The sequence below is a fragment of the Cetorhinus maximus genome, chromosome 3, assembly GCF_964194155.1.
Source record: "Cetorhinus maximus chromosome 3, sCetMax3.hap1.1, whole genome shotgun sequence".
Lineage (NCBI taxonomy): Eukaryota > Metazoa > Chordata > Chondrichthyes > Lamniformes > Cetorhinidae > Cetorhinus > Cetorhinus maximus.
This window is the reverse complement of record NC_135881.1, coordinates 123,325,675-123,392,838: the sequence shown is the minus strand read 5'-3', so window position 1 is coordinate 123,392,838 and position 67,164 is coordinate 123,325,675. Positions and strand designations below refer to the sequence as shown.

At 42.5% G+C, this 67,164-nt stretch overlaps 1 protein-coding gene across 3 annotated transcripts; it reads right to left on the bottom strand.

The window, feature by feature from the left end:
* Positions 1 to 17,480: 17,480 nt before the first annotated feature.
* klhl7 (kelch-like family member 7) lies at positions 17,481 to 49,184 on the bottom strand. Of its 3 annotated transcripts, none has more exons than XR_013576201.1 (12): positions 48,620 to 49,118; positions 40,149 to 40,251; positions 39,945 to 40,038; positions 39,644 to 39,768; positions 36,078 to 36,253; positions 35,517 to 35,691; positions 34,258 to 34,400; positions 33,220 to 33,460; positions 31,527 to 31,728; positions 26,157 to 26,254; positions 18,114 to 18,406; positions 17,481 to 17,929 (listed from the first exon to the last, which is right to left on the bottom strand). XR_013576201.1 is itself a non-coding variant. In XM_078538877.1 (12 exons), the coding sequence occupies exons 2-12, from the start codon at positions 45,411 to 45,413 to the stop codon at positions 17,646 to 17,648; spliced, it is 1,680 nt and encodes a 559-aa protein (XP_078395003.1). In that variant the 5' UTR covers positions 45,414 to 45,525; positions 48,620 to 48,759; the 3' UTR covers positions 17,481 to 17,645. The 3 variants fall into 3 exon arrangements, 2 of the variants coding, with proteins under 2 accessions (XP_078395003.1, XP_078395002.1); XM_078538877.1 differs by lacking the exon at positions 18,114 to 18,406 and adding an exon at positions 45,375 to 45,525 and having other exon boundaries at positions 48,620 to 48,759; XM_078538876.1 differs by lacking the exon at positions 18,114 to 18,406 and having other exon boundaries at positions 48,620 to 49,184.
* Positions 49,185 to 67,164: the final 17,980 nt, after the last annotated feature.

Sequence of the window (67,164 nt, the reverse complement as noted above, 5' to 3'; positions counted from 1 at the left end):
ATGTTTCAATCAAGTCGCCTCTTACTGTTCTCAACTCCAGCGGATACAAGCCTCGCTTGTCCAATCTTTCCTCATAAGACAACCCTTCCATTCCAGCTATTAGTCCAGGAAACCTTATTTGAACTGCTTCCAATGTATTTACATCCTTTTTTAAATAAAGAGGCTAATACAGTGCACAGTACTCCAAATGTGTTCTCACCATTGCCGTGTATAACTGAAGCATAACCTTCCTACTTTTATGTTAATTTCCCACACAATAAATGATAGCATTCGATGAGCTTTCCTAATTACTTGCTGCACCTGCACACTGTTTGTGATTCATGCAAATAGTACACCCAGATTGCTCTGTATCTCAGAGCTCTGCAATCTCTCACCATTTAGATAATATACTTCCTTTTTATTCTTCCTGCCAAAATGGACAATTTCACATTTTCCAACATTATACTCCATTTTCCAGATCTTTGCCCACTCGCTTAACCTATCTATATCCCTATGTAGCTTCCCTCATGTCCTCTTCAGAACTTACTTTCCGATGTATTTTGTGCCACCAGCAAATTTAGCAACCATACCCTTAGTCCCTTCATCCAAGTCATTTGTATAAATTGTAAAAACTCGAGGCTCCTGCATTGATCCCTGTGGCACACCAGTCGTTACATCTCGTCTTGCCAACCCGAAAATGACCCACTTATGCCTGTTTCCTGTTAGCTAGCCAATCTTCTATCCATACCAATATGTTGCCCCCTACACCATGAGCTTTTATTTTCTGCAATAACCTTTGATGTGACACCTTATCAAATGCCTTCTGGAAATCTAAGTACAGAACATCCACCGGTTCCCCTTTATCCACAGCATGTTACTTCTTCAATGAACTCCAATAAGTTGCTAAACATGATTTCCCACCCATAAAACCATGTTGACTCTGCCTGGTTACCTTGGTTTTTTCTAAGTACCGTGCTATAATGTTTTTAACAATAGCCTCTAACATTTTCCCTATGACAAATGTTAAGCTAACTGGCCTGTTATTTACTGCTTTCTGTCTCCCTCCCTTTTTGAATGAAGGAGTTACACTTGCTATTTCCAATCTAACGAAACCTTCCCCAAATCTAGGAAATTTTGGAAAATTAAAACTAATGCATCAACTATCTCACTAGCCACTTCTTTTAAGACCCTAAGGTGAAGTCCATCAAGATCCGGGGACTTGTCAGTCCACAATTACAACAATTTGCTCAGTACCACTTCCCTGGTGATTGTAATTTTCTTGAGTTCCTCTCCCTCCCTTCCATTTCTTAATTTACAACTGTTTCAGGGATGTCACTTGTATACTCTATAGTAAAGACCGATGCAAAATACCTTTTCAATTCATCTGCCACCTCCTTATTTTCCCATTATTAATTTCCCACGCTTACTTTCTATCGGACCAATGCTCACTTGTTAACTCCTTATTAAATAGCTATAGAAACTCTTACTATCTGCCTTTATATTTCTAGCTAGCTTTCTCTATTACTCTGGTTTTTCCCTCCTCATCAATCTTTTGGTCATTCTTTGCTATTTTTTATATTCTGTCTCATCTTCTGTCCTGTCGCCAACCTCTGCACAATTATACGCTTTTTCTTTAAGTTTGATACCATCACTAACTTTTTTAGTTGGCCATGGATAATGGGTCATCCCCTTGAAATTTTTCTCTCTCTTTGGAATGCATCTATTGTATATTCTGAAATATCCCTTTAAATGCCTGCCACTTCATCTCTATTGACCCATCCCTTAACCTCAGTTGCCAATTCACTTTAGCTAGCTCGGCTTTCATGCCCTCTTGATTGCCTTTATTTACGTTTAAAATGCTAGTCTTTCACCCACTCTTCTCTCCCTCAAACTGAATGTAAAATTCAATCATGTTATGATTACTACTACCCAGGGCTGCCTTCACTACGAGGTCATCAGTTAATCCTATCTCATTGCACAATACCTAGTATAGCCTGCAATGTGGTTGGGCTCAAGAATATAATGTTCTAAGGAATTATCCTGAAATCAGTCCAGGAACTCCTCATCTGGGCTTCCTTTGCCCATCTAATTTTTCCAGTCTATATGTAGATTAAAATCCCTCATTGATAATCCTCGTACTTTTCTGACAAGCTCCTAATATTTCTTCCTTTATACGCTGTCTACCGTGTGTGGTTACTGTTAGGGGGCCTGTACACCACTCCCACAAGTGACTTTTTGCCTTCATCATTTCTCATCTCTACCCAAACTGCTTCTACATCCTGGTCTCCTGAACTTAGATCATCCCTCTCTAAGGTGCTAATATCATCATTAATTAACAGAGCTACCCCCTCCACCTTTTCCTAGCTTCCTGTCCTTCCTACATGTCATGTGCCCTTCAATATTCAGTTTCCACTCTATGTCATCCTGCAGCCATGCCTCTGTAATGGCTACCAGGTTGTACTTATTTCTATTTGCGCTATCGGTTCATTTGTTTTGTTTCGAATGCTACGTGCATTCAGATACAGAGCCTTTAGTTTAGTCTTTTTATTATTTTTGTAACATCTAGCCTTGACTGCTGATTTATTCTTAGGTTTGTACTCTCCAACGCTTCCTGTCACATACTGTTTATCTTTCCCATGTTAATACCTTTCTCCCTTGCCTTGTTTCTGCTCCTTGATCTATCGCATCTTCCCAAATTTGATCCCTTGCCCTCACTATTTAGTTTAAAACACTCCCTATTTGCCTAGTTATGCAGCTTGCTAGAACACCAGCCCCAGCACGGTTCAGGTGAAGACAGTCCCAATGGTACAGCTCCCACTTTCCCCAGTACTGGTGCCAGTGCCCCACAAACTGGAACACACTTTTCCCACACCAGTCTTTGAGCCGTGCATTCATTTCCCTAATCTTATTTGCCCTATGCTAATTTGCACTGGGCTCAGGTAATAAACCAGAGATTACCACCTTTGAGGTTCTGCTTCTTAATTTGGTGCCTAGTTCCTCATACTGACTATGCAGAACCTCCTTCCTTGTCCTGCCTATGTTGTTGGTACCTACATGGACCACAACGACTAGATCGTCCGCCTCCCACTGCAAGTTCCTCTCCAGCCCTGAGTGGATATCCCAAACCCTGGCACTGGGCAGACAACACAGCTGTCTGGACTCTCTCTCTCGGCTACAAAGAACAGTGTCATTTCCCTCACTATACTGTCCCCTACTACCACTACATTCCATTTTGCTCCCACTTAAATGGTTTCCGATGCCATGGTTATTTAGCTCATCCACCCTGCAAGTCCTCACTCTCATCCAAACAGCTGAAAGAACCTCAAACCTGTTAGACAATTGCAGAGACTGAGGCTCCTGCACTCCAGGTCCCCTTACCTGCCTCACTCACAGTCACACCCTCCTGTCCCTGACCATTGACCAAATCAGAAGGCCTTATCCTAAGGGGTGTGATGACCTCTTGGTACAAAGTGTCCAGGTAACTTTCCCCCTCCCCGATGTGTCGCAGGGTCTGCAGCTTGGCCTCCAGCTCAATGACTCTGAGCTGAAGCTCCTCGAGCTGCAAACACTTACTGCAGACATGTTTGCCCTGGATCACAGTGGAATCCAGGAGCTCACACATGCAGCAGCCTTGACACATCACCTGTCCTGCCTTCCTTAATGCATTTCAATTATCTACTTAATTATTTTCTTCAATTATTTATTTTCATAAGAAATAAGAACTGGAGTAGACCATTCGGCTCCTAGAGACTGCTCCACCATTCAATAAGATCATGGCTGATCTTGTGTTTTGATTTCCACATTCCCATCTAACCCCGATAACCTTTGATTCCCTTGCCTAACAAGAATCTATCTACCTCTGCCTTCAAAATATTCAATGACCCCACCTCCACCTCCTTCTCAGGCAGAGAATTCCAAAGTCGCACAACCCTCAGAAAAAAAAATTCTCCTCATCTCTGTCCTAAAAGGGCGACCCCTAATTGTATAACAGTGGGCCCTAGTTCTGGACTCACCCACATTAGGAAACATCCTTTCAACCTTGTCAAGGCCGTTCAGGATCTTGTATACTTCAATCAAATCACCCCTCACTCTTCTAAACTCCAGTGGAAACAAGCCCAATCTGTCCCACCTTTCTTCATAAGACAAGCCACTCATTCCAGGTATCAATCTAATAAACCTCTTCTGAATTGCTGCCAATGCATTTACATCCTTCCTTAAATAAGGAGATCAAAACTGCACACAGTATTCGAGGTACGGTCTCACAAATGCCCTGTATAACTGAAGTACATCCTTACTTTTATGTTCAATCCCTCGTAATAAAAGGATAGCATTCCATTAGCCTTCTTAATTACTTGCTGTACCTGCATACTAACTTTTTGTGACTCATGTACTAGAACACCTGATCCTCTGCACCTCAAAATTATGCAGCCGTTCTCCATTTAAGTAATACCGTTTTTTTGATCTTCCTGCCAAAGTGAACAACCTCACATTGTCCCACATTATATTCCATCTGCCAGATCTTTGCCCACTCACTCAACCTATATCCATCTGCAAACCTCATGTCCTATTCACAACATACTTTCCTACCTATCTTTGTGTCATCTGCAAATTTAGCTACCATGCCATGCTCCCCTCATCTAAGTCATTCATGTAAATCGTAAAAAGTTGAGGCCCCAGCACAGGCCCCGGTGGGACTCCACTCATCACATCCTGCCAATCCGAAAAAGACCCATTTCTGCCAGCCAGCCAGCCAATCTTCTATCCATACTAATATGTTACCCCCTACACATTGTGCTTTTATTTTCCATAATAAGCTTCTTGAATAGAGGGGTTATATTTGCTACTTTCCAGTCTGATGGAATCTTTCCAGAATCTAGCGAATTTTGGAAAATTAACACCAGCGCATCGACTACCTCATTAGCCACCTCTTTTAAAACCCGAGGATGTAGTCCATCGAGACCCAGAACCTTGCCATTTTGCAGCTCCATCAATTTGCTCATTAAAGTTTCCCTAGAGATTTCAATTTCACCAAGTTCCTCTCTCCTTTTCACCACCCGATTTGCAGCTTTTCTTTTTTAATGTATTTTATTAACTTTACCACCAGTTCCTATGCTATTTTAAACCTCAGGAATAGAATAGATCTTAACTACTTACCAGATACTCACCAAACAGCTAGCCTCTTCCCCAAGCAATCAAATTACTTCTTTGCTGTATATTGCTGTTTTCTTTCACTTTTCTTTCAAACACAGTGCGGGCCGGTTCAGAGCAGTTGACTGGTGTGCCCCTCTGACTCCCAGGTATGGGATTTACATCCTTTCTGTAATAGGTGACCATGAGAACTGCACACAGTACTCAAGTTGTGGCCTAACTAATGATTTATACAGTTCTAGCATAAGCTCCCTGCTCTCATATTCGAGACTTGGGCGAAAAAAGGGAAGGGTTCCGTATGCCTTCTTCACCAATTTATCCACCTGTCCTGCTGCCTTCAGGGATCTGTGGACATTCACTCCAAGGTTCCTAATTTCCTCTACACCTCTCAGTATTCCCCCATTTATTGTGTATTCCATTGCCTTGTTTGCCAAATGCATCACATCACACTTCTCCGGGTTGAATTCCATTCATCACTTTTCTGCCCACCTGACCCAGTCCATTGATATCTTACTGCAGTCTACAGCAATCCTCCTCACTATCAACCACGTAGCCAATTTTGTGCCGTCTGCAGACTTCTTGATTATGCCCCCTACATTTACGTCCAAATCATTAAATATGCCAGAAAGACAAGGGGGTCTAATACTGAGCCCTGCGGAAACCCACTGGAAGCAGTCTTCCAGTTGCAAAAACACCAGTCAACAACTACCCTTTGTTTCCTGCCACTGAGGCATTGAGTTGTGGACCCCCACTTCTACTGCAATAAAAACAGAAAGGGCTGGAAAAATTCAGCAGGTCTGGCAGCATCTGAAGAAAGAGAAACAGTGTTAATGTTTCGAGTCAAAATTGACTCTACTTCAGAACCCTCTTCTACTGCTCCAGATTCCATTGTTCTAAGCCGACATTGGGCAGAATTTTCTGTGCCCGCTGGCGTTAGGCGCGTTTGGGAGCGTGAGCAGACAATATGGCGAGGTGGTCAAAAATTGGTTTCACGACTTCGTGAAACCAGTTGGCGATCATCCGCTCAGTCGTCGATGGCGGGTTGTGTTTCCTGCCATTGGATGTCGGGAACCTCATTGTAATACATCTGCATATCATTATAAGGCCAGCTTGCTGGAATCATTCCATTCTCCCCCAACCCCCCACTGGATCGTCAACTGCAATTGCATGCCAATGTGTTTCACAACAGCACATATAAGGTATGCACTTGGCAGGCTGCACTTTGAGGGGAACTGGGAGGCGAGTGCACAGTAACGTTGTGCAGCACTCGCCCGGATCATCTGCTGGACTTCAAGGTTGAGGCGCGTTGGCGGGTGGGGATGGGTCGGCAAAGGCTGCCCTGCACTTGAGGCGAGTTGGGGGTGGAGAAAGGGCTGCCCTATGGTTGAGGCGACTTGGGGGTGGGGGCAAGGATTGCCCTGCGGTTGAAGGTAGTGCACAAGCACGGCGCGGGGGGGGGAGGGGGGGGGGTTGGTGCAGGGCAGGGCAGGGCAGGGAAGGGAGGGCGAAGAGGCCACACATTCAGAAAACCTTGTATAAAGTGACCATTCCTCTGCAGCTGAGACAGTTCAGATGCAGCCACAATGACGTGCTTGGAGTCGGGTCACTAACTTATCTGCCCACTCAAACAATGCAGAGGCATGGAAGTGCCACAGCATGCAGTCCAATGGGCAAGACTGCCGTCATTCAGTCAGGTCAAGTGGGGTGGAGGGTGGGCCTTTGGGCAGCCATGGAGCGCACTAAACTCTGGCCATCCACGTGGTGGCCTGCACTCTCCGGGATGCCTTAAGGGGCCTTCAGACTTAACCAAGAGAGGTTTTTTAGTATACCCAAGCTAACCCATGTATCTCTCTCTTTCATCCTGCGGGAGTACAACATCAGGAGCACAACATCAGGAGCATGGAGCTTGGTGAACTAGCTGTATGCCTTGTGGTGTACAGACAGCGGAGACGATGAAGAAGAATGTGACGGAGGTGCCTGACTGTGCAGAGGGAGGAGCAGAACCCTCAGGAAGAAGGGACAGCTAAGGCTCCCACACATGCCACTGAAGAACCACAGTTTGGTCGTTGGTCGGCACCTAGCTAGACCCAGGGTCTACAGATGCCGCCTTTCATTCCTGTAGATGACCGACAACCAGTGTCACCGAAGGCTGCGTATATCTAGGAAACTGGTCGGTCACATCTGCCAGCTATTGCAGGATTTAGCACCACGGAGACAAGGAGGGCATCCATTGCCAGTGGCCGTGAAAGTGACCGCGGCGCTCAATTTTAACACCAGTAACTCCTTTCAAAGCTCCACAGGTGACCACTGTGGGATATCAGAAGCCTCCATCCACAAATGTATCCATGAGGTTACGGATGCCACTTCATGAAGGCACAAAATTTTTTATATTCCACCTGGGACCAAGGGAGCCAGGAGACAAGAGAGATTGAATTTGCCCAGATCACGGGTTTCCCACAATTTCAGGGTGTGATCGACTGCACTCAAGTGGTGCTCAGATCTCCGTCGCAACAAGGGATCAACTAGATCAACTGCAAGGGCTTCTATTCGCTGAATGTGCAGTTGGTAAGTGACCAACACAAGTGCATCTTGCAACTTGCGCACGGTTTCCAGGGATTGTCCACGACTCCTACATTCTCAGTCGGTCACAGGTCCCTGATGTTTTCCAGGGCCCACAGAGGCTGCAGGGTTGGCTCCTTTATCACAAGCACACATTATTTCCTCTCGAATACTTTGTCCTACACTGTGGCTACTGTTAGGGAGCCTGTAGACCACTCCCACTAGTGACGTTTTTCCCCCTATTCCTCATCTCCACCCAAACCGATTCTACATCCTGATCTCCTGAACCAAGGTCATCTCTAACTATTGCACCAATGCCCTCTTTGATAAACAGTGCTATCCTTCCACCTTTACTTAGCTTCCTATTCTTCTTGAATGTCATGTACCCCTCAATATTCAGGATCCAATCCTTGTTGTCCTGCAGCCACGACTCCATAATTACTATCAGATCATATTTATTTACTTCAATGTGGGCCATGATTTATTTACTTTGTTATGCATGCTACACGCATTCAGATACAGAGCCTTCAGTTTTGTCTTTTTGTTACCATTGTAATATCTAGTCTTGACTAATGTATTCTTAGGTTTTTTTCTCTCTGTCCCTTCCTGCCATTCTCTGACCTTCATTTCTCATATTACTAATTTGCTCTCTTGTCTTGACTCTACCCCTTGAATTGCTACCTCTACCCAAGCTTGATCCCTTACCCCTCGTTTAATTTAAAGTCCTTTTTACTTCCCTAGTTATGTGATTTGCGAGAACACTCAACTCAGCATGGTTCAGGTGTAAACTGTCCAAACAGTACAGCCAATTTCCCCAGTACTGATGCCAGTGCCCCACAACCAGAACCCACTTCTCCCACACCAGTCTTTGAGCCACAAATTTGTCTCTCTTATCTTATTTGTCCTATGCCAATTTGCACGTGGCTCAGATAATAATTTATAGATTATTACCTTTGAGGTTCTGCTTCCTAATTTGGTACCTAGCTCCTTCCTTGTCCTGACCATGTCGTTGGTACCTTCATCGACACTGAATAATCCCCCATAATCCCCCTTCCACTGCAAGTTCCTCTCCAGACCTAAGCAGATTTCCCCAACCCTGGCACTGGGCAGGCAACATAGCCATCTGGACTCTCGCTCTTCGCTGCAGAGAACAGCGGTGAGAAGGTCCTCGAAGACGACGATGATGCCTTCGCACTGGCCAGATGAGGTAGGTGCGCTTGGGAGTCCCTCATAGCTCCTAGATTTATGGCGGATGATGACAACGTGCAGTGAGGAGCCACTATGGATCCTCACATTGCATCTATGAACGTTTGACTCCAGTCTGGCTCATGGCAGCGCACATACCCTCTGTGATAATACTTCTGTCATTTGAGGCGTAGTGGAGGCCCTAATAGTCGCTTGATTGCAGGAGGATAATGACAACATGCAGCGAGGACACTCCATAGATCTTCACATAGCCTCTATGCCTGACTCCTGTCTGGCTGAGGGCAGCTCGCTTGCGCTCTATGATCAGGGACATATCATAAAGCTGCAGCCATGAAACTTTAAAAGCACCTGGCCCTTCGTCTGCCTTCAGCACTTGAGCCCTTCAGGAGCAAAGCGTCACTGGTCACAGATGCTGAAGAGATGGGGGCCAGCCCCACCTTCAAGGTGCTGAGAGCACACAGAAAGAATAATGGAACTCGGTGACGCCTGCCCATGATATTTTGGCAGCAATGACAAGCACAATCGAGCTGTAGGCATCACTAATGTGTCCAGGCAGGGAGTGTGAGGCCAGATCGTCACTTTGGTCTGAAGGCTGCACAAAGCACAAGGAATAAGCCCTGAATTGAGACAGCTGCCTTTATCTTGTGCAGAATGGTTTCACATCTCAGTAACACAAACACTGCTCATCAGGACAAGAAGCCATAGGTAGGAAGACATTCTTGGGAGTTTATTTACAATAGTGAACATTATGTACAAGTGATTAACACCCGTGCCCAGGCTGTGCAACTACATCTTAACTTTCCTCACCCTGCTGCTAAGTCTTGGTGCTTCCTGGGCATCCACAGCAGAGATAGAGGCAGCTTGCTGACTGCCACACCCTGTCTGCGATGACCTTGATGGGCGTCCTCTGGAGGACCGAGACTTGGGAGGGTCACAGCCTGCTTTCGGGTTCCTGTGTGGTACTGGCACCCTCGGCCTGTGGAGCTGGAGCTGCCGAGGTCACAGGAAGTGGGGATTCAGATGGGCGGGACACTCCCGGAGTCACCTGGATGGATAGCCCTGGGGGAGGTGGTACGCCTGCTGATTCTCCTCCCTACAGGTGTCCGACGGCCCCTGGTTAACTACTTGAGGAGAAGGGGTAACTGGAGTGAGATCGGGCTGCCTTGCACCCCTCTCGCGTACACACTGTTGGAGGCCAACTACGGGCTCAGCGATGGAGTTCAGCCCGCGCAGCAGTTTAGGAGTGACGTCCTGGACCAAGGCCTTCATGGCGGCTGCCATCCTACCAGTGCTGATCTCGTGAGGACCTTGATTTCAGGCATTCCTCCACCAGTCTGCGAATTCTCCCTCTTGTTGTGTGCCAGCTTGTCCTGCATGAATAGAGATGGAGAGTGTAAGCAGGACACCTGCCAGGCCAAATAAGTATGCCTGGCATGTGTGGGTGGTGTGTGGTCCCATGGATGGGGTGAGGACAATGATGATGTGTGTGAGAGAGTGAATGATGATTTTACTTGAACCGGTGAGTGAGGGCCCTGTGGATGTGTGATGGGTTTGAGATTGAGAGAGTTGAGAGTGATAAGAAGGGTGATTTACCCTGCCGGAATGGAGATCATTCATCCTCTTGCAACACTGGGTGGCTGTCCTCTTTTGCAGGGCGTTGGCGCTGACCACCACTGCCTCTGCCTCCCAAGCCAGGTTAGTGATGTTGCTGCCCATCTTGCGGCCAGAGTAGGGGTTGAGGACGTCACGGCGGGCCTCCATGGCGTCCAAAAGGCACTTGCAGGACACATCATTGAACCTGGGGGCTGCAGTCATTTTGCCTTTTGGGGCCCATGTCTTCCATGCAGCAGTCCTGGGCTGGAAGCACAGAGGTGTGTGCGCTGCTGTACTTTAAATGTGATGCCCGGCGTGATAATGCAGAGAGGCGTGGCAGGTAAATGAAAGCCCGCCCATCAAAAAAGCATGCTTCCTTGGAGTGCATAATTAACGCAGCGGGATTGGGATGATATGGTGTGAGAAGCTGCCCTTGCGGCCAACGGGTAAAACATAGTTTTTCCTGTACGCTACCGAACTTAGTGCAAATTTGGGTCGATTTCACCCATTAACACAGGCTTAAATGTCTAAACATGATGAGGGTTGACTTGTTACCAAACTCTATTGCTATGTGTCTCTTAAATTCAACTTCACCCTCAAGAGTCGTCATTGGACAACTGTGATGCATGGCTTTAATCCCTTTCAACCAATTTAATTTATAGTTATTGCCTTTAATTGAAAAATGTCACAAGCACTTTGAAGAGAGGTAAAAGGACAGAGTGAGGGATTACCAACAGCTTTGCCAAAGAGGAAGATTTTAAGGAGGAGTCAAGATAGAGAGGCAAAGGGATTTATTGAGGGAATTCTAGAGTGTGCACATTTGCGGGGTGAAGGGAGTGAAAGGAATGAAGAGAGCAGTGGTGGGAGTAGCGCAGGGGTTTGTGGCTGGAGGAGATTAGAGGGGCAAGGCACGACGACCAGGAATAAAACCAAAGAGCTGGAAAAACTCGGTCTCGCAGCGTCTGTGGAGAGAGAGAGTTAACATTTCGAGTTCAATATGACTCTTCTTCAGAATCCATCAGCTCTCCATATTCCCTGGTGACAGAAGACTCAGTGAAGCCCCTCTCACCTCCCCCCGACCCCTCTCCACACACACAGTGCAATCAGCACTTCAGCCCGATCACACAGTGCAATCAGCACCTCAGCCCCATCACAGTGCAATCAGCACCTCAGCCCCATCACAGTGCAATCAGCACCTCAGCCCCATCACAGTGCAATCAGCACCTCAGCCCCATCACAGTGCAATCAGCACCTCAGCCCCATCACAGTGCAATCAGCACCTCAGCCCCATCACAGTGCAATCAGCACCTCAGCCCCATCACAGTGCAATCAGCACCTCAGCCCCATCACAGTGCAATCAGCACCTCAGCCCCATCACAGTGCAATCAGCACCTCAGCCCCATCACAGTGCAATCAGCACCTCAGCCCCATCACAGTGCAATCAGCACCTCAGCCCCATCACAGTGCAATCAGCACCTCAGCCCCATCACAGTGCAATCAGCACCTCAGCCCCATCACAGTGCAATCAGCACCTCAGCCCCATCACAGTGCAATCAGCACCTCAGCCCCATCACAGTGCAATCAGCACCTCAGCCCCATCACAGTGCAATCAGCACCTCAGCCCCATCACAGTGCAATCAGCACCTCAGCCCCATCACAGTGCAATCAGCACCTCAGCCCCATCACAGTGCAATCAGCACCTCAGCCCCATCACAGTGCAATCAGCACCTCAGCCCCATCACAGTGCAATCAGCACCTCAGCCCAACCCCCCCACACACTCCCTATACACACATACTGTAATCTGCCCCGGTCCCCCACTTTTGGTCTGGTGCCCATGCTTGCCAGTGCTGGAAATGTAATATCTCAACCATTGCTAATGTTAATTCAATTAGACAGGTGAGTAAAATGTACACAATAATTTGTTTTCAACAAAACTAACCTGTAAAGCAGATTGTAATTTAAAAATAAGAGCAGGGTTTATTAAAACAACTGAATTACATATAACAAAACAATTTAATTTTAGATCATTTAAGGTGCACTTTACCAATAGAACATTTTAATATTAGAAACTGCTTACTTACAAGAGTAATTTATCAACCTCGAAGTGATTGGGAACAAACTAATTTACTTCAAAGGAAATTTAATCAAATTAATCCGAAAGTTCCAATAATGGGAATTGATACGCAAATGACCTTAACAGAGTTTCTTAACATTAGCTTAATGTACCGTAGATCATAGAGTATAAGTCAACCTAGCATATTAGACGACCCCATGTGTCATGTTTAGGCCTATATTTGATCTCTAAGTCAACCCCCATTTTCTGCTAAGAAATGCTATACTCGCATTAGGAGTTGGCCTCAATTTTTCTCCTCAGAAATGCATACTCACCTTATAAGTCAGTGCATGGGATCAAGTAGGTAATACAGGCCATGTTGCCAAGAGTTTTGTGGGAGTTTAAGTGTAACATATTATCATTGGTAGAGGATTGGTTCGTTAACAAGAAACAGAGTGGGCATAAATGGGTAATTTTCAGGCTGTAAAGATCTGACAAGTGGAGTGCCACAGGGATCAGTGCTGGGGCCTCAACTATTTCCAATCTATATCAATGACTTAGATGACAGGACCGAACATACGGTTGATAAATTTGCTGATGAGACAGAGATAGGTAGGAAAGTAAGTTGTGAAGAGGATATAAGGAGTCTGCAACAAGATATCGATATATTGAGTGAGTGGGCAAAAATTTGGCAGATGGAGTATAATGTGGGAAAATGTGAACTTGTCCACTTTGGCAGAAAGAATGAAAAAGCAGCATATTATTTAAATGGGGAGGGACTACAGAACTCTGAGGTAGAGAGAGATCTGGGTGTACTGGTACATGAATCACAAAACGTTAATATGCAGGTACAGAAAGTGATTAGGAAGGCAAAGGAATGTTGTTTATTGCAAGGGAATGGAATATAAAAGTAAGGATATTTTGCCACAGTTGTATAGGGTATTGGGAGACATCTGGAGTAGTGTACACAGTTTTGGTCTCCCAATTTAAGAAAGGCCATAATTGCATTAGCAGTTCAGAGAAGGTTCACTTGACTGATTCCTGGAATTAGGGAGTTGTCCTATGAGGAAAGGTTAGACAGGTTTGTAAGACACACCCACAAAGTTCAGACTATACCATGACAAACGACAAACATAAATGGGTTCTGTAAAAACAAACTGTGAAGCTGGTTTCCAGCTAAAAGTCATAACATTTTATACGCAGCGTATAAGTCGACCCCCATTTTTGGAAGGATTTTGCAGCTTCAAAGGTTGACTTATATGCTGCAATCTACAATATTTTAATTCATATTAATATCTACACACAGTGCTAATACTGTGATTATAACAAAAACCTTATCCATTTCCTCAAAAGGGATGTCTGAATTTTTGGAACAGAAAGTCCTGATTTTATGAAATGAAACTACATTGTCTAGGGGCAAAACCTTTCTTGCAATACATTTCATCAGCTTTTAAAAAAAACTTAAGTGTAAGGTACATATTTTGATCATCTGCAGGGCATGTGCCCAGTCTTAGCCATGCATCTTGGTGAGGCCAAGGAATAGGCTAAATCAACAATCATACGGAGTTACCCAAAGCCAACTCCAAAACTTCTAGTGACCTGATCTAAAGCAACAAAGGCAAAGGACTGAAAGCTGTCCTGCTAACTATCTGAAAAAATAGTGCAGGCCAAAGTGAATGACTGAAAATGCACTGGAAAAAAGTTAATCAAGCTACAAGATAAAAACTCAATTGAACTGAAACAATAGGCTAAAAAATAAACATTTTATGGTTGGTTCTAAGCTTTCTTTCATTGAGGTATAACATTTAACACTTTGGAAGACACACTCTTCAAGCTCCAGAGGCACATTTGAATAATTATTCTTTAACATGTAGTAACTACTTGGATACACTCTAACGCAATTATTTTAGAGGACACAGAAAGTTTCCATTGGATATATGTTCAAGTTAGGTGACTATCGGATTCAAGTCTTCAATATAAAGCCTAGTCATCAGGAACTCACCTGATTTCTTCCATAAGCAGTTTAAATAAGTCAAATATAATTTTTGTTTTCATGTTAAAAAGGGAAAAAAAAACCTGTTAGGCAATGGCTAATCTGCTGAACACAAAAGTCATGTGGTCTTAGATACCAGGAAAATAATAATTGCAAATTTAACAGAAAATATTGGCCTGAAGATCTGATGAAAAGTCATCAACCTGAAATGTTAATCCTGTTTCTCTCTCCACAGATGCGGTTAGGCCTGCTGAGTTTTTCTAGTATTTTGTTTTTATTACATTTTTCCAGCAGTATTTTGCTTTTGTATAAACATAAACTTCCTATGTTCACATGTTGAATATCTTGAAACTACTTAAATTACTGTTGTCCTGTGTTGGTATTTAACGCTTCAAAGAGTGGTATACGCTACAAAAGACTTGGAAAGGGAGGAGGGAAGCAGAAAGAGAAAGGGAATTACCAATTTGGTTGAGTTTGTTATAATGAGGCTCAACTACACTTTTATAATTCCTAACCAGGTCGGTTAGAAGGAGCTGGCTTGATTTCCCAGCCTTGCTCCCCAAGTGCTGAAGCTGCAATTTAATTTAGGATGGCACTACTTGTGGTGCATATAGGTAAGAGATGCCTGACAGTGAAATACAAAATGTTAACTCAAGTAGTTCTGATGTGCCAATAAATTGAAGCAGTTTACCAATACCAAGAGAAATCAGAGAGCATTTCTGTTTAAAAAAAAATTCTCATTCAGCATAAGGGTATTTCATTTATGCCATTCAGCTGCTCGAGCTTGTTCCACCATTTGATTAGATCATGCCTAATCTGTACCTCAACTCCATTTACTTGCCTTTGTTCCATATTCCTTAAACATCTACATGGTCAAAATTAATCGACCTCAGTCTTGAAAATTTTGATTGATCCAGAATCCACAATCTTTTGATTCTAAATTTCAACTACTTTGGTGGAAAAAATGCTTCCTGATTATATCTCTTAGGTAGCCTAGCTCTAATTTTAAGATTATGCCACTTTGTTCTGCATCCTCCCATCTGAGGAAACAGATTCTCTGCCTCTACCCTATCAATTCTCTATCATTTTAAACAACTCATTTAGATCAGAAACCTGTCTTAATAATTTAGCTTTCAACTCTGGTATCATTCTGGTGAATCTGTGCTGTGTACCCACTCCAAGGCCAATTTACATTTCCTGAAGTTTTGTGCGCAAAACTGAATGTTGTACTTCAGATGGGGTCTGAGTCCGGGAAACATGGAAAGGTCAAATGAAAAGTCCACTTGCTACTTGGGAAGTGGGATTAGATTATTGGGATAGTCATACACTGCCATGATGGGACAGCACCGCTTTGTTTTAAAAGTTATAAAAACAGTATTCAGCAAATTATTGACGGCAGAATGTCAGTATTAATCAATGAGCCAATCTTTCATAATTTTTTTGTATTCGTTCATGGGATGCCAGGCCAACATTTATTGCCCATCCCTAATGCCCCTTGCTCAGAGGGCATTTAAGAGTCAAGCACTTTGCTGTGGGTCTGGGGTCACATGTAGGCCAGACCAGGTAAGGACAGCAGGTTTCCTTCCCTAAAGGACATTAGTGGTTTTTGCAACAATCGGCAATGGTTTCCTGGTCCAGGTTTTTATTGAGCCCATCTGCCATAGTGGGATTTGAACCCAGGTCCCCAGAGCATTACACTGGGTCTCTGGAATACTTGTCCAGTGAAAATACCACAATGCCAACGCCTCCCCTGACAACTCCCTCACACTCACTTGACAGACTTTCTAGTAATGTTTGGTAAAAATGTGTTGCCATTAAGATTGAACAAAGTCAATGCCAGGGAAATGGAACATATCACTACAGCATCAATCAAATGAGCATTTTAGGTTAGATATATCACAGGTTAAATGCCTTAAATACGTCTTAAAACTGTGAGTGAGATTGAAAAACTAAATGTGATTAAATCATGGGTAAATTTATACCATTGATTCACACGCATCAAGAACGGGGTTCTGAAATTGCCCAAACCCATTTCAGTTAGGTTCTTTATGGCAGATCTTCTTATCGTGTCCACGGACAGTCTATACATGGTCCAGCCAGAACTGGACACATTTTTGTGCCTTGTTGTTGAATTTGGCAAGACCTGCAACAGTGCAGGGTTCCTCTAGCGATAGGCATTGCAGGAGATGTTGCATAGTCTGTGGCTCAGTTCCACATTCACAAGTTGTCGGTCGGGTTTATGACAGATAAAGAGGTGACTTTCACACCGATTTCTTTGAATTTGAATCCAAGCCCCATGAAATGGGCAATGAAATGCTACTACTTCTTTTGGGTTAAACTTTAAATAAAAAAGTAAACAATGCAAAATAACCCACAATGCAGTACTCTGCACTGTGCACTGAATGATACAATGGTAGTAATGACAGTACTGCAAAAGGCAATGGAATACATCACAGGGCTGTGAGATAGTCTTTCTAGCAGGATATAGGAAAACTAATACAGGTTGCCTAAATAGATTACATAAAGATCATAGATTATGAAAAACATTCAACTCAAAACCCAGTCTTTTGTACTTACTTGCAATTTTGCCAATTGTGGGATGTGTGGCCCAGGTATCTTCGATACTTTTCATATGCAGATTTGATAACAAGTTCTCTATTTACTTTTTCATTAGGGTATATATGGAGGGCCAGAGATTAGCTTAAAGGCTTGTGTGGAGAAGATTACTGTTGCAGACTTGATGAGCTGAAAGGTCTGTTCCTGTGCTGTAATGCTCTATGATTCCATGTCAAAAAAAACCTATTTCTTTACTAATACTGCCAACAGTAATTTCTAGACTTCTATGTTTAAATTAAAATCAAAGCCATACAAAATACCTTATTTTCTATGGCAATTCCCAGAAATATTCAAATACCAGAACACTTTTTATAAAGCAATTAGAACAAAAATTCTGCAACGTTAGGCAAACAGCCTTTTTTTTAATAACTCAAGAAATAATCCTGAATACCAACATCACTTTAAAACATCTCAAAAGACTTCCGGAGTTAGAAATATCTTCAAATACCAGTTTAAGCCAGCACAAACATCATCCTTGTAGCTCCAAGGATGTTTTTTCAAGTTTCAACCTTTTCTTCATTTGCACCACATGTGTCCACAACACATATAAGACAACTGGTTACAGGGAAAGCGCGGACCTTAGAATTGGTTGTCCACTTGTCGGTCTCAGTGTTGTACTCCAAAATGTGACCTAATCGGCCTACACCTTGGAAACCAGCCAAGACGTAGATTATGGGACCTACTGCTGCACATTTAACTGTTACCCCTTTCCAGGGCATTGTTGACACCATTTTCCAATCATTCATTTTAATATCATAATATTCTATGGAATCCAGACCACCTGCAGGGACAAAAAAAAGATTAAATTTTCTTCCTCAGTGCTAAACTAACACTACATAACAATAACAATTTTCTTCACTTTATGGCACCATTACCACAGAAAATATTTCAATAACTTTGACACATTTTTAACAATTTAATTTGGACCAAAGTTTTATGTACACTTTTATGATACAATTACTCACCTCAAATAATACTAAATGATGGTTCTGTACCAGAATGCAACATGAGAAAAAACTGTTTGAAAAATATCACTTATCCCGAAGATGAAACAGAAGTTTTATACTTCATTATATGTCTGGAACTTGGTTTCTTACAGTTTCAGTACGACTGATTTTTTTTTGGTATAGTTTGTATTCTCCTTTTCCTTTCATGCCACAGAAACGTCTGAGAGGTTTGGCTGTGTGTCATTTTATTGCATTTGCACAAGGCAGATGGGACTCTGGATCTAACTTGGAAGGCTGCAGGATTCCGGAGCCTAGGATTAAGACAGTAAGGGAATGGGGGTGAGCAGGACGGAGCCTTCAGCCATCTTTCCCACAACTATGGAACTTTCTGCCCAACATCATACTTCCTTCATCTTACAACCTACTTCTTCAACTATGTCTTCAGTCACCTCCCTTAATTTCCCTCCTATTTCTACATGGGTCTGACTCCAAACTGTGATGTATATGGGGATATTTTTCTGTACCATTATATCACATACACACACAATATTTGATTGTCCTGCTAAAGTTTGGTACAAGACAAAATGGTGATAATGTATTAATGAGCTGTCATCCTATTAACACTGCTGTAAAATACAAAACTGGACACTGATTAATGCAAGCTATCAGGTGAGAGGATAAAGTGGCAGTCACTTTCCTGCGTTTATGTTTTTTTCATGAAAAGGTGTTGGATATGAGTAATATTCAGGTGTTCATTTCAAATTTAAGGCATTTGTCTAGGTTAGAAATTCTCCTCACAGTCAAATGCTGGAGCTGCTGGGAAACAGAGATATGCTCATAGACCAGGCATTAAAACAATGATTGAGGGGATTAGTTACCTCATCTCAAATATTTACACCATAGAGGGTTATAATTTTTTTTTCTGCTGAACTTTGCATGAAACTAGTTTCAAAAGTGCAGGTGGGGAGAGTGGGAAGGGATCTGATCGTCAGCTCCACTGGCCAACCCCCAGATAGGAATAGGATCAGGGATCAATCATCAAGCCCAAACTTCCTGGGTCACAGAAGGGTGGAGAACAAAGACCCACATATTGCAAGCCAGGTTAAGTCTGCAAAGAAATAAATAAGTGAGGCCAAGCAGTTTACATTCAAAAGAGCCAGACAGGCACAGCATATGCCTTAGTCAGATATAATGTCAGGACATCATCTCATGAAAATGTTAATATGTCAACTTATTAAAAGATTGGAGAAATGCACACGAGGACATGCAAGAAAAACATATTATCCACTTCAGATTAAAAGAGGATCCCCTATTGTAACACTCCAGGTTATGCTATCATATAATTAGATACTACACAGTAGAGGCAAACTGCTGAACATGAGATGTAGGTTCTACTTACAAAAGTGAGCAGAGGCACAGAACCCGAGAGAATATCTGAGCAAGACCTGAAATTTGTAACAGTGACCAAGATCTAAACGAGAAGGACACCCTAGCGTGTATTATAAATATAAATTACAATGAGCAGAGCTCATTGGCTGATGTTCAGGGCTTAGAAAGTGATGCAATGGATTCCAGCTGGGAAACACCACGTGGACGATCAAAGCTAACAATGTAAACTGTGTCGTGAAAGACCAGCAACAGGTTTAGCAACTGGCAGAAGGAGGAATATGACAATGATTACTGGAAATTATTGCTTCCAAATTGATGACTGACTGAATATCACTTTTCTTTTTTTTTCTACCAGTTCTCATTCACCCTCCCTCCTCATCTATCCTCTTATCCCCTTAGCCAAAAAGTTATTATTTACACGTGAGCCTTGGCAGCAATTGTAAACCAAAGAAAGACATGCATTTATGTAGTGCTTTTCCATGACCACCAGATGTCTCAAAGTGCTTTACAGCCAATGAGGTACTTTTGAAATTACTGTTGTAATGTGTCAGCCAGTTTGCACAGAACAAAGTCCCACAAACAGCAATGTGATAATGACCATAAAATCTGAGTTTTCTTCTAACAAGTCACATTACAAAGAAATCATCACCCAATCCTGAACCAATGTTCACCAACACACTTCTAGAGTGGTTGGCGCGGAGTGAACTCAGGTCAGAATGCATGACAAGTAGAGTGCAAAGAGTTATGAAATTGATGCAAGTGGGAATTGGGTGCAGTGGTGAAAGGAAGTACTGCTTTTTGCTTCCAATACTTGTGGTGCTTTGATATACAGGTAAGCATTTAATTTAATGTAGCATAGCTTAAACTAGATCAAGTAGTTCGTTAAAAGACTAAAACTATAAGTTAAGTATGAAGAGCGAGGGAAAAGACCCAGGACAGAGCAAGGATCTGAGCAGAAACAGCAAAATAGGCAAATCCAAAAAAAAACAAGTCAAACAGTCAAATGTGACTGACAGCAGGTGGTGGGTTGGTTGGTGAGTATTTTTGTTGCCTTTTTGTTCTTTCTCTTAGTTAAGACAGCGGATTAAAATAAAAAAATAGCAGTCTAACAAATAGTGACAGGACACCTCAGTGCAGTCGAATGCACATCCTGCACCATGTGGGAACACCAGGATGCTTCTCCTGTCATGGACAACCATATGTGCAGGAAATGCTAACTGGAGGACCTCAAGCTTGGGTTATAAAACTTGAGCAGCAGCTGGAGTCACTGCAGTACATCCATGAGGCTGAGCCACATGGATAGCATGTTCTAAAAGGTAGTCACCCCAATTTTATTGATGTGCAGGCAGAGAGAGAGAACGGGTGGCCCCCTAATAGACAAGGAGGACCAGGTAGGTAGTTTTGTGTATCTCACTCACTAACTGGTACCCAGGTCTGAATACTGATGAGGCTGATGCAGCACAACGGCTGACTCAGCTGTGCAAGAGGGAAGGGACAAGCTCAGGGAACTGGTAGTGACAGGGGATTCAATAAGTGGGAGAACAGACAAGTGTTTCTGAAGCCACAGATGTGACTCCAAGATAGCACAGTGCCTCCCTGGTACCAGGGTCAAGGATGTAATTAAGTGGCTGCAGGATATTCTTTGGCGGCGGTGGTGGGCTGGGAGGGGGGGTGGGGGGGAAGCTGACCAGCTGAAGCTTGTGGTCCATATTGTTATCAATGTCATAAGTAGAAAGATGGGTGTGGTTCTGCAGGCAAATTTTAAGGAGCTAGGAAAAAAATTAAGAAACATAACCTCAAAAGGCTACTTTCAGTGCCATGTGCTAACAGGTAAATAAATAAGAGGATAGTACTGATGATTATGTGGCTGGAAGAATAGTACAGGAGGGACTTTACATTGCTGAGTCATGGAGACCGGTTCTGGGGGAGGTGGGACCTATACATGCCGGATGGGTTGCACCTCAACAGGAGCGGGACTAATATCATGGCATGAGATAAAAACAAAAAACTGCGGGTGCTGGAAATCCAAAACAAAAACAGAATTACCTGGAAAAACTCAGCATCGGCGGGGAAGAACAAAGTTGACATTTCGAGTCCTCATGGCCCTTCAACAGAACTAAGTAAAAATAGGAGAGGGGTGAAATATAAGCCAAACCAGCTTATATTTCACCCCTCTCCTATTTTTACTTAGTTCTGTTGAAGGGTCATGAGGACTCGAAACGTCAACTTTGTTCTTCTCCGCCGATGCTGCCAGACCTGCTGAGTTTTTCCAGGTAATTCTGTTTTTATCATGGCATGAGGTTTGCTAATGCTGTTGGGGAGGGCTAAATTAGCTTGACAAGAGGATGGGAACCTGAGCGTAGATTCAGAAGGCAGAGAAGAGAGGCTGAAAATGGCACACAGAAAATTAGTTAAGCAAGAATGGAAGGCAGAGGAAACAAAGGCTAGAAAATGGACAACAAAGGGGTTGTTCAGCGATTAGTAGCACATGTTTCTGTGCAAGAAGTCTAACGAATAATGCTGAGGACACAGATTAGACACTTGGAAGTGTGCCATCATAGCCATCGCTGAAACATGGCTTAAAGAAGGGTATGAATGGCAACTCATCATTTCTGGTTACAGGGTTTTCAGAAAGAGGGGGGATATGAGAGGAGGGAGGGTTGCAATATTGGTTAAGGAAACTATCACAGCTATGACAAGGAATGATATGCTGAAAGGATCATCAAATGGGGCCATATAGGTTGAATTGAGGGACAAATAAGCAGCAATCACAGCTCAGAGTATACTAGAGATCTCCAAACAATCAGGGATATGGAAGAGCACATCTGTAGGCAAATTACTGCAAACTGCAGAAACAATAGGGCAGTAATATTAGGGGATTTCAAGTACACTAATATTAACTGAGATAAGTTCATTGCAAAAGATATAGATGGCATAGAATTCTTAAAATACATTCATGAGAACTTTTTAGCCAGTATGTAGCAAGCCCAACAAAAGAAGGGGTAGTAATGGACTTGGTTTTAGGGAACGGAGCTGGACAGATGGAAACTGTATAAGTAGAAGAGCATCTTGGTGGTAGTGATCATAATTCAGTTTGATTTGGCACAATTATGAAAAAGAAAAAAGACAGACCAAGAATAAAAGTTTTAAATTGGGGACAGATCAATTTTACTAAGCAGAGGTGTGATTTGACAGAAGTGGACTTAAAACAGCTGAAGGTAAATCAGTGGCAGAGCAGTGGGAGGCATTCAAGGGGGAGGCAGAGAAGGTTCAGAATAAATATGTTCCCACAAAGAAAGAATGTGGGACTCTCAAATCTAGGCTTCCCCTGGATATCGAAAAGAATACAGAGTAGGGTAAAGCAAAAAAGGGAAACTTGTGTCAGGTACAGAGAGCTCAATACTGCAGGAAACCTAGAGGAGTATAGAAAGTGCAGGGGTAAAATGAAAAAGGAAATTAGGAAAGCAAAGAGAGGACATGAAAAAAATATGGCAAGTTAAATCAAGGAAAGCCCAAACATGTTTTATAAATACATAAAGAGAAAGAGGATAAGTAAGGAAAGATTAGGCTTTTTAGAGGCACAAGAAGGAAAGTGTGTACCATGGTGGAAGATATAGGCATGAAGAGGCGGACAATACAAACATTGCAGTTAAGGAGCAGTGTGAAATATTGGATGGAATAAACTTAGTGAGAGGATATATTCAGGGATTTAGCGTCTATGAAAGCAAATAATTCACCAGGCTTGGATGAAATGTATCCCAGGTTGCTAAGAGAATCAAGGGAGGAAACAGTAGAGGCTCTAACCATCATTTTCCAATTCTCTCTAGTTACAGGGGACTGGAGGACACTAACATTGTAGCATTGTTTAAAAAGGGTGGAGTGGATATACAGAGCATTACAGGCCAGTCAGCCTAACCTTAGTGGCGGGCAAATTATTGGAAAAAAATCAGATAGTAGAAATAGCCATTTAGAAAAGCCTGATTAATCAAGGGCAGTCAGCATAGATTTGTAAGGGAAGTTCATGTCTGTATTAGGAAATGGAGACAGTTTAAGTAAGTCATATTTATATTTGTGGGTGTTAGGAATTAGTTTAGCTCTAAAGTTTAAGTTTGATTTGTATTTCTGTATTTGTGTGTTAAAAGGTAAAGTTGAGTTTTAGTTTCACTTCAAAAGGTACCTGCATTTCTAATGAGTTTTATGACTCCTAAAGAGAAGTTAAGCAAACAAGAGTAGAGAAAACTGTGCTGTTGCCTAGCAACAGGGGTCCAGAGAGGCAAGACCCACCCACAAACAGAAAAACTAAAGAAATAGCAGTTTTGAGTTCAGTTTGAAGGCAGCTACCGATCAGAAGCAACCTAGAAGGGACAGATAGCCAGTTCCAAGCTAAAGTTGGTTGAAAGTGGTTGCTATAGAGAGACTGGAGGAAAAGGGGACAGATAGCAAGTTCCAGCTGAAAAAGAAAGTTCCCAAAATCCAGGGGAGTGGAACAGGAGAAAGTCCCAAGAAGACCTTCTAGTCAAAGGAAGGACAGGAGCCTGGAAAAGGTTCTGTTAAGTGAAGAGTGAAGAGCAGAGAAAGGCTCCAAGTTTCAAGCGATAAAGGTTTGTGAGAAACCAGAAGGTCCAAAGAGACAACTGAAGGTCTGTAACTCTTTGAAACATCCATATGAAGCAGTGGTGTACTGTTGACAGCTGAGTCAGTGAGAGAGAGTGCGCGGAGGAAGGCTTGAACACATGTAGTGACCCAGGGGAGAGGGACATCGGAAGGCAAGTGCGAAATCCTGGAGGTGGACCCTTCTGGAAGGCGTCCGAGAGAAAGTATCGGGAGAAGATTCCAAAGCGAGTCCTGAGAGAGTGGAGATTGGAAGCCCTCATGTGAAAGACGGAGTTCAGCGAGACCAGTTGGCTCATGGTGTAACAAGCATCTGGGTGGGAAGGAGGAGCGCGGGGCGAGCTGAGGAGACATCCATAGCATTTGTTTGGAGTGACAACTGTCACCTGGTTTCAGAGTGTGGGGTGCCTGATCATAGGCTGCCTATCAGTTTACATGGACTGTGTACATTAGAGTATAAGATAGCTTTTGTAACTTGTGTTATCCTTACAAACCTGTATATTTCTGTAAAGATATAGCTGTGAGTGAAGGAGTATTGTAATATAATTCATCTTTTCTTGTTTAATAAATGTTTTATTTTTTTGTTCAAAGTTCATCAGTTGACTCCTGTGACTTTGTTCAGTAGCTACTCTCCACGTATCTAAACAAACAAGTTAGGATCTATCAAGCTGGGTTCTGCTCTGGGATCAGGCTTGTCCAGTAGTAACATCAGCTGGGATCATAATATCTGACAAACCTGTCTGAATTTTTTGAGGAGCTAACAAGCAGGGTTAATGAGGGTTTGATGTAATCTACATGGATTTTTAAAAGGCTTTTGACGAGATCCCACATGGCAGACTGGTCAGAAAACCAGAAGTCCAATGGATCTAAGGGAAAGAGAAAAGTTGGATCCAAAATTGGCTCAGTGGCTGGAAGAAAAGGTAATGGTCAACGGGTGTTTTTGTGACTGGAAGGTTGTAGCCAGTGGAGTTTCACAGGATATATATATATCAATAATTCAGAGTCAAATGAAGGGGGCACGATTAAAAAGGCTGCAGACGACACAAAAATTGGCATTGTGGTTGATATGGGGGAAGAAAGCTGGAAAATAGGCTGCTGGAAAATATCAATGGGCTGGTCAAGTGAGGAGAAAAGTGGCAAATAAAATTCAATCTGGAGAAGTGTGAGGCAATTCACTTGGGGAGGGCAAACAAGGCAAGTGAATAGGCAATAGATTGTAAGATATCAAGAAGTGTAGAGGAACCTTGGAGTGCATGTTCAAAGATCCCTGGCGGGAACAGGACAGATAAATAAGGTGATTAAAAAGGCGTACGGTATACTCATTAGTCAAGATATAGAATAAAAGAGCAGGGAGGTCATGCCAAAACTGTATAAAACACGAGTTAGGCCACAGTTAGAGTATGGCATACAGTTCTGATCACTGCATGACCGAAAAGAATGATTGTACTAGAGACAGTACAGAGGAGATTTACAAGAACATTGCCAGGACTGGAGAATATTTACTATGAGGCAAAAAATAGATAGGCTGGAGTTGTTTTCTTTGGAACAGAGTAGGCTGAGGGAAAGATTTAACTGATGTGTATAAAATTACAAGGAGCCTAGAAAGAGTGGATTGGAAGGACCTATTAGCAGAAAAGTCAGTAACCAGGATCATAGATTTTAGATATATGAGCCTTGGAGGCAGTACAGCAAAGGTTCACCAGATCGATTCCTGGGATGAGAGTGTTGTTCTATGATGAGAGGCTGAGTAAACTGGACTTATACTATCTGGAGTTTAGGAGAATGAGGGGCAATTTTATTGAAACATACAAGATTCTGAAGGGGCTTCACAGGGTAGACGCTGAGAGGTTGTTTTCCTGGCTGGGGAATCTAGTAAATGGGGGCATAGTCTCAGGATAAGGGGTCGATCTTTTACGACTGAGGTGAGGAGGGAATCGTGAGTTGGTATCAACAGTATACAAGAATAATTTCTAACATTTATTATTGTCATAAGTATTGCAGATTCTCAATGCTAGACCTTTGAGGCATCTTGACACAGTGAGTATAAATAAGCAACCATACCAAGTCCATTTTGTCCACCAACAGCATAGATTCTGTCATTTACAAAAACTAATCCATGGTTCTTCCTAGCCTCCAGCATTGCAGCAAGTTCTGTCCACCTGTGAAAGACATAAAAGTGAAATATTAGCTCAGTGTTACTAACGCCCATCCGTACAACAAAATTGTGGGTTTGAATGATTATGGGAATGAATTGGAAAGCTTTACACTGCAGTCAATAATTCTGACAATCATTTCACATCTGTACAATATACAGGTATACACAGGTGAATCTTTCATTACCAATAAGCACTTAAACAAGCACACTTAAGTCACCCTTCTTATATCATAGCATTTTTCATCAGTGTTGTATTGGAAGAATGTGGCATTGCCAGAGACATCACCTTTCCAATGAGACACTAAATTGAGCTTTATTTGCTGGTTAATTAAATTAACTATTCAATGAGTGGGGGAATTCTCATGGCGTCCTCGTCAATAGTTATCTCACTACCAAGGCTAAAGTACAAGAGAGAACTGAGAAAAGAAATGAGGGGCAAAGAGAGTGTATGAGAGTAGATATAACAGATAATATAAAGAGAACCCAAAAGATAAAACCAGTAAAAGGGTAATCAAAGGATAGATGGAGCTGATTAGGTATCAGAAAGAATTTATGGCGACAGAGGGCATAGCCGAGGTACTAAATATGTATTTTGTATTGGTTACACTAAAGAATCAGATGCTGCCCATGTTGCAGTCAAGGAGAAGGTAGTAGAGAAATTAGATAAGATATAAATAAATAAATAGAGGAGGTGCTTAAATGTGTTGACCATATTCAATATTGAAAAGTCACCTAGTCTGGATGGGACGCATCTGAGGTTAACAAGGGAAGGGTGGAAATTGTGGAGGCTCTGGCCACCATTTTATAACCCTCCAAAGATATGGGAGCGATGACAGACGACTGATGAATTGCAAACATTATACCCTTGATCAAAATAGGAACTGCAATAAACCATGGCAATTACAGGCTGAATGTCAGAGATGGGGCAACTTCCAGAGACATACAGGATGCTTAGATTCATAAATAGAGGCATAAAGTATAAAATCAAAGAGGTTATGTTAAAATTTTCTAAGTCACTGGTTAGGTCCTAGCTGGAATATTGTGTCCAATTTTGGGCAACATAGTTAGTAAGGATATCAAAGCCTTAGAGAGGGTGCAATGAAGATTTACTGGAATGGTACCAGGGATGAAAGACTTCAGTTATATGGAGAAACTGAGGTTGTTCTTGTTAGAAAAGCGAAAGTCATGGGATAGTCCTCATCTCATGCAAAGGATAGTCCTCATCTCCAAGGATCCATCCATCAACCTGGCCTAGGGCTTCAAAAAGCTCTGGGAGCCATGAGTTGCACAAGATGTATTCATCATGGCAGCTCTAAGGGAAATGAGCACAGACCTGCATTATTCTTCTCCTGCGGTCACACACCAGTTGGACATTCATGGAGTAAAACCCTTTACAAATTTACAAATGCAGCTGGCTGTTCCCAGGGAGCTCTAATAGCCACATCAGTCCAGCCGATAACACATTGCACTCAAGTAAACCCAGCGATGACACCGAATACGGCTGACCTTGCAGTCTGCTTGTCCTCATCGGTGGTGAAGTGAATAAAATTATTGGCATGATGGAATAGGGCATTGGTCACCCTCTTTATGTGTGTGGCAGCCTGTGAGATGCCACATATGTTGCCTGTCACGCCCTGGAAGCCACCGTCAGTGTAGAAAGTGAGCACTGCTATAAACTTCTTGAAGGCAATTAGCATGGGGTTCCCACCAAATACACATGGCTGCATGTCTTGATGAACAAGCCAACATAGCTCAGTGATTATTTCCCAGGACGACCTCAGATGGCCATGGAATCACCTCTGACATCTGAAGATAGTTTGTTCTTGTCCTTTGAATGCGTTGATGCATCAATACCTTCCCTGTTTGTGTGTGTCTGGACCAGCCTTGACCTCTGGTGCTGCCTTCTGTTGGCCTTGAGGCCTCTATTGTTGGGACAGCAAGAGTTCTCCTTCACATTCTCTCCTCCTGCTCTCAAAATTGCAGGAATACCAGGTGAATGAGGTCCATGGTTATGGCAGTAATTGCATTATGTAAAGAGGGCAGACATATATGTGACAGCACGGTTGTCCATGGTTCTCATCCATTGAATTAATTATTAAGGAGTCCCCTTAATCAGCCAGTTGTGCACAACATGAGTTCCACCCATCCAAAACAACCCTCCTCCCACTTCGATCTGTGATCCTTGCTATTGGAAGTGTATTTTCAGCGAGCAACAGACAATGGTGCATGTTACAATCAAAACCTGATCCTGTACCCTCTACTCTGCCCGACAGTCTTGCACTTTCCCCCCATCACCTTGACCCACCCAACACAACCTTTCCTTTCCACTGTTACCATTGAATCTCCCCCCGTTACCCTGGACTGTATTACCATTTCTCTGCACGAGCCATTTCTCCCCCCTGTGCCTATACCTGTGACCATCCCAATGCCCACTCTGACCCTGAACCCTCCCGTTATCCTCCTCAATGCTTTTGCTCCCTCACGTGACCCATCCCACGAGACCTTCCAATACCTGACCCTGACTCTGCACCTGCCCCCATACCAAATACAACTTCCCCCTTTGACTCAGACTGTTCCATCTGCCATGCAGCACCCTCAATTCGACCCCTAGGACCTTGCCATTGATACCACTGACCCTGCCCTTTAGATGCTTCATCCATCTTTCAATCTCTGCTTGACCTGCCCACCTCCGCCCCCTTACAAAACCACCACACCCAAACACCAACCTTTCAAACCCACCGCCTTGTGCCACAGAATTCAACATGGAAGCTTACTTATCTTAGTCATAGCTTCACAATGCTGACTGGTGCACGGCACCTTTAAACTGTTGTGAACCAGGTGCCACAAGATTCTCGTGTTCCTCTGTTTTTATCCCGAGGATAGGACTTTATTGAAAACTGTTTCAGGTTAATGAGCATTCATGGCAAGCAAATGTATTACAAGTATGAACCTGCCACAGGATGGCACAATCTGACAAAAAATGACTTTATTGCTGCATCTCAACTTGCCATCGGGAAATCAAAATTTCACATCCCACCTAATTCAGTCACCCTGCATGCCATGTTTCCTGCTTTTGTGGGCTCCATAAAGTTCCCTTCTAACTTAAAGCAGTAATAGATTACACATGAAGGAGGGTTAATGGGCTTGTTTGATGGTTTTGTGAATAAATGCACCGCGAAGACTAGAATTTTTTTACCTCCCTTTTCAACACTTCTTCCAAGGATGACAACACATGTTTGGATACAGTTTTACACAAGGCAGCTACCATCTGGTACCTCAACCAAAATGCCTATCTTCAAGGATAAGTCTAGTTTGTGAATTGACAGAATATTGGCCTGACAGGAAGGGGTGCATCATAGCGAATCTGATCACATATACCTACACGCACTCATTTTTAGCAGAAGTCACTGGATTAAAAAATTCAAGGTCAAGTATAGAACCCCTAATGGTGTGTATAGTGAGGTCAATGCTCTCAGTATAAATGAGGGAAGTTCCTTTTTTCATGATTCATTTCCACTCTAGACATTGCAACTGCCAGCTGGGGTGGGAGAAACAGCTTTCTCCCAGCTTTAATTCTTAGTCTATGTTGAGATAGCAGCATTCAGTCAGTAAGGATGATGGCAATCTATAATTAATAATTAATTAATAATTAGCAGATGGACCTGGGGGTATATTTCTTTCATTTTACTGTTTCATCGACCACTCAAAAAAACCTAGACTTAGTTCCTCCAGAGGAGATTTGATTGAGGTGTCCAAAACCATGAGGATACTGGACAGAGTAGATCAAAAGAAACTGTTTCCCCATTGGCAGAAAGATCCAGAACCAGAGGACACCAATTTAAGGTGACTGGCAAAAGAAGCAACAGCTACGTGAGCAAAAACTTTTTTGTTTAAACACAGTGAGTGGTTAGGATCTGAAATGAACTGCCTGAGAGTGTGGGAGGCAAATTCAATTGTGGCTTTCAAAAGAGAATTGGATTATTATCTGAAGAGAAAAGAATTGCAGGGCTATGGGGAAAAGTGGCAGGCAGTGGGGCGGTGGGGGCGGGGAGTTGTTCTTACAGAGAGCCGGCATCGACACAACGGGAAAAATTGCCTTCTTCTGTGCTTTAACCATTCTATGGTTCTATAACCTCAGTGTATAAAGATAGGAGGAATTCCTTCTATTTTTATACCGCACCTTTAACATAATAAAATGTCCCAAGGTGCTTCACAGGGGCATCAAAACAAAATATGACTGAGCAGATGAAGAGATTTTAGATCAGATACCAAGATCTTGGCCAAAAATTAAGTTTCACAGTGTCTTAAAGGAGTTAAGGGAAGTAGAGAAGTGGAGAGATGTAGGGAGAGAACTCCAGAGCGGAGGACCTAGGCAACTGGAGGTACAGTTACCAATTGGGAGTGATTAAAATTGGAGATCCTCAAGTAGTCAGAATTAGAGGAGTACAGATATCTCGGAAGGATTGTGGGGCTGGAGGAGATAACAGACTATAGGGAGGAGTGAGCCATGGAAGGATTTGAAGAGAAGGTTGAGAATTTTGAAATCAAGGCACTGCTTGACTGGGAGTCAATATAGGACACTGAGCACAGGAGTGATAGGTGAACATTTAAGACACGGGTGACAGAATTTTACACGACCCCAGGCTTACAGAGGACAGAATGTGGTAGGTCAACCAGGAATGCATTGGAATAGTGCAGTCTAGAGGTAACAAAGGCATGAATGAGGGTTCCAGCAGCACATGCACTGAGATAGGGGTGAAGTCAGGCAATGTTACAGAGGTGAAAATAGGCAATCTTAGTGATAGTGTGAATGCATGAAAGGATGCTCATCTGAGAGTCAAATATGACACCAAGGTTGTGACTAGACTGGTTTAATCTCAGACAGTTGCCAAAAATAGGGATAGAGTCAGTAGATAGGGGATAGATAAGGATAGGTTCATGGGGGGCACCAGATGTAACGGTATGGGAGCAGGAAAAGAACCCACTGCTGGTGATACTCTGGCCACGATTAGGTAGAAAAAGGAGGGAACTAGATGAGACCAGTATCACCCAGCTGGAAAACAGTGGAGAGGCATTGGAAGAGGATGGTGTGGTCAAACGTGGAACAGCTGGAGGCAGGTTAAGAAAGACCATTATTTTAAAACTGATAGTTGTGAATTTAAAATAATGGTTAGAGAAATTAATTAAGAAAGACAAGAAAAATATGGATCTCTCAGAAACCACAACTTTGGAAAAGAAAACAACTATTTGGAGATTTCAGGATTACTGGCACTTACGACTCAGTTGCAGGATTGTACACTTCACAGGAATTTAGAACTCTTCCAGATACATTGTTGCCTAAACTTCCACCACAAACATAGATGAGCCCTTTAGCCTCCACCATACCATGGCTGCATCGAGGTGTCAACATACTGGGTTTGGTATGCCAATTCTCTGTTCTGGTATCGTAGCATTCAAACAGATACAAGGCAGAGTTTCCTGCAATAAGAAGGAAAAATAATTAAAATGGCTGGTACTAACCAACTAGAAGGGTGGCACCCTATTAATATTTAGAATCAGGCAACCTATTTTGCTGGTGTGGCAATGCTGTGGTGTCTCTCAAGAGATTTCTGCTCAAGAATCCCAGCCAGGGAAGAACTTACAAATGAAAAGTACTTCCCAACCAGAATGGAATGAAGAAATGTTTTTTCTTTAAGTTAATGCTTCTACACCTCCTGGTTGCAGCAGAGCTGGCAAAAGCCTGCTGCAGCTGTTTTTGCTTTCAACTCAACATTCAGTGGCACAGTGGAATAAAGGCAAAAGAAAGTATGTCTTCTTAGTTTAAAAAATCATTGAGGGAGAGAATTGTCACATTTGTCGAAGAGCCCACATTAATGAACATGTCCTACTGGTCTATTAGTTATGCCAATCACATATATATAATAGTAAAGACCAAACAGTCTCACAAGAGGGTTTTTAGATGTTATAAAATTCAACAAAGAATTTCAGGCTTATTTGGATGATTGACAGCAGTATGGCTGTTGGACTGTATACTTCCCAAGAATTTAAAACTTCCTCTGTAGCACATCATGTTTACTGTTTCACTTTATTAGAATATTACATTCAAGCAGAAGCTTCAGAAGCAATTAGTATTTATTTTGATCAAACCCATATAAAAAGTTCCCTGATGCCCACTGGGTAAAGTCGTTGTCTGTTTGTACCACTAACAGACCACAGGGTCCCAGGTTTGATTTTCAGGATTATGCTGTACTAGCTGATCTCAGCTGATGCAACACTGAGGATACAAATGGAGTAATTCATACAATTGAACAATATTCCTGAACAGTGGCTGGGCTTTGCTGTCCATAAATCACCGTCTCACAAGCCAATTCCTGAAGTCATGTGGGCTGTCTGTTTTGTAAGCATTAATTATGGGGAATAACTTGGAAGCCCTGCTTTAACTTTATAAATCGTCCAGGAACATGATGATGACACTGCAACAAAATTTCGCAAACATCTTGAGTGAGCTACCATTCTTTACTGATTAGAATGTGATACAGCTTTACAGAGCATTAACCTATGAAAAAAGGCTATGAAACCACAGTGTACTTTTAAACAAGAATATTTTTAAACTTTATTCTTAGGGCTTGAGCTTCTTTGGTAAGGTCAGCATTTATTGCCCATCCTGGTTGACCTCGAAGGCGGTGGTCAGCTTTCCTGAATTGCTGCAGTCCGTGTGAAGATACTCCCACTATACTGTTAAATAGGGAATTCTAGGATTTTAACGCACCGACAATGAAGGAACAGCAACATATGTCCAAGTCCAGATAGTCTGTGCCTTGAGGTATGTGTTCCCATGCACATGCTGCTCTTGTCCTTCTAGGTAGTGGAGGTCGTAGGTTGGGAGGTGATGTCGAAGAAGCCTTGTTGACTTGCCACAGTGCATCCTGTAGATACAAGCACCATCGAATTAACAGACAATTAACTCACCTACTTCGGAGCCTCCAGATGTGTAAATCTTGCCTTCTGCAGCACATGCTGCAAGACTGTCTCGAGGAGTTGGAGGACCCAGCTTAGAATACCAGCTGTCCTTAACCACATTGTAGCAGTCCATCCGTTTGATGGGGAAAAGCTGTGAACCACCCAACATGTAAACAACATTGTCCCAGAAGACACAGGCTGCATCTCGACGCTTCTCAAATGGACAACGAATGTCCATCCAAGTATAATCCTGTGCAAAGAGTAACATCATTTAGGGAAACAAACTCACAATTACTTTGAACTTGACCTACTGGGATAGTTCCATACATATCAAGGACTAATGTATCCCACTTAAACTTGACATATTACACTGAACATTTTGGGAACTATTGGTTTAATAGTAATATTTTTCAAAGGCTAAAGGAATTACATTAGTATCAGATTTTTGGTGAAATTACAACAAAAGTTAAAATATTTAAAATGAATCTTAAAATAGAGACACAACCACATTTAAACAATGCAGGGACTTCTGGGGCAGTTCTGCTATTTGGAGATGGACAGCATGACATATGCCACACCAATTTTTTTTAAAGCAGCATGAGGGATATAAACCCTTCATTGATATACCTACCAAAGGCTGTATTTCTTTTAGAACAAATATTACAAATAATTTGATTGAAGATAAAAATACCTGCACTGTTAACATTAGCAGCTATTAAGAAGTCTAAAATCTTTGGAATATGGCTCACATGGAGAATAAACAACAACACGGACTGTGGGTGTTCATCCTCCAGGCGAGCAGTAGTCCATGTGATGAAAGGTCACTGGCCTGAAATGTTAACTCTGTTTCTCAGATGCTGCTTGACCTGCTGAGTATTTCCAGCATTTTCTGTTTTTAATTCCAACATGGACTGGTTTGGTTAAGCTGCTTGATTCCATTTTCTAATCAAGTTCTACATAGGTTCTACGTAAATGCTTAGTCTTGCAGAACTACCGATCACAAATGCCTTGTTCTGTGCTCCGCCCACCTCAGCCCCCAGTGTTTACCTTGGGATTAAAGTATCGACAGGACTGCGGCTGAGATCCACCGAACAATGCAATACGATAATCATGTTTCTTCTGTCTTGGCCGTGTACTTTCTCCCAATTCCTCTCTATCCTCTGGAGACAGAAGATGATAGCGCATGCCACCTAGATGGAGAAACAGTCAAGAATGAGGAACAGTATCAAAAACTTTCTGGTTGTTCAGGTATACAATAAAGTAGAATGTTTCAACATCCATTTGGAATGTCACACTCACAAAAAAGGCAAGGTGGTTAGTCAGAAAGATCCACCCCAAAGTGTTGGCTTCCATTTACAAAGCTACTTTAAGTGTAATTTATGCATTTTGTGCATTCATCAGAGTGACCGACCACATTAGTAGAAAATGGAACACTACCCTACTTTCATCACTCAATGTCAACACAAATTAGATATAGTACAGCCTTTTCTCTATTGCCCCACAATATGCTTTACCCCTAACATGTGGCGTCACCTCTACTGCATATTTTCCAGACCACCATCCTTATTGCTTATGATCATTTAATTAAAATCTGTAACTACTTGTCAGTAGCAGTGATTTGGTGCCCGGTTACTGGGTTGAGACTGCCTTAATTCACGTAAGATCAATATGTTGGATCCAAAATAATTTCCCGGAGTAAAAGGAGAGTGCTTTAGCACAGGTACCAACAGTTCCTAAATAAATACTTTTAATCCAGGTCAAACAGTTCCTAAATAAATACTTTTGATCCAGGCCAAATATTCTAATGTGCTAGATTACATTCTAGTCACCACCATTAATTAGAATTTCCCCATCAAGAAATATTAAATGTCCAGCCTTGGATCAAATGCATATTATTCCTGTTACGTCAATGCAGAAAACATCTACCATATTTTCCTGTACTTTTGTATGAATTCGGTTTTGTATTGTGTTCAATTTCTACACAGATATGCCAGAGTAATTTATATAATTCTGATCCATGTATTAACTCTAAATCCAGGAATGTGCAGATTCTTGCCAGTCTTTCTACCAAAGCCCAGTAAATATGCATTGGTCATATGCTGGGCATTATGAAATATGTAAAAGAACTCAAAACTTTTAAGTAAATCTTAAAATTAAATTATTTGAAAAAGAGATAAAACTCTGTGCTTAGCGTTCTGATCTATACTAAAATTCACTTAGTTGAGAACAGAGTTTAAAGTAATCACATTGCTTCCCCTCAAACGCAATGTGGCAATAAGTTAGGGAGACAAAACACATATACTTACTAATAACCATTTTAAGACACTCTGGATTATCCTGTATGAGTGATTCTGCTTGGACAGTTTTACTCAAGAAATTCTTAGAGATTAGTGGAAATCTGACTTTAGCCAGAATATCAACCATAAACTGCTGTCGATTGAGCTCATCATATTTTAACCACCTGACTGCTGCGTCATAAACCTACAGTGGAATAGAAATAAAGCAACACAAATGAATCATATCTGCAGAGAACTTATATCCCTTGAATGTGTATATCAAAGACATACCATGAGAACAAAATAACATTTGTTCATCTTCCTCCCCTCAAAAAAAGATTTACAGTAAAACATTAAAATGATAAGAGGAAGCATTTATAACTTCTGAATGAAGTTGTACCTAGCAGAAAATGGCAATAATGGATAGGCTTTCTCCCCATCTAATCCTACCTCAAGCCCAATGCTAATATATAATCACTATTTTTTTTTCTATGCCATTGTAACTATGCAGATACTTGGTTATGAAATGCTTAGAAAATTCACTTGATTAAGGAGGTTTTGTGAAGGGAGTTTGAATATGGCTGTTTGTACCTGGTCTTCTGCTCTAACTGTCAGTGCATCTTGTTTCAGCAGATGAGTTACTCTTTTGACATCAAGTTGCAAAAACTCATCAGTTTTGTAAACTTCAGTGAAATGCTGATGAATGTATGCATCTGCTGAAGTCTTGAGCTCTGGACAGTCGAGGCACTCTGCCAACACACTTATTCCTGCAAACAAGGACAGAAAACAACCATAGAAGAACCATAGTAGGAGGGCATTTGGCCAATCACATATGTGCTAATTATCCTCACATAACCTCTCTTTCAATTATTTATCTATTTTCTTCCAAAAGATTCAATGGCCTCAGGCTCAATTATTTTCTTCAGCAAAGTATTTCACACCCCAACAACCTTCTGTGTTAAAAAAATAATTCTTCTAAACACTACTCCCTCTCAGGGCAACTTCAATTGATGGCTCTTCATCAGTCAGTCCCCAGCCAGAGGAAATCGTTTTTCTTTATCACCGGATTGAAATCCTTCATAATTTTCAAAACTTCTACTGCATCCCCAGCGTTTTCTGCTTCCATAGAAATAGTTCCAATATCTCAAATCTCTCCTCATAATTTACCATTCCTGCCGTCACTCCAGTGATCTACGATATACAATCTTTGGTTTCAATGTCCTATGATGGAGCACCAAAAACTGCGCACAGCATTCTAATTGCAGCCGAACAATATCATACAAATGGACTAATTTATTAAGCTTTAGAAAAATTAACACAATTCCTCTTTGAGGGGGTAAGTGGCCTATTCCTGTTATTTGTGTTTCAATATTAAGAAACAATCTTGAATGACAGTCGCAATCTAATTTGGCATTACACAATGATCAGTCAGACTGATTTATGTTATTAATGGTGAGAGACCAGGAGCTGTGGAGGAGCAAAGACTATTAGGTGTCCATATACACAAATCCCTAAAAGCTAGTGCTCTGGTTAAAAAAGGCTAATGGAATGTTGGCCTTAATCTCATCTGAATTAGAATACAAAAATTAGAAAATGATGCTTCAGCTGTACTGAACCTTGGTTAGACCCAATCTGGAATATTACAGTTTTGGGAACTGAACTTTGGGAAAGATTACAATGCAGATTCACAAGAATGCTAGGGTTTAAAGAATTAAAGTATTAGGACAGGTTGCCTAAACTTGGGTTGTATTCCTTTGAGTTTAGAAGTATAAAGTGTAACCCTAACAAGGTATTTAAGATGAATAAGGGATTACGTAAAGTAGATGCAGAGAAGGTATTTCCTCTGGTGGAGCAATCCAGAACAACAGGCACAGGGCACAATATTACAATAGAGCTAGCCCATTAAAGAGCAAAATCAGGAAGCATTTTTTCTACACAAAGGGTGGTGGAAATTTGGACACATTCCTCAAAAAGGCAGAGGGTGCAGGGTTTTTTGAAATTTTCAAAACTTGAGACCAATGCTTTTTTTAAGGTAAGGGTATCAAAGGCCAAAGAGCAATGACAGGTAAGTGGAACTGAGATACAGATCAACAATGAGCTAACCAAATGGTGAAACAGCTTATGGGGCTGACTGACTTCCTCCTGTTCCTATGTACCACGTTTAAATCTGACTTACAATTTTCCTCTCCTGCAATTGATGTTGTTCCTAGACCTATCAGTGTTTACAAATTGAGTTGTGAATAATTATGTGAATGAAGTTAGAGAAAAAAATTATCTACTGTTTGCACAAGATTCATACAGGCCTTAAAGCAATACAAACCTATTAAGAACCGATTTACACTTGAAGATGAAAATCACACCCCAAGTGCTACCTGCATTTTCCAGCAGGGACACTATGTAGCAATCAGAAGTGGGAACTCCAGGTAATTTCCCATTCCTTGATCCAAGGGTGCTAAAGGCAAATGTAGTGCCAGGTTGAGATTAGCTAACTAATCCAATGGTCAATCTGCGGGTGGAATCATCCCAGAATTGCACTAAGTGCAGTAGTGGGCGTGAAAAAAGACGCATTGCCCATTGGCCGCAATGGCAGGTTCTCACACCGTGTCATCGCTTCCTGCCTCATTAATTATGTAGCCACAGGAAATATGCTGTCTCGCTGGTGGGCAGCCTCTGAATTGCCCACCACACCATTACCACACTGTTTCCTCACTACAGGTGCCATATCTAAACTTCAGGCGTGCACACAGTTCTCAATGCTTGCAGCCCAAGGCTGCTCCAGTGAAGACATGGCCCTGAAAGCCAAGAAAAGTTCAGTGACCTGTCACTGGAATGCCTTTTGGAGGCCCACCATGGTGTCCTCCACCCCGCTCTGGCCAGCAATCTCACCACTCTGGGAGGCAGTGGCGATCAGTACCAACGCTGCACAGAAGAGGTTGGCCATCCAGTTCAGAAAGAGGATGAATGATCTCATCCGTGCCATCAGGGTAAGGCAACCATCTCATCACTCTAAGCTGACACACTCACAAGGCCATCACACATTCACTGGCATCTCACTCATTGTCAGCTCAAGGGACATCACCACTCACTCTCACACACACCCTCACATCTCCATCTGGCCTCATCTCCTTTGGAGCCTGCCTCCTCAGTTCTCACTATCTTGAGGCCACTCGCACAGATCAACATGTGCCCACACGCACACCCTGGAATACCCCACCTTGCTCAATACAGCCCTCACATTGCAGCCTCTTCCCTTGCCTGAGGCCACTTCTTCCCCCTTTCCCAAGCAAGCCGTAGCAGCCATTGAAAAGCCACCCCTACCTTGCAGCTGGTCTGGTACGTAGAGACCCACCGTGAACCCCCTAAAAGTGATGTGCTGCTGCCTGTGAAGCCTGGTATTAATGACCACGAGTGCTTCCCGCAATCACGCCAACGTGCCCGGATGATCCTGCATGGGGGGGTTGATTCTGGTGAGCAGGGCTTATAAGAGATGCTAAAAAATTGAAATTAGGTTCCTGGCGTGCGGCGGCAGGAAACGCAGCCTGCCATTGACGGGTGGAGTGGATAATTGCAAACTGGTTTCGCGATGGGGTAAAACCGATTTTTGGCCTTTTTGCTAAATTGTCCGCTCACATCTGCCACCAACAGGAGTGGAAAATTCCACCCTGCGAGTTTACTGATCTACATGACTTAGCCATCAGCTGGACCATAGGAGCAAGACATGAAAAAGATAAAAATCAAAACCAATGTCAACAAAAGATGACACTGCAGGGGATGCTTTAGAAGTGTTTTTCCTTAATTGAGGCAACCAAGGTCACTGTATACAGTAAGAAAAAAGCAAAATACTGCGGATGCTGGAAATCTGCAACAAAAACAAAAACAGCTGGAAAAACTCAGCAGGTCTGACAGCATCTGCTGAGAGGAAGACAAAGTTAACTTTTCGAGTCCGTATGACTCTTCATCAGAATCAGTTCCAGCTATTTTTGTTTTTGTGTCACTGTATACAGCATCATTTGTCTTCATTTCTAGCTGTCATCAGATTTTAAGACAATACAGAGAAAGACATGGCAGAGGTTTGAGGGATGAAAACTACATCATCACTACTGCACAGTCTTCACCCTAATTATAGGACAGTATCTGAATACAGATCAATGACATACCAAGGCAATTTGAAGCATCAATTTGCTCTTTGAGGAACTCAACACACATTTTTTTCACTGGTTCAATCTGATACTGGTTTGCTGCATCCAATAGAGATTGGACATTATTGCTGTTAACTGAGATCCTGCAAACATTAAAAAATAATTTATTGAAAACTGTTAATGCGATTTCTTTGAATTGAAATTTTTGCAGAATGTTTTCGGAGTTGAAAACTTAAGGGACTGAACATGACAAGTAAAGGGCAATCTTTAAAAATGAATAAGGGGTGTGGGGGTGGGGAAGAAAGAAACATCTACTCACCTTGCAGTATACGCAAACTCTACCAGCAGTTCAATTATGTCAGGTTCAGCATCTTTGAGTTCCACTTCATAAGACTTTGATTCAAGCATATTTGCTACCAGGGAAGAGCAGGCCATTAATAATTAATTAATTTGGAGTAAGGTGCAATGAGCCTCAATAGCCACCTACTGAAACTGTAAAACTGACCAGCAAAAACAAACTTACTGGTAAACATTAGACTGAAAAAGTGGCTGGCAGCTGCAAGCACTACTCGATGAGCTGGGACTTTTCGATCCGACACCACCAGAAGGACATCACACAAAATTTTCTGAATAAGAAACATAGAAATTACAATACCGAAACAAGCTGATTTGTCATACCAGTCCATATGGTGTTTATCTTGTATGTAAACAGTAATCCTAATCCAATTACCCGCCTGTTTCTATATCACTTTATCCCATTTGGAGATCACACACATATATTGCATTCATAAGGATCAGACAAACACTGTAATGCAAGAACTATTGTGGCCAACAAGAATATGCAATTATAATAAAAGCAAAGTATTGTGGATGCTGGAAATCTGAAGTAAAAACTGAGTTCCTAAGAAGAGTCATATTGGACTCAAAACGTTAACTGTTTCTCTCTCCACAGATGCTGCCAGGCCTGCTGAGTTTCCCATCATTTTGTGTTTTTATTTAAGAGTGTGCAACTGGTCGCTTGTAGCACAGACCTGAGTATCACTGAAAAGAGAGACATGCTATTGAAACTTTTCATCTTACACTCATCAGGACAGACATAAGAATACCAAATTTCAAAGGGAGCAACAATTTATACTGCATGAGAAAAGGATGCTAATTGGTCAGCAAGTTGAATCAGATTGGTTAAGGCGTTACCATGGACATGTTGGCTGGACATGTTTCTCTTGTCTGCAGTACACCAGTTCCTGCTTTTGAGTACATGTAGCTTCTAGCAAGTGTGAATCACAATGCAAGCCCAACTAACAATTTTAAATTGGTTGTTGGTGTAATTCTTTACACACTTGAGATTGTTCAACAACTGCTGCTTGGTCACGGAATCATATCTAAAGGTAGACATCATATTCTGAATAACGCAAGGACAAGATGGTTGAGTATGGTCAGTACTCTGCCAACAACAAACAGCCAAAGGGGTGTGCCGTTTGATATGATCTGCCAGTTGTGGGGATATACGGCTTACAGCACTGAAATTTATATATCACATTACTCATTTATGTGGTAGGCAGAATTCCTCTCTGGATTGAAGACAGCATCCTGTTAGTGGAGAATACCACTTGCATTGCTATTGCACGGTAGCAACGTGAAATGGCCAGCTTCACCAGTTGCTCAAAAAATTGCAATACCTTACCCTTCCAGGGTAATTTGAGGTAGACTGGGCACTTTTCAAGTCTGAAAGTGGTGGCCTTAGGCCCATTTGTGATACACGGCAAGCAATGATCCGATTGGCTCTGAAGAAGGGTCATACGGACTTGAAACGTTAACTCTATTTCTCTCTCCACAGATGCTGCTGGACCTGCTGAGTGTTTTCAGCATTTTATGTTTTTGCTTCAGATTTCCAGCATCTGCAGTATTTTGCTTTTATCTTAATGATTTGATTGGGATAGCCATTATCTTGCAGGAAAGCTTTGATGCACTCTAATTTAGCATCAAGCTTGCAGAGTGAGCAAATGGCCCTATTTATGAGGTTGCCTATATAAGGCCATTATTAAAGCGCATGGAGCTGTAGGAATTCCAAAACATATACTGAAAAATAATTTTTTTTACCAGTTAACGACAGTGCAACTTTCAAAAGACATTGAATACTCAGTGATGTATGCCAGTGGCTGGTAGGCTTATACTAGACATTAGTAGAGGACCCATTAGCGGATTTCTCAACTAGCATTGAGTGCATTAAGATGTACAAGAAAATTCTTAAATGCAGCTGCAGATTCAAATATAGCAAAAATATCATCTACGCATTGAAATATGTAAGGGGTAGGAGGTTAGGGGTCATTCCATCAAAAACATGTTTCTCATGGAAACCGACGAAAATGTTAGTGAGAGCTGGGCCGAGACAGGTTCCCATAGCAACACCAATTATTTGGGCATACATGGTGTCATTAAAGCTGAACTCAACTGCGCGGGTTGCTAAGTTCATAAGTTCAATGAATACAGATTCAGAAAATGGTGTGTCTAGATTGCTATGATATAGTGCCACAGCACATATATCTATGGCTTCCTTGAGCAACACATTAGTGAATAGGCTTGCAAAGTCAAACAGACACATAGGCACAGCTTTGTTATCGATGTGCAGTTCACATGTGGTCTTTGTGAAGGTGATGGAATCCTTCATCATGCATGTGGAAAATTCACCTAGAACCGGTTGTAGCAGCTCACTCAATCATTTGGTCAATTCATGTTGCGCAGAACCAGTCATAGATAAGATAGGGCATAATAGGACAGCATTTGTGTGTGTCTTGGGCAGCCGGTACACACATGGATGTAGTGAACCATGAGGTTGAATCCTATCATATACATCCACTGATAGGTGACAGCTGCTGATATTAAGCCAAAGAGACATTCTGCCTACAACACAAATGAACTTGCTAAGGATTACACTAACAGTCAATTAAATTATCAGTTGGGCTTGTAACATGACTCACTTACACATGCTAGTAGCTACATATATTTATAGTCAGGGACCTGTCCTCTGTAGGCAAAAGGAACATGCCCAGGCATTGAAGCACTTTTTAAAAATCAAATAGCAGCACGGAGGACAATAGTTCCATGGAGCATTCTCCAAGGCAACACCTCAACCAATTAACACCCTTTTCTCATGCAGTATAAATCATTGCTCCCTTTGAAATTTGTCCTGATGAGTGCAAGATGAAAAGCTTTGACAGCATGTCTCTTTTTTCAGCAATATGCAACTCGTATAACATTTCTTACATGACAGTATTTGTACGATCATCAAAATTCCACAACTGCCAGCAACTGAGAAGCTTGTCTTTTCCCCTGCAAATCAGGTCTTCCCAACAGCTAGCCTCAACTAATACATCAAGTTTACTTTGGCATTGCTTTAGGTTGCACATCATTACATCAGGAGCTGGTGGTGTTAACACAGCAGAGCAGGAATACAAACAGCAACAGCCTGCATTTGTGTTGCACCTTTCACTTCGTAAAACATCCCATGGCATTTCACACGTGCATTATCAGACCTTCAGACAAATTTTGACACCAAGCCACATAGGAAGATATTAGGACAGGTGACCAAAAGCTTGAACAAAGAGGTGGGTTTTAAGGGCCATCTTAAAAGGAGAGAGGTAAAAGGAGAGGAGGATTAGGGAGGAAATTCCAGAGCTAGGGCCTAGACAACTAAAAGCATAGCCGCTAATGGTGGCCGGGGGAGGGGGGGATGTAAATTGTGGGTACAAAAAAGGCCAGAATTAGAGTCCTTCTGAGGACTGTAGAGCTGGGGGACATTACAGTGACAGGGAGGAGTGAGGCAATGGAGGGTTTTGAACACAAAGTTGAGAATTTTAAATTCGAGACATTGGTGGGCCGGGAGGCAATGTACGTCAGCAATCACAGTGTCTTGGTTAAAAGATATTTAAGATGAAGTTCACTCAAACATTCATAACGAAAACCATTACTATGTCCCCTATTTTATCCTTTTGGAAGTTTTAGTGACTGCAATTTTATTCCAAAGACATGTTTTAACTTCACTGAACTGGATAAGAAATTTTAAGCTTTGTTTCAAAGTCCAATTCAATAACAGTTGTTCTGCTTTATAAACAACAATAATGCCCAAACTATTTAATGCGTGCATCTAATTAGGGCATCAAAATATCTAATTAGGCTTCATATAATCAATAACTTTTGCCATATAACATTATGTGGACAAACATGGCCATTTTCTGCCAGCAATAACCCACAAACAGCAAAGATATGAACAGCCAGTTAATCTGTATTTTGTGGTATTGGGAGGAATGTTGGCCGTGACATCAGGAATACTCACGACTCTTCCTCAGATAGTACCATGGGATCAATAACCTCATGGTCAAGTAGATAAGACATCAGGTCAATGACAAGCAACTGGAACAATGCAGCATTCCCTTAGTACTGCATTCAAATGTCAGCCTAGACAAAATATGATCTGAGAGAAACATGAACCTACCTTCCGATTCAGTATTACCTACTGAGCAAACTCAACACTATCCTTTACAACGATCTTCCTACATTTGGATGAGTACTATAGGGGTGCTAATGTTTAAGCATCATTTAAATATTTACAAATGTTTAGATCGCACTCAGCAGTCTTACAAAAACACTTATAATCACCAACCTCATTTCAATATGAAGAGCTACCTTAAAACTATCAGTTCAATCAAATATGTCATCTTCCCAATTCTTGTTAACTGAAGTCTGACAAGATAACAGTCCACACTTTTTCAGTCTCCCTGCCTCCACTTAAATTCTGATTTTAAATCAAGCGAATTCTGAAAGACAATTCTATCTACTTTGGTAAAATAAAATACAGATTCCTAATGTTTTACAGTAAGATTTCAAGTTTCATACTTTCCAGGGTTGGGAATAACAGGTCTCACTGATTTCTAGAGAGACCATCAAATCCAGCTTCTGGACAGCAATTAATGCTCACCAACAATCTCTCTAAAATTCCTTTGGTAACTTAATGGATATATAAACAATGTGATAGGAACTGAGCTATTCAAACCAGGAAAGCTTGAGGTTTGATCCTTGGTCTGTACTGAGTTAGCTGATTTCAATCATGGTGGCAGTAAAGATGTTACAACTAATTTCAGGGCCTCTTAGGCAGGGAAAGGATAAAAAGTCAGCCAGGTTTATGTTGTCGATCATTGTCCATTATTGAAAAATAATCATTGGATGTTGAATAGGGGCACAGTTTGGCTATGGTATTTTCATTGGTTAAATCATCTATGAAACTCACTGCGTAGACTCACACACGAATAATGGCTATTTGGATGAAGTATTGTAGGCATGTTGGTGCCTATGAAATTGTATCCCAGAGTGAATCAACACATTTGGAAAGATGGGGGCAGGGAGGAGTAGGAAGTAGTAAAGGCTTAAAAACAATCTATATTCATTGCTTCAGGGAACCTGAAACAGATGACTTAGTTTGCATAATTCTGGTTTCACAGAAATTGAAGCATGTTGGATGTAACTGATGCAAAATAATCTTTCAATGAAGGCTGCCTATGTACGAATATCCTCTATGTGGACACAAAATAAACACAACCTTGATACTTCTATTCTTGCAAACTACTGACAGATCTCCAACTTCTCTTTCCTTCTCCTTGAATATGTTGTCGCCTTCAGATCAATGCTTATCCCTCCCACAATTTCCTGTTTGAATCCTTCCAGTTAGGTTTCCACAGCATTGAAATGGCCTTACCTTAAATCTCAAACAACATTCTCTGTATCTATGATACATTATCCCTTCTTGACCTCTCTGCAGCCTTTGACACAGTCAATTACACCAGGGATTCTCAACCTTTTTTGCTTCTGAGTCCCCCCTCCCGTGTTATAAAAACTCCATGGACCGCCTGTAACACAACACAAGTATTTTTTCTGTATAAAATTAGTTATACAATTAAATACATATATTTATTATTTTCTTTCACTTACTTAACGTGAAGCTTGTGAGTGAGTATAAACATCTGTTATCGGCAGGGATACCACTGCAGTCACACTAAACACCCACAGATGCTCTCCACTTTGCACGAATGGACTCCAAGGCCTGTCTCTCCCCCCCTCTCCAAGGATAGCTGCCTCAGTAAGTAACCTGCAGCCACACAGCCCCGTGCTTCTCTGGTGTTGAGTGGCTGAAAGCTGACAGCACTTTTGCCTGGAGCTTTGTTGGCACATGCCTGAGGATTGCAATAACCAGCCATATTTCCATAGATACAGTAGATGCAGAGGGGGTGCCTCTAACACCTCTCCTTCACTATCCAGCTAAGTTGGGAATGCACTTCATTGGTTCCACTTTAACATATCTAATCATAGCTAAAGTATCTCAGTGAATGGCTTCTACTCCCACCCCCACACTCTTACCTCTTGTGTAAGCTAAGGATCCAGCAAAGCTTCTAATGTCTCAACCAATTAGCCTACTATATTGAGTTTGTACAACATTAACCTGTACCTATTATGTGTATCAGCACACTATTAAATCACAAACACTGTCACTTCTTGGTGTCAGCCATGGTTCAGTTGGTAGCACTCTCACACACTTTAAAAAGTACTTAAATGGTTGTAAAGAGCTTTGGGGATCCTGAGGTTGTGAAAGGCACTATATAAATGCAAGTCTTTTCTTTCAAAGCTTCTTGCTGTCCTTACCAAGCAAACAGACATACACACGTCCAACAAGAGTTCCTGAATGAAGCCATCAAAAGCAGTAGACCTACATGGTGTTTTCCCCAGTCCCTAATAGAGAGACACTGAGGCCAAATGTAAAGAAAGAGAGAACTTGCATATATATGGCACCTTTCACAACCACAGGATATCCCAAAGCGCTTTATAATCAATGAAGTGCTTTTGAAATACAGTCACCGCTGAACTGCAGGAAAGGCATTAACCAATTTGTGCACAGCAAGGCCCTCACAAAGAGCATTGAGATAATGATCGGATAATCTATTCTATCACGGTGTTGATTGAGAGATAAATGTTGACCAGGATATGAGGAGAACATGCTTGCTGTTCTTCAGATAGTGCCTCATATCTATAACAGGAAAGGCAGGGCCTTGGTTTAACATCTCATCCAGAAGATAGCACCTCTGAATTGGAAGGTAGCAAACGTAACACCACTATTTAAGAAAAGAGGGAGAGAGAAGAAAGGGAACTACAAACTTATTAGCCCGACACCAGTAGTAGGGAAAATGCTAGGATCTATTCTAAAGGATGTGACAACTGGGCACTTAGAAAATAAAGGTGAGATTAGGCACAGTCAAAATGGATTTATGAAAAGGAAATCATGTTCGACATATCTGTTGGAGTTTCTTTGAGGGTTTTCAGGATGTTACCAGCAGGATAGATAAAGGGGAGCCAGTGGATGTGGCATATTTGGATTTTCAGAAGGCTTTCGATAAGGTCCCACACAGGAAGTTAGTAAGCGAATTGAGAACTCATGGGATCGGAGGTAACATACAGGCATGGATTGAGAATTAGTTAATGGACAGAAAGTAGGGGTAAATGGATCATTTTCAGGTTGGCAGGCTGTGACTAGTGGGCCAGCTGTTCACAATCTATATCAGTGATTTGGATGTGGGGACCAAATGTAATGTTTCCAAGTTTGCTGATGACACAAAGCATGGTAGGAATGAGTTGTGAGGAGGATGCAAAGAGGCTTCCAGGAGATTTAGACAGACTAAATGAGTGAGCAAAAACATGGCAGATGGAATATAATGCGGAAAAACGTGAAGTTGTCCACTTTGATAGGGAAAACAAAAAGGCAGGGTAGTTCTTAAATGGTAAGAGATTGGGAAGTGTTGACGTCCAAAGGGACCTGGGTGTTCACAAGTCAATGAAAGTTAACATGCAGGTGCAACAAATAATTAGAAAGGTGAATGGTATGTTAGCCTTTATTGCAAGGGGTTTTGAGTATAGGAATAAGGAAGTCTTGCTGCAGTTGTAGAGCCTTGGTGAGACCATACCTGGAGTACTGTGTGGAGTTTTAATCTTCTTACCTAAGGAAGGATATACTGGCCAGAAAAGGAATGCAATGAAGGTTCACCGGATTAATCCCTGGGATGGTGGGATTGTCCTGAGGAAAGATTGAGGAGACTGGGCTTGTATTCTCTGGAGTTTAGAAGAATGGGAGGTGATCACATTGAAGTATATAAAATTCTTACAGGGCTCGACAGGGTGGATGCAGGGGGGATGTTTCCCCTGGTTGGGGGGGTCTAGAACGGTCTCAGAATAAGGGGTAGGCCGTTTAGGACTGAAATGAGGAGGAATTTCTTCTTTCAAAAGGTGGTCAATCTTTGGAATTCTCTATCACAGGGGACTGTGGCGGCTCAGTCGTTGAATATGTTCAAAGCAGAGGTCAATAAATTTCTAGTTACCAATGACAACAAGGGATACGGGAGTAATGTGGGAAGATGGCATTGAGGTAAAAGATCAGCTATGATCTAGTTAAATGGCGGAGCAGGCTTGAGGGCCGAATGTCCTGCTCCTGTATTCCTGACAACGCAACACTCCCTCTGTACTGCGCTGAAGTGCCAGCCTGGATTATGTACCCCAGCATCGCATCTTCTGACTCTGAGGCAAGGGTACTGCCACTGAACCAAACACTTTGTAGTACCCTCTTCCTCACTATCCTTTCTCCCCACTAATAATTGTTGCTCAAGCTGAATTCAACTAAGAACATATTTGTACCTTCATGATCATTATAGATCACCCCACATTCTACAGTGCCATGCTACATATACTCTCTTAACCTTGACAGTGGGCGAGTATCAGTTATTAAAAGAGTAGACTTTGCTACACCTCCAAATAGCAATTAACATGAAAAATTATCAGCTGCCGGTCTGAGTACCATTCTTTCATATGTTAAGAGGATTTGTGCACCTGGATAGCTTTTCTTCATTATCAAACATCTGAATCTTACTTAACGCTCCACAGAAACACTCACAAAATCCTTACCTGTTTTCGCATGTTGTTCATGACACCCATAAAAGTTGCTAGCAGCTTGGCTTCCTCTCTGGCTGCGAATTTTTTCTCACTTTTCTTCTTGATGGAGCATTTCTCTGTCCCCACAGACGCCATGGCAACATTGAGAGACCACGAGTCGAGTCAGGTCAGGTCAGGACAGGCCAGACCAGGCCTGCACCAGGGATCAGGAACAATTCACACAGACACACGGGATAATTTAGAAATATGTATCTTATAATAAAGTCATGGGGCCTTGTAAGAGCTGTGGATACGTTCAAATGGCCGGGTACAGCCGCCCAATGCTCCCCAAAGGGAAAGGAAATGATGAAAGGAAATATCTAATTACTGTTATTTAAGGGGGCGGATTGCACGACGATGCATTTGTTTCTCTCTGAAGGAAGCCTGAAAGCAGAGAAAGTTTACCAGTATTTTGAGTTGTGCTGGCAGCTGGCACAATCTCTCCTCCTCTTATCCGGACACCAACAACTGCTGCGACAAGACTGACTCCCCAAAAAGAGAAAGAAATATCGAACCACAAATAAAATCCCTCCTCATCAACTCGCTGGCGCCCTCTCAGGATGTCACCACTCCAAGGACTAAGCAATATTCGCGGAGAGAGTTTCGTTTTCCTTCTCTGCAGTGACTCTTCAAGAATCTTTACAAATACACAATCTATTTTTTTTTCGGCCGACTTATTCTCCACAATATGTTCCAGAAATTTTGTACATTAGTGCTAAGACATATTATGATTTTTTTTTTTCGTTTTTCAAAGAGTGTAAAAAACACAGTAACAAACGATGGGAAACTATCAAAAATCAGCACCTTAGTTAGCTGAAGACTGTCACCAGTCTGTCACTCAAGAGATAAACATAGTAAATATCCAAATTTATCAAAAAAAAGCACGCTGCAACAAAATTATTTACTGCTCAACATAGTAAAAGCATGTAAGTTGATCTTGATCTACAAATGGGCAATGACTAAAAGAGTGAATTTTACCCAAATCAAAAACAGATTTCCAGGTAACTCTGTTTTTGTTTTGGATTTCCAGCATCCGCAGTTTTTTGTTTTTATAATTTTACCCAAAGCCAGCCGGAGTTCAACCTTAGAAGAGGTTCAGTCTTCAGGGGCTGTTAATCTGGATTCTCTCTGACCCCTGAAAATTTAATACTGTATGAAAAGAGCATGAGCAGTTTGATTCTTGAGTTTTGTGCTTCTGGAAGTTCAGGCTACTACTCTTTACAGTTTTCAAGTTGGACACAAATAGTGCAGGGAGTCTTTGCGATGGGATTGCAGCGGTATATTTGGATCATCATGGATCCACAAAGTATCCAGACATAGCAACTTTGCTTTAACTGCCAGGAAATTGATGGGTTGAATTTCCACAAGGATTCTCCTAATCATCTGCCATAATTTTGGCAGAAATCCTATGGAAATTCCAGAGAATGCTCTGCAGAACGAGGTCATTCAAAAGATTGTCCCAGACCAGTGAAGGGCAACCTAGGCTAGTGAGTGGGCCACATGATTGGACCTCCTTCATTTCAGTGGGCCACAAGATTGAAATCGGGCATGTGCACTAACCATGACCCCCCATGGTTTAAATACATTTAATAAATGCCAAATATTTCATAATGACTTATAAAAAATGCTGTATCATTCATATATGAATAGAACTGCCATCAACTTCAAATGGTAAAAACAAAATAAATATTTACACTTACCTTACATCATATTCAGTGCAACTTCTGGTTGGATCTGTTCTCCACAAGCTTTCTTAGATTAGGACACTGGGATATGCAGACACTTTGCAATTCAGCACTGAGATTTCCACCCATTAGTCTGTTGCACTTCTTGCATTTGATGTGTCCCATAGCAGAAAAAGTCTGCTTGTATGCAGCACTTTGATAAGATGCAGAGGGAGTGCATGGCTCTCAGCCAATGTTGTGTGCAATCACTTCACATGCCCATGCTTTGCCTGCATATCACTTTACTAATGCCGGTAGGGAAAAAAACTACGTGGATGGAAACCAGCAGAATCTGGCAAACCTGCGCATGAGCAATGGTCAACAAAATGTCTCACAGGCTGCATTCAGAATCCTGATGGGCCACAGGTTGCCCATCACTTTGCTCGACAGTCCATGACACATGCTTAATATAGAAAGTGATAACTGGGTGACTATCTACATGGGGCAACAGAGGAAGACAGAACTTACTGCCCAGTGGTACTTAGCATAGGAAAAATTGTGAGCCAGACAATGGCTGAGAGATGGATTATCTTAAATAATGTTAAAGCACCATGACACAGTGGTGCAATGTGAGAGGCTCTTGCTGTCTATGCTTAGGAGGACAGCTCCCTCACCAGCCTCTAGCCAACACTGTCCTGGTGTTGGAAAATCATTTCCACGGGCAGGATTTTGACCTCGGCATACGGGCGCAGTTGGTAGACCTGGGAGCGGCTGCAAAAGGGGCCGCTGCCTGCGATCGGCCCCCGACCATGATTTCACGCTGACTGACCAATTAATTGAAATGCTCAGCGCCGCTGGGCTGGGGGTGGGAGGAGGGTGATTGCTGAGGTCAGAGCAGGTGTGGGAGAGCATGGTAGGATCCCTGAAGGCAGAGAGCTGCCTTAGGGAGCTGACAAATTTAAAACCATTAAAAACGTAATGCAAAATCCGGAAACAATATCCACGCATCAGAAACATAAGGATGTTGAAAATTATGTCCACACATTTTTATCTTTGTTTTAATTAACCTTGGAAACCTCATCCCTCCCTTGGATGAGGTTTCCTCAAAAATGCAAAGGCCGCCTGGCCGATTTGCCCACTCGCCAACCGAAACATTGGACAAGCAGCGAAAAATCCCCGTTAATTGAAACTTTAATGGCCTTAATAGGCCTCTTAATTGTCGGCGGGCACACTGCTGACTCTCTCGCGCGCCCATCTACCATGTACAATGACGTCAGGATACTTACCCAATATCATCATGCGCTACTTTACGCTCCAGTATGTAGGGCTCGCGCCCACATGCCGAGGTCAAAATCCTGCCCCATGACTTCCTCTGAGGTTGGCTTGATGGCCCCTTTGCACGTCAAAGTTATGGAGCATGCATGGAGACAGTCAGGGAGCTATACTGCAGTGTGCCTCGAGACCTATCCAGGTGGCAGAAGTGTGACTTGAGGATGCTGATCAGGTCTCTCATGGAGGCATATCTCAGTGTTTATAGGTGGTATTTAAAGCAGGCAACAGGGGTCTCGCCCACCAGCTGGAGAGCCAATGAGATCCTTGTTTCGCTTCCTTTCGGAAAGGCCTGCTGAACTAAGTGCTTAATTGGACAGCGTTGGGCCTTTCTCAGGATCAAGCACTCTGGTGGCGGAAATCCTACCCCCGAGATCTGCTGGCCAATCAGACTCCAGCAGTTGTACATTGCAGGCAGTGCCAATGGGAGTGGTGGCAGCTGCTGGCAATGCACCCACCAAAGGCCCTGGATTGCCCAGGGACCCCAGGTCAAAGTTGAGTGAGGGTGGGTTGGAAGTCACAGGGTGGGGGTGGTGAGGGAGGGCATGAGGGCAGTGGGTTGGCTTTCAGCGGGCCCCCCTTCCCGATGTCGGGTCCCTTGATCAGATATTGAATGTGTTTGAATGATGGATATCCCTGGGAACCTGCAAGCAAACCTGGCAGGGTTTGCCTTCTGGGCTTCCCGCATGGCAACTGCCCCACTCACCATTGGTTGAATACCAGCAACATTTGAAGAAAACAGCAGCGTAGATCAAAACCAGAAACAACCTGCTAACTAAATGTGCTTGATCTACATGGGGTGCTGCTGCCACAACAATCCAGATCTCAGCACTTGCCCTACCATACTTCACAGCAGAGTGCTGTGCACCTGTCCAGCAAAGGTCATCACGCACACACATCTTGTTGACACTCAGTTGAATGCAACAATGTGCATCATATCTGAACTGTCCGCTTAAGACCTCTCCCCTGGCTTCGTGTCCTTGAAAACATCACTCTGCCACACATCTGCCAACTGGCAAAAAATCCACAAGCTGGTTAAAACCATCTATCCTGCACCTCAATTACCATTCCATGATGACCTGTTCAACCCACCTACTGCCCACCTTCCATCTCGGCACCCGATATGAAGCACACTTCCTGAGCAAGATCTACCAGCAGACATCCTTTGGATCAAGGAATGGGAAACACGGCAAGTCACTAACAAGTTCCTTGTGACAAACCTCATCTGTCGAATGGCAGGCTTTGAAATATCACAATGAAAGTGGCCCTTGCCAAATGGGTTCAAGACAGGCCAGGGTCCCTGTGCAGCCAATCTCCACTGCTGAGGCTTCAGTATAAACTCCTTATGCACTTGTGGAAAGACACAAACAATGCTGCACATTAATGAGGATTGTCCCCTCTACAGGTTAAATGGCAGCCAAATCACCTTAAACTCAGCAAATGAGAAGGCTGTAGCTTGGCTTCGGGGATTTGCATTCGCTAAATAAATTAATAAATTAGAATGCTGGTATCCATCCTGATCCAAGCAAAATAGAAGATATCCATGTGATGCCAAGACCCCAAGATAAGGAGGAGCTTCGATGATGCTTGGGTCTCGTCAACTTTTTGTCTCCTTACATTCCTAATTTCACACAAAAATCATAACCTTTATGGGAATTGTTGAAAAAAGGATGTGCCTTTTCTGTGGCATGAGGATCACCAATGTCTCTTTGAGGAGCCAAAGGAGTCATTGTCAGAAGCATTATTATTGCATTTCTATGATCCCAGAGAATAAGTGACCACTCTAGAAGTGCACACATTCCAACAAGGCTGAGGAGCATGCATATTACAGAAGGGTAAACGATCGGATTTGCTTCAAAATTCCTATCTGTGGTGCAGTACAATTACTGTAATATCAAGCAGGAGACATTAGCCTTGATATTTGGAATTACGCATTTTCACACCTACTTATTCGGCAAGAGATTTATGCTAGAAATCGACCAAAAGCTGGTAGAGATGATTTGGGGAAACCATTGACTAGCGCACTGCAGAGGCTGCAATATCTACCAGTAAAGATACAGGGCTACGACTGTGAGGTTCAGTATAAACCTGGTAACTTGATGATCAGCATCCATTACATCCAGCAGTTTGCCCAATCCAGCAAAGACTGCAGATGTGACCATAGATCTACAGGTCAACCTGATTGACATTGAACTCAAAGATATTCTACACATTGACCTGATGAATTTTGCAAAACTACAGGAGGAGACAGCGAAAGACTCTATGCTGCAGGAACTCTGGAAAATGGTTATCGAAGGATGGCCAGACTCCATTCAGGATGTCCATGAGCACATGAAACTGTTTTGGGCTTATTGGGATGAGCTAGACATATCCCAGGGAGTCAACTTTAAGGGCAAGCAGGTCATTATACCAGAATCATTGTGATGTGACATACTACAGTAATTTCATCAGTCACACATGGCAGAGATTGTATGAGGAGGCTCAGAATAGAAACATTCTATTGGCTGAGTATGAACAATGACATTGAAGTTATAGTTAAGAAGTGTGAGGCATGTCAGGAAAATATGTGAAATCAGCACGAGGAAACCTCTTTTAACAGATCAAGTTCCAAGTCATCCTTGCTCTAAGATTACTTCCGACCTCTTCCATGTCCATGGGAGTAATTTCTTAGCTGTCACTGATTATTTTTATAAGTATCCTGCCATCCATCAATTGCACCGTATTTCAAACACAACTATCATTGTTTCAGCTTATTTGGGGCACCCAGAGAGATAATCTCAGATAACAGCCCTCAATTTACTGGTAAGACAATCAGTGGCATGTGTGAGAAGTGGGGAATAGCTCACACTATTTCTTCTCCAGACTACCCCAGGTCTAACAGCATGGCTATAAGAATGATTCATATCGTGAAAGCTTTAATTCTAAAGTGCAGACAGACCGAACAAGATCTATACACTGTAATGCTACACCATAGAGCAACACCTCTAAGCAGGGCCCGGGAGATAGGGGTGTAGATGGTGCCAATCACGGGGCCTGGGCTCTATGGGGGCCAAGTAACCTATCATTCAGGATGGTCAATGTCCAAAGGGGCCCATCAGATATGTAGACCATTATGATTGACAGGCTACTTGGGCAATGGTTGCTGTTATTCTGAACAGCATCAATCACTGGCCCAGTAGAGCGCATCTTGTTTCATTCCTCATGACTGGACTTGTCAGAGTTGAATTGTTAGTTGTCATGTGCTGCTGTGCCGTCTTCTGTTTGATGGTTGGACTGGACTTATTTCGGAGTCATGTGCTGCAGCCTGTAGGAGTGGAGCTCAAGGTAAGTGCCTGGCTCACTGTGCCTCTGCATTTTACTTCACCCCTCTGGCTAGCCGCACTAACCCCCACCCCAAGATCAAAGGTCCTTCCCCTCCTGGCCTCATCTCTAAATCCCAAAGTTCTCCCCTGTGTGATGCTTCGACGATGTTTTCTGTGGCCCTGACCCTTTCCCCTCAAGACCTCTTCTCTAAAGTCTTAAGTCCTCTCCCTGGGTCACAGAAAACATCGTTGAAGCACTGCACTGCAGGAGGACATCAGGATTTAGAGAAGAGGTCAGGAGGGGAAGGGCCTAGGGCCACAGACACCATCATTGAAGGACTGCACTGATGATAAAGGGGGCCCGGAAGCATGAGAATCACCAGAACGCATGATTTCTCTCCCTGGCCCTGTCTCTAATTGCAACCAAACCAACTGGCAGAACTCATGCTTGGCAGACCAGTGCCAGACTTAATTTTTATCAGTCTACCCTTCCAGAAGCCAGAGAATAACTTATGAAAAAACAGGGGAGGATGAAAGACATGCATGAAAGGAAGGTAGGTGAAGAGTTGCCACGTTTATTGATAGGGCAACAGTTTCAAATACAGAATCCGATAGGAGGTACGTGGCAACGTGCCACAGTGAGAAGGATCAGTCCAGAGCTGAGGTCATACAATGTCAGTATACCCAATGGTGCAACTGTGAGATCGAGCCGAGAACAACTCAGGGAAGTACTAAATCCTCAACCACCGTGTAACTTCATTGCACCTAGGACAAGATCCAAGGCTAAATCCAAAGGAACATCAAGGGTGACACTCCCACAGACCAGTGTGAGAAAATTCAACAACCTTAACCTAACATTACAGTTAATAAGTTGGGGCATACAAGCAGACCAGCACTACACTTCAGGGACTTATAAGTCTGAATTTCTTAACTCATAACTCTGTAATGTGTAAAGAACTATTTCCATGTACTGTAAATAGTTTTGGTTATTTGTAAGGGGGAGTTATTCATTTGGAAAGAAGAGGGATGTTGTGGCACACTTTTAAATGAATGTGGTTATGCTTTCTGCATATATATATATCACTAGAGGGGAAATGATGCAATGTATCATGTGATTCAGACTTCGTTACAGTTTTTTCTGAGGAAGCTCAGAACATATGTGAAAGCTCTCCACTTGTGTAATGCTGCTACTAACTTTTCAAATCCTTAATACATGAGCTAATGTATTTTTGTGTTCACCAATCCCTTACGCGTAGTGGGTGCCTTGATGTTTAGCTACTAAATAAGCACAAGGAGAAGTAAAACATAGCATAAAAGCAAAAAACTGCAGATGCTGGAAATCCAAAACAAAAATAAAAATACCTGGAAAAACTCAGCAGGTCTGGCAGCATATGTGGAGAGGAACACAGTTAACGTTTCGAGTCTGTATGACTCTTCCACAGAACTAAATAAAAATAGAAGAGAGGTGAAATATAAGCTGGTTTAAGGGGGGTGGGGGTGGGACAGGCTGTCAAAGTCATTTGGCAGAATTCCTCATTGTCAGAACTTTCAAACAAGCACTAAGACATAGCTTGGCTGGTGGTGAGAAATGCCCTCCCTGTCAGATCCTTCCTACATGCCAGGAGTCTCAAACCCTCTGCACAGTGTCCTCGAGGTGGCTCTGGGGAAGTGACCATTGTCCACGTCATTCTGGAATGTGCCTTTGCAATGAAGGTCTGGAGAGAGATGCAGTGGTTTTTGTCGATGTTCATCCTGAGCAGCTCTGTGACACAGGACTCTGTGGGGCTGTTCCCAGGGATGCACACCGAGACAAACTGCTGCAGCTGGAGGATCATCAACCTGGTGAAAAACACTCTTTGGTCTGCCCAAAACTTGTTGGTCTTCCAGTGCAAAGAGTTGCCCATGACTGAGCGTTGCAGGCTAGTACATTCCAAAGTCCGGGGCTACCCACTGAGGGATGCACTAAAGCTTGGGGCAGCCATCGCAGAGGCACAATGGGGAAAGGTCTCTGTCTAAAGCCTTTCAGCCATAGTTCACTGAAGGGCTGGAAATTGTATAGAACCCCTCGGGCTGTATGACTCACATTGAATGTATACAGTAAATATTACATGTATCACTATTGTATTGAAGCACCTCAGAGTGCAACATGATCTATGGAGAAAATGTGACAACCATTGCACTTTCTGTGATAGCCATGTTGAAATATTTTGTAATGTTCTTTTAGATATTTTATGAATAAAGTATATTTTTGCAAAAAAAACTATCCTGGCTGAGATCTACTAACTTAGCAAAAATTAGGGAGCAAATCTGAAACATTTCTGCTCTGTGAAACTTACCACCATACAAAACATACATAGACACACAAAGCATGATTTTTTTATATAAACATTACTTGAATTAAGGCATTTTGTGGAAATCCACGCTGCTCATTTATCCAAATCTACTTGGTCAACTTAATTTTTATATTTAGAAACCAGCCAAGTTTACAGCACTTATTTTGTAATTAAGTTCAGATATTGCATGAGTATCTAAGGTATAGAGGACTTGTTCAAAATAATATTTTGAATATTGGTTTTTAAATTGAGGTATAAATTCACCAATACGTGCTTCTGGCAGATGAGGTTCCTTGCTGAGAGTACCTATTCAGAAAATTTACACAACTGTTCATCTCTTCTACTTTTAAGTTTTTTTACTTGCATATTTTCTTTATTTTTGATCTTTATCTGTATCTATTGCAAGGGGATTCAAAAATCTAAACATAAAAGTTATAATACATTGCAATACTATAATTGTCCAATTATTCTTGTCAGACAACTTGGATGAACCATTCAGCAAACGTTCAGATTTCATCCTTTTCTTTCACATTCTGCCAACTGTTTCTGGTAAGATTGCTATTGTGATGTTACAGAGCTAAAAATACATGCAGTTAACTCAAACGTTTGCAAGTATTAACAACGGCTGCTGCAGATCAAAGTAATTCATTGTATGTAAAGTGTTATGAAATGTTTGAAAAAGGCCTGTATAAATGTAAAAGTTTGCTTTGAAATGAATTATTTGGGAATGCCTGCTTTTCATTTAGATGAAGGTCACTTCTTCCAGCCCATACCAGGCCCCCAAGTTGGAACAGAACCAGCACAGTAAGCTGCAGCCAAATGTATCTCTTCTCTCTTCCTCCCGTTACACTGAACTGTTTCCTCAATAACTCATTGGACACAGCTAATAGTTGCCACATCTGGCTCAACTTTGAAAACGAAACGTATTGATGATTAAAATATGCTGTACGTGAAACGTATTTATGATTATAACCTATTTAAAAACAGGTAATCTTTTTATTCTTAATATATGAGGCATAGATCATTTAATACCCTTGATAATTTTCTTCACTAACTTGGGATTTTTACTCCATTCATTTCAGTAACTATACCAACTACCAATTACCACAAGGGCGACTTTATATATATTTTTAGAAAGTTTACAATGAAAGACAAATTGAGTACTTTTAAGGACAAGAAATAAAGACCAGGTGTGTAAATTCACCCACTATTTCCCAAATAAGAAACTTCAAAAGATACATTTTGTGCTCATCAAAGTAAAAAAAAAATTTTTGGATGGTACATTTTTCTTACTTACTTGGAGGAGTCAATAAATATACTAATACATTGACCTGGATTTCACAGTTGAAATAACATTGAAACTAACAGTGCTCAGAGTTAATAAGCAATACATATGAATGCAACTTGCAGCATGCATATGTAAAGTTAAACATGTAAATCAAGAAGTGATTGTCCTGTTCCACCAGAAGCATTATACTGGTGTCTTACTGAGAGGCTTGACATTCAAATAGCTGAAGGGCACAAAGTTGTGGCACTTACCTACCAGACACTCGCTAAACATGTCAGTAAAGATTAAGGTTGCCCATTCAAGTGTAAGTGAATTTTTGATGCCTTAATTATTACCAGGCAACCCATATGGTACTGAAAATTAATCTTTTCAAGTATGGAGTCTCATTCCTTCAGATTTTAATTGTTGTTGCAGTTTTCAAAGTAACATTTTTGCTTTCAGCCTCTCTCTCCCTTAATTCCACCATTCTTTCTCAATTTCGTTTTGCTTTTTGTACATGGTTTGACATTGAATTAAGTATAATGTCCTGGATTTTGTGGTTTAAATAGCAATGTGGCTATGAGCGCTAACTGATGTTAATGACTAAGCCAGACAGCAACTTCAAGCATCCACACATGCACAGGTAATTACAGAATCAGGAAGCTGCTGTTTGAGTGTTTCAGTTGCCCTGCTCCTCCCACAAGCTTCCCTGTTATCATGCTGAGAAACTTAGGGCCTGAAACTTCCTTGGAGTGGCAATCAGCATTGAATTGCCACTCCGTTCCCAGTTTTTTACCTTAAATTTTTTCCCATCCTGTCTCATCCAACTTTCTGACTCAGGCCAGCAAGATCTAGGCAGTGCAGCACGTCCCTGGAGCCTAGCAACGAAGGGCAACTGAGTCGAAGGGAAGGATGCCATGACCCCTTTTTCTACAGCACTAGTTTCCATAAACCAGGTAAATTAAAGGCCCATTGAAGTTTAACGGTCCTTGGCAGACCAGGAAGAAGGTAAGTGTCTAAGGTAAATGGATAGGATTTGGAGGGGTTGGTGGGGGGGGGGGCTGGAATTGGAGGTCGGGAGTGTTGGATGTCAGGGAGATCAGGGGTCGGAGGTCGGGGGGCTTAGAGTGGGGGAGGTCAGGGTGTTGGAGGTCAGGAGTTTGGAGGTCGGGGGGGTCAGGCCTGCAGGGGGATGGGTGAGAGTTGAGCCTGGTGGATTGTGGGGGAGGGAATCCTGTGGGTTGGAGAGTTCCTGTCGGGGGTTGTAGTCCCTTGGGGGTGGGGGGGGGGCCTGTGGGAGGGTAGTTGGGGGGTTGGGGGAGACGCCTGAGGGGTCGGGGGCAAGAGGGAGTCCCTTGGGAGGAGTAGTCAGGGATGTGGGTGGGAGCCCCATAGGCCTGTACAATAGTTACCCATAAGTTAGAAGTAGTTTTAATTCTTCTAACCTTTTCTGGGTAGCTATTGATGTAACCCAATCAGAACCAACTGAAGTTTGCGATTTAAATCGCTATTTCAGATGGTTCTGTAGTAATTATGGTTTTGTTAAATGTTGGACTGTACCTTTAAGAATAGTCCTGTGATGTAAGATCACATGATCTGTGTAAACCAATGTGTTAGCAGCGCAGGGTTACCTCCTCAGTCAGTGGAGTTGGAGATGGAGTTGAATACACATGTGTAGTTGCTGCTGGCTGTATTGTAAATAAAACTAATGTTTCCACACAGAAAGTTGTCTGCAGATCAACTCTATTATAAATAGGCGACAAAGCCACATACAACAAACTGATGACAAGGATGATTCAGGATAAATCAAGAAAAATCAGAATCGATACTATACCTCATCCAGCAATTGTGAGTATCAATGTCCGTTTAAAATAACAGAAGATATACTCATCCAAAATGCCACAGTTTGGTAGAATTGATCGCTTTGTGCCAGCCACAGACAATTGGTCTCAGTATAGAGAACGCCTTGTGTTCTTCTTTCAAGCGAGTGAAATTACAGGGGAAGAGAAGAGGTAAACAATCTTCTTGAGTACTTGTGGGAGCAAGACCTGCAGTTTCATTTGAAGTTTGACAGCATCCAGTGCCCCAGATTCGCATAATTTCACAGAATTAATGGACCTCACAAAGGGGCATTTTCAACCCAAGCCCTCAGTCACGATGTAGAGTTCAAGTTCGATTCGCGAAGTAGAGCCTCGGGTGAGACAATTGCATGTTACGTGGCGAACTTGAAGCAATTAACGGAGCATTGCAAGTTTGGTGTGACTCTGAACAACGTGCTCAGAGATCTTTTAGTGTGCGGTGTGAAAAAAAACACGATTCAGAGAAGATTGCTGGCTGAAGTGAATCTGGATTTTTAGAAGGGGTTAGAAATAGCGCTGGCCATGGAAAGCACTATAAGAGATTCACATGCAATACAAGGGGCGCAAAATGGCGCCGTACTCCAAATTGGGTGGGAACAGTCAGCTGAAAGTGGCCCGAAAAAGCCAGACTCCACCACGAAATGGGAAACAGCTCCCGCTAACCGAAAAATGAGAAGAAATAATTTAGCAGCTAAATCAAAGAATAAATCGTTGTGGAAATAATCAGTCTTTTAGCGATTGGCAATTTAAAAAAGTAGAATGTTACTTTTGTCACAGAAGTGGACATATAATGAGACAGTGCAAAGAGAGATTTAAAAAGACTTGCAAACTACAGAAGAAGCCCAATGAAATTGACAGTGTAGAAGAGCCTGAAAAAAACAAATTCTGACATTTATTCATTGTTTAACATGAAAGTTGGGAAGACAGAGCCAATATTTGTTACAGTACAAGTGAACGGAAAACCATTAACAATGGAAGTAGACACAGGAGCTTCCACTACTGTAACTGGAGAACACACTTTCAGATATTAAAATAATGGTGAACATCAATTAAATTTGGAACAAACATCTGCCAAGTTGATAACATTCACAGCCGAAGAAATTCAAGTAAAAAGTACCAGCAGAGTAACTGTCCATTATAGAAAACAATTGGCACAGCTACCCATGATGGTGGCCGTAGGTGAAGAACCAAGCCTTCTTGGGCGGGATTGGTTAAAGGTGATTAAATTAAATTGGTCTGAAATCTTCCAGTTGAGAGCAAGTGGGCTACCAGAGCTGCTTAAAGAATATGCTACCGTTTTCAAGGACGAACTGGGAAAAATCCAAGGCCTGTAGGCCAGGATTTACGTGGATGCAGAAGCAACCCCTCACTTCATGAAAGCAAGACTGGTGCCATACACCCTGAGAGAGAAAGTTGATGCGGAGTTGAACAAGCTAGAGAGATTGGGTGTCATAAAAGCGGTTCAATTCTCAGAATGGGCAGCACCCATAGGCCCTGTCCTTAAACCAGACCAAAGCGTTCGAATTTGTGGGGACTATAAACTAATGGTCAACAGAGCAGCCAAACTGAACAGGTACCCCATTCCAAAAATTGAAGACCTATATGCCAAGCTAGCAGGAGGGACAATGTGTATAAAGCTTGACATGAGTCATGCATATCAGCAATTAGAGTTTGATGACGCCTCCCGGGAATTTGTCACAATTAATACCCACAAAGGCTTTTAAAGCACTGGAGTGTTGTTTTTGGCTGCAGTAGAGAGCTTCAGTTGGAGTTTGATGATTGAGGGAGTTCGGTGAGAAGGGAGGAGGTGTTCCTTTCTTTTTCTACCTTTGCTCAGAAAGAAGAGGAGTGGCCTTGGTAAGTAGGAACTGGTGAGTAAGTTAGAAAAGTGTAATAGTTTTAAAGTTCCTATACTTGGGTTTAACTGCGAAGCACCAGGAATAAGGGAAATTTAGGGCCAATATAATAAAGTAATATAAATAGTCCAAAGTAGAATAAAATTAATGTAAGGGAAGTACAGTTAAGACATGGCAGGGCACCTCAGTCAAGTGGAATGCATGTCCTGTAATATGTGCGGAGTCATGGACACTACTAATCCATGGTTCAGAGAGGTGGTCACACCGCAGCTTAAGGGCCTGGAGACAGAGAGGGAATGGGTGACCACCAGCTCAGTGCTGCCTGTGTGAGGGGGGTGGATGCGGGCAGGAGGGTGAATGCGAACTTCGTTCATGCGCGCGGGTGTGTACTTAAAAATCTCCCTGAGGCACAGAGCTGCCTCAGGGAGATGAACATTTTTCAAAATAAAATAAAGATTTAAAAAATGTTATAAAACATGTCCCCCTATGTGACTTTGTCACATGAGCAGGGGCATGTTATTAATTATATTTTAAAATTTTGATTTTATTTTTATTTGCTATTGGAAACCTCATTTTGCCATGGATGAGATTTCCTAAAAAATGCAAAGGCCGCTTGGCCTTTTTGTCTGCTCACCAACCGTAAGGTTGCCCTTATGTGCCCGCTGACTGAAATATCATGCGGGTGCGCGATGACTTCGGAATGCTCACCAGATGTCATCGCGCGTCATTTTACGCTCGGTTGGGTCCTGTGCGCGTCCACCCGCCGAGCTAAAAATTCTCCCCCAAATGTCAGTGGGGCAACATTTAGGAGACAGTGATTATTGTATTGTACGTTTAAGGATGATGATAGAAAATGACGATAGGCAATTCAGAGTAAGAATAATTAATTGGACAAGAGCCAATTTCGATAGGGCAAGAATGGAGCTTGGCCAGATAGACTGGAACAAAACATTGGCAGAAAAACTGTAGCTGAACAATGGCCTACCTTCAAAAATGAATTGCTTCGGGCACAGTCAAGGTATATTCCATCGAAAGGGAAAGGAAGGACAAACAAATCCAGAGCTCCCTGGATGAAAAAGGAGATTGAAGTTAAGATCAAGAAGAAAAAGTGCGCTTATGACTGGTGTCAGGTAGAAAATACAATTGAGAACCAAGAGGAATACAGAAGGCTCAGAGGGGAGGTGAAAAGGCATATTAGAGAAGCGAAGAGGGATTATGAGAAAAGACTGGCAGCCAACATAAAGGGGAATCTCAAAGTCTTCTATAGGCATATAAATAGTAAAAAGGCAGTAAAAGGAGGAGTAGAGCCGATTAGGGACCTAAAATTGAATTTACACATGGATGATGGGGCCATGGCTGAGGTATTAAATGAATACTTTGCATCTGTCTTTACCAAGGATGTAGATACTACCCAGGCCATGGTGACAGATGAGGAAACTCTGTCAGGAGAAGGTTCAAAATTGATAAGGAGGAAGTGTTGAATAGACTGTCGGTACTTAATGTTGACAAGGCACTGGGACCGGATGAGATGCATCCAAGGATATTGAAGGAAGTGACAGTAGAAATTGCAGGTACACTGGCCATAATCTTTCAGTCTTCCCTAGACTCAAGGGTGGTGCCAGAGGACTGGAGAATTGCAAACATTACGCCCTTATTCAAAAAAGGTTGTAAGGATAAGCCCAGCAATTACAGACCAGTCAGTTTAACTTCAGTGGTGGGCAAGATTCTAGAAACAATTATTTAGGACAGAATTAGTAGTCATATGGAAAAATATGGGTTGATAAGGAAGAGCCAGCATGGATTTCTAAAGGAGAAATCATGTTTAACCAACTTGCTGGAGAATTTTGAAGAGGTAACAGAAAAGGTCGACGAGGGTAATGCTGTTGATGTGGTGTACATGGACTTTGAAAAGGCATTTGATACAGTGCCACACAACAGACTTGTGAGAAAAGTTATGGCTCATGGAATAAAAGGAGCAGTAGCAACATGGATACAAAATTGGCTGAAAAATAGGAAGCAGAGAGTAACTGGTCAATGGATATTTTTCAGGCTGGAGGAAGGTTTGTAGTGGAGTTCCCCAGTGGTTGGTATTGGTTTCCCTGATATAGACCTTGGTGTGTGGGGGACAATTTCAAAGTTTGCAAATGATATGAAGCTTGGGAGTGTTGTGAACTGCAAGGAGGATGGTGTGGAACTTCAAGAGGACAAAGCAAGTTGGTGGAGTGGGCTGATATGTGGCAGATGAAGTTCAATGCGGAGAGGTGTGAGGTGATGCATTTTGGTAGGAAGAACATGGACAGGCAATATAAAATAAGGGGTGAAATTTTGAAGGGGGTGCGTTAGCAGAAAGGCTTGGGTGTATATGTGCATAGATCATTGAAGGTGGCAGGACAGGTGGAGAGAGCAGTTAATAAAGCATATAGTACCTGGGCTTTATTAATAGGGGCATAGAGTACAAGAGCAGGGAGGTTATGCTGAATTTATGTAAGACACTTATTAGACCTCAGCTGGAATATTGGGCAGAATTTTTCAGTCGGCGTGCAGGGGTGGGCCCGAAACACAGGGCAAGTGTCCCGACGTCATTGCGCAGTCCCGCGATATTTTGTTTGGCGGGCGTGCGCCGGAGTCAGCTGCTCGCCCACCGAAATGTAAACGGCCTATTAAGGCCATTAAGAAATTAATTGAAGTACTTGTTAACACTGCCCGTCCAATCTTAAGGCTGGCGGGCAGGTGAAAAGCCAAGTGGCCTTCGTATTTTTTAGGAAACTTCATCCATGAGCTGGCCCTGACTCTCCCTCCTCCCCCCACCACCACAGATAGTGCTGCTACCAGTCTCGTCTTATGCTGGGCGGGCCTTAATTGACCTGCCCGCGTAACATGGTGGTGTGGAGTCGATCGCGGGCAGCGATCGGCTCAGCGTCCACCCCCGCCCCTGCCCCCGCCTGTTCCTGCCGAGTCCGCACGCCATATGAAAAATTCTGCCCACTGTGTACAGTTCTGGGCACCATATTATAGGAAGAATGTGAACACATTGGAGAGAGTGCAGAAGAGGTTTACAAGAATGGTTCCAGGGATGAGAAACTTCAACTATGAGCATAGATTGGAGAAGTTGGAGCTGTTCTCCTTGGAGAGAAAGCGGCTGAGAGGAGATTTGATAGAGATGTTCAAAATCATGAGAGGGCTGGACAGAATAGATAAGGGGAAGCTTTTCCCACTCATGACAAGATCAAGAACGAGAGGGCACTGATTTAAAGTGGTTTGCAAAAGAAGCAAGTGTGACTTGGGAAAAAACTTTTTCACACAACGAGTGGTTTGGGCCTGGAATGCACTGCCTGGAAATGTGGTGGAGGCAGGTTCAACAAAGGCATTCAAGAGGATATTAGATAATTATTTGAATAGAAACAATGTGCAGGGTTATGGGAAAAGACAGGGCAATGGCAATGTGTCATAATGTTCATTTGGAGAGCCAATGCAGTCATGATGGGCCGAATGGCCTCCTTCTGTGCCGTTAAGATTCTGTGATTATGTGATTCTGTTGTTTGTACCAATATACACGCTTGCCTTTTGGTGCTTCCTCAGCCTGTGCCATCTTTCAGAGAACAATGGAAAACTTACTGCCGGGACTACCGCAGGTTATAATCTACTTAGATGATGTGCTGATAACTGGATTCACTGAAAAGGAACATTTGTCTAATTTAGACGCAATCCTAAAATGCTTTTTACAAGCAGGAGTGCGACTGAGAAAGGAAAAAAATGCACTTTTCAAGGAAAGAAAGTAATCGATTTGGGCCACCGGGTAGAATCTAAAGGGTTACACCCGGTTGAAGAGAAGGTTAAAACAATAGGAGAGGTAACTGCACCCAAGGACGCCTCTGAACTTAAATCATTTTTAGGAATGATAAACTATTGTGGGCAATTTTTATCCAATTTATCTACAGTTCTGGTCCCTCTGCATTCACTGCTAAGAAAGAATCGATCTTGGGAGGCACCCGAAAAAGAGGCTTTCATGAAAGTGAAACAGCTGTTACACTTATCCAATCTGTTTGTGCATTATGACCAGATGAAAGAAGGAAGGTCTGTCGATTATTTTTGGTGTGAAAAAATTTCACCAATATTGCATTTCACGCTTGCATCAGACCACAAACCACTGTTGGGTTTGTTTAGCGAGGAAAAGGCTATACCACCCATAGCCTCAGCAAGAATACAACAATGGGCCCTAATTTTGGTGGCTAATGAATACACCTTTGAACATAGGCCTGGCATTCACATCGCAAATGCCGATGCCCTGAGTCGCCTGCCCTTACAAGAGAATGACGGACAAGTTCCAGTTCCACAGGAACTCGTTTTATTTTTAAATTTTCTAGATTCCTTGCCAGTATGTGCCAGACAGATCTGAGACTGGATGAGTCAGGACCCAGTCCTATCTCGAGTGCGACACCAAGTGTTACATGGTTGGTCCCAGGAGTCAGTCTCTGATGAAATGAAACCGTTCTTCAACCAAAGACAAGAGATGAGCAGTCAAGATGGCATTCTATTGTGGGGTGCACAGGTAATAGTTCCTCCAAAGGGAAGGGAGTCACTTTTAGTAAAACTACACTTCATCAGGTGGACACACTCCTCCAACTTGTAAGCTGCTTCCAACAGTTCTGCATGATGTTCCCTCGCCTTCTGTTGACTCTCCAGGATGTGTTGGAATGCCAAATCTAGAGGCTCATTATCTGACTTGGACCTCACAGATGTCTCTTCCCCAGCAGTCCTCCAAGTGCCGGGGAGCTCGGGTGAACCTGCCTCCTCCTGCTGCAGACACCTGTTTGTGCGGTGACCACCAGATTGTGAACCTGAGCCTGCTCTAGATCTAGGTCCCACCGAGGTGTGTGTCTCTGCGCTGGTGCAGGGTTTGGGTAAATG

Coding starts and splice junctions, on each gene's coding strand:
- klhl7 (XM_078538876.1), bottom strand. CDS start 48,742: ATGGCGTCTGTGGGGACAGAGAAATGCTCCATCAAGAAGAAAAGTGAG. Junction 40,252..48,619: donor TGAACAACATGCGAAAACAG/GTAAGGATTTTG, acceptor TTTCTTATTCAG/AAAATTTTGTGTGATGTCCT. Junction 36,254..39,643: donor TGATGCTTCAAATTGCCTTG/GTATGTCATTGA, acceptor CCTTGTTTGCAG/GAATAAGTGTGTTGGCAGAG.